Source organism: Rattus norvegicus, chromosome 4 (genome assembly GCF_036323735.1).
Source record: "Rattus norvegicus strain BN/NHsdMcwi chromosome 4, GRCr8, whole genome shotgun sequence".
Lineage (NCBI taxonomy): Eukaryota > Metazoa > Chordata > Mammalia > Rodentia > Muridae > Rattus > Rattus norvegicus.
Window position 1 is genome coordinate 81,717,065 of NC_086022.1, and position 72,089 is coordinate 81,789,153.

The following is a 72,089-nucleotide window of genomic DNA, read 5'->3' on the forward strand; positions in this document are numbered from 1 at the left end:
TCATACAATATATTCTGATTATGGTTTCGCTCCCCCTACTTCTCCCAATTCCTCCTTTCCTCCCTCCCATCCGGATCCACATCTTCTCTGTCTCTCCTGGAAAATAAAAAGGTATCAAAGGAATAATAATAGAGTAAAATAAGATAAAACGAAAATGGGACAAACCTACCAAACAGGAAAAGGAGACAAAGAAAAAACTCAAGAAACCCATATAGACAGAGAGACACACACTCACACACACAGGAATAGCATAGATAAAACCACAAAAGTGGAAGCCATAATCTATACACAAAGGACCCAGAAGACTTTCTTTAAATGCCCTGACCTAACATTACCAGACAGAGAACCTCCAAAGATGGGTGCCGTTGAGTTCGTTTGTGTGAGCTATGAGAACAAGGGCTTGCAGTTACACTGCCGTGGTCAGCCTGAACATGGGAGTGGCCCCCTCTGATCTTTTTCTTCCTTGGCCCTTGTAACATTTTTTTCAATTGCTTCTCTTAAATCTATTTCTGCAGGAAATAACTGCAGTGGTTTCTGGTCTTCTGAATGAGAGCTACCAGAGTATAAGGCACATTCCCAGAGTGCACCATTCATAGGAAGGACCCTTGAATGGACGGTGCTTGGAAGTCCTTCAGCACATGCATAACTATTTATAGATAGTCTATGGATCTGAAAACTCCAGAGCTCCCCAGGCAATGGTAAGTGAAGGGATGTGTTAGTCATCACGGCGACACTTTAATTTAAAAACATCCATTTAGTTAGAACGGTTCTTCTATCAACTGAAGTACAGACTTATGTAAGCCGGGGGTTAGTGAGATGTCTCCGAGGTGCTCGCCTCGGGAGATTAATGACCTGCATTTGAGCCACAGATGTGGAAGCAGGAGACTGACCTCCACACGTGCACCACAGCACACTCACACCTTCCACACACATATCAAACATGCATGCACATCATATGCACACATATAGAGCCAACAATTCTTCTCTTTACTTTTATTTTATGAACACGGATGCTCTGTCTGCGTGTTTATCTGAGATCCAAAGAAGGAGTCACATGCCCTGGGGCTGGAGCTACAGATGCATTCAAACTGCAATGTAGACGCTGAGATCAAACTTAAGTCCTCTGGAAGAGGAGCCAGTGCTCTTAACCACTGGGCCATCTCTGCAGCCCCTATACACTTAAAAATTGTTTCTAAGTATCTATGCTGAACTAGATTTCTTAGAAAGGAAAAAGAAGCTTATGAAAGCAAACATGGACTGTGGAGACAACTCAGTGCATAAAATGCTTGCTGTGCAAACATGAAGACTTAAGTTCAAGCCCCAGGACTCATATAAAATGCTAGGTGTGGCAGCACAAGCCTGGAGAGCAGGGAAAGGAGAGACAAGCAGATCCCAGGGGTCACTGACCAGTCAGCCAGCCTAGATGAGATGGTGCTATCCAGGCTTGGCCAGAGACCGCATCCTGACATCAGCCTCTGGTCTCCAGATATGCTGTCTGCCTCTCTCTCTCTCTCTCTCTCTCTCTCTCTCTCTCTCTCTCTCTCTCTCTCTCTCCTCTCCCCTCTCTCTCTCTCTCTCTCTCTCACACACACACACACACATACACACACACACAAAACATACCACACCACACACATACACACACACACACACACACACACAAGAAAGAAAGAAAGAAAGAAAGAAAGAAAGAAAGAAAGAAAGAAAGAAAGAAAGCAAGCAAGCATACACACAGGAACTCAGTGCTATTTCCCTTTCCAAGAGTCACTGATAGTTGCTTCTCCAAACTCTTTTACCTTAAATGATCAGAACCATGAGGGAGGAGGAGGCCCTGTCCCAGAGAACAAGCGCTGGTTAAGCAGCAGAAAGCGCTGAGAAGCTTGCATTGATTTCCGCTGGAGACAGAGCAGTCATTCTTTGTCAGATAAGCTAAGGTAAAGTAGGAGAGAAGATGATTCCAGGCTTCCCTCAGATCAGCCTTGCTCCTAGACCGGGGCTTTCCACTCGAATTGTAGAGCACACACTTCCACCCATCCCAGAAGAGGCTGATCTCCAAGGCAGACTCCAGGGCTTCCCCATGAGGGAGTCTCCTGTGTTTCTGCACAGTCCGGACAGAGGAGGCCAGGACTCTGAGATACTCAGAGAGAGAGAACCACCATAACACCCCAGCCTCAGAGCAGCTTGCTCTCCTGCCTGAGTTTTCAAGACCTGACTTGCCTTGTTCGTCTAATTAATCTTATCTCTCAGCTAATGAAACTGATTGCATGGCACTTTGTAAATATCCAAGGTACTCCCCAAAAGGTAAACATCAGTAATGGTCAAGATCAAAGTCTGGGGGATGGAGCGCTGATATTATGGCCTCTGGGGCAGGCCTGTCTGGGAAGAACAATAAACACAGGCTGCCTTTGATCCGAACATTCCTAACCCAGACCTTTCGGTGGTCCCACACTGCCCTCAGAAGCCCACGCTTCTTGATGGACTTGACCTCTGTGCCCCTGCCCTCTGACCTCAAAGAACCCTCCCAACCTCAGCTCTCACCGTCTCCGAATTATGCGCAAGATCCCCAGTCACACAAGCATGACTCATGCCTGCACCCATGGTCCTTACCCTCAAAGTGCTCTCTGTCTCTTCCTCTGCCTCTCTTGACCTGCCCAGGTCCCACCTCAGAAGCACCATGTGATGCTCCACCCACCCACTCTAAGAAGAAATGACAGTGACTATGTCTTGTATACAGATGAGCTCTGGTGTACAATGATTCAACTTAATGATTCTCAGCCTGACGGAGGTTTAAAGTGATAGCCGACCAGCAGGGATTGTGCTCTGAATATTAACTGATTTTTTTTTTTTTACTGCTCCACTGTACGCTGTGTTGATGATAGCTCAGGTTCCGTGGGCTACGTACACCACATGCATTTTCCACCCGTGATCGTTTCCAATAACAAAGGGTCTCCCAAGCAGTAACCCCATCACAATCGAGGGACATCTGTATCCATTAAGAACCCGAAATGCATTGCCTCCCTCAATCCCTGAAGCCACTCAGTGAGGCAGGACTGTGCCTCGGTTCTATGGATGAGGAGAATAAGTCCAACGCTGTAGTCCTTCCCACTGTATGCTTCAGTTCTTGGTTTGTACAGCTCGTTTACGCTCCAGGAGAAAACATGGCTGATTTACTCCCGAGACAACGGGGGCGGGGGACCTGCAAGATTTCTTGAAAACCACATTTGAACTTCACCGTAATCCCCAAACTGCAGCATCTACGGCATAAAACGCTTCCAACCCTTGTGCACGTGAGATGATATTCACCACCACCGCTGAAGCAAAGCCGCTGAGCCGCTGCCTCACATCTATCCGTGCCTATTGTGTTGTTGAGAAAACAAGCAGAAGGCGATTAGCTTTGGTGAGAATGTAAAGAAACGCAAGTCCTTAGGCACAAGCTGGCAGGATATTAGCTGGTATAGGTTCTAGGGAGCAATACAGAAGCTTCTAGAAAAGTGAACCTGACAGTCCTGTGATCCAGCAATGGCACTTGTGAACAGAAAATGGGCTCAGAGCAATATTGAGGCAACATTCCTCACAGAAGGTGGAGACTATGCAAATGTCCACCGACAGACCAATGAGACAAACACACTCAGATGCGTACATCAAAAATGTCAAGAAGCTGTTCGCCTCTTAAAGGACGCTGCTCCATACTACAACACAGGTGAACCACGAGGACCATAATAAGAAGCCAATCCCAAGAGGATAGATGCTGTGTGGCTCTATTTATATGTGACAGCTGGGCTCGGACAATCACAGAATAGTGGCTGCAAGGGGTGGAGGGAAAGGAGCCATGGGATGTTTGTGTGAAGTATTCATGGTTTCACTCTGGAAAGGGATAGATGCCCACAGGGGTGTGAGTGCTTAACGCCCTGAGCTGTACAGGTAGACACGTAGGCAAGAATGGACGCTTTAGGCCCGTATCTGAGATGAAGATAGACATACAAACCTGTTTCAGTCCAGCACCCGAAGAAAGGTTGTTCACATGGTGGAGTGAAAGTGATCCCAGGGACATAGGGATGGTTTGCCACCCACAAACCAATAAATATATTATACAAGATCAACAAAAGCCACATGCTCACCTCAATACATACAGAAATGCAGGTGATAGACTTCAAAATCCCTTCCTGATTTAAAAAGAGAGAGAGAGAGAAACTTGGTAATGAATCAGATGCCTCGTACTGGCCCCACCTGGAGATCCATTCCATATGCAGCCACCAAACCCAGAGACTATCGCAAATGCCAAGGAGTGCTTGCTGACAGGAGCCTGATATAGCTGTCTCCTGAGAGGCTCTGCCAGAGCATGACAAATACGAGATGGATGCTTGCAGCCAACCATTGTACTACGCATGGGGTCCCCACTGGAGAAGTTAGAGAAAGGACTGAAGGAGCTGAAGAGGTTTGCAACCCACAGGAAGAACAACAATATCAACCAACCAGAGCTTCCGGGGACTAAATCATCACCCAAAGTTTACCCATGGACACACCCATGGCTCCAGCTGTATATGTAGCAAGGGATGGCCTTGTTGGACATCACTGGGAGGAGAGGCCCTTGGTCCCATGAAGGCTTGATGCTCCAGCGTAGGGGAATGTCAGCGCTGGGAGGCAGGCGTGGGTGGGAGGGTGGGGGAGCGCCCTCATAGAAGCAGGGGGAGAGAGGATGGGATAGGGGGTTTCCAGAGGGGAAACCAGGAAAGGGGATAATATTTGAAATGTAAATAAGTAAAATATCCAATAAAAGAAAGAGGCCTCGTGCCTCAATATGGCAAAGGGTATATACAAGCAATAGAAGCTGACCCTTAGAGCATGGGGAAACTGAAAACTTTCTCTGTGTGAAGCATGACAAGAATGCTGTCTCCATGTAATGAAGTACCAAGGGTCTTAGCCAGATTAATTAGGCAAGGGAAAGGAGAAGGAGTGTCCGTGCTGGAAAACAGCAAGACAAATTGTCACTGCCTGCTGTCTGCTGATGACATGACTGCATAATAATAATAATAGTAAAGTGACTTTGAATACATTTAGCCAAAAGGGTGAAAAACCTCCACCATCAAACTGTAAATATTGATTAAATAAGTTGACAAAAAAAATGAAATCTATACTGTGAAAATGTCTGCAATGATCCGAAGTAATCTACAGATTTATTACTATCCTGATCAAATACCCAGCACCGTTCTTCAGAGGACAGCGAAAATCCTGAACTACAGAATTCTGAGACTTTCATACACTGTCTCTTGCTCATCACTGCCCTCCCCCTCCCCGTGCTCCCAGATCAGTTTCTCTCCCACCCATAGACTCCCTATCTTTAGAGTCTGTCTTGGAACAGGCATCCTCAGCCTCTGACTCTCACGATCTTTACCAAAACAATCTCCAGCAAAAAGAACAAAGCAGGCAGCATTAAATTACTTGACTTCAAAATATACTACAAAGCTAACCAAAACAGATAATATTGGCATAAAAACAGACAGAGGGCCCCGGTGGACAGAAGAGAGCAACAGCTTGGAGCAAACTCAGACTTAGACTCTTCAGAAAGGTGCCTTCAGACAGCGGGGAAAGCACGCCTTTCCGTAAACGCTGCTAGAAAATGAAGCTGGACCCCTACTGTACAGTAGTTACAAAAAGTGAGCTCAAAAATAGATTAAAGACTAAAATGCAATGCCTGGAACCATGAAGACACCAGAAGAAAATAGAGAAAGAACGGAAGTGGAGCAGGCCTTTTTTGAGCAGGACTCTATAAGCAATGAGAAACAAAGCAGGGTAGACAAATGGGGTTGCTTTAAATTCTGAAGCCTCCCTGCTATAAAGAAAACAGTCAACACAGCAGAAAGGCAACTTTCCCGGTAGGAGAAAGATTGCAAAGCACACATCTGACAAGGGGCTAACAGTACATACAAGGATCTCCACTCTCGACAGCAGTGAAACAGTGAATGAATGAATAAATAAACAAACCAATGACCTCGCCATCAAAACGGGCAGTAGATTTCGCAGACGGTTCTCAAAGGGAGCCACAGGAATAGCCACCAGTTACATTCTAAAATGCTCCGTATCCTAACCATCGCAGAAATGCAAATCAAAACCACAGTAAGATACCATTTCACTCAGAAAGCCTGTTATCAAAAGGACAAAAGATACAGGCAGAGGAGCTGAGAAGGGCACCTTCAAATACTGATTGCAGATAGGAACATAAGCACAGCCATTACGAAACCAGCAAGGTGGGCTGTCAACACGCAGAAAGTCCCCACACGATCTACCAGTCCCCTAGTGAGTACGTATCCAAAGGAAGTAAAAACAATATGTCAAGAGATGTTTCACTCCTCTTTTTAGTGCAGCACCAGTCACAATAGCCAAGAAAAGGAAACTGGCGAATGGTTAAAGAAAGTGTGTTGCCTGTCCACAATAGAATATTAAACCATCAAAAAAAAATGAAATCCTATTATCTGTGACAACATTGGTGAAGCCAGAAATCGATGTGTTTAAAGTTAAACACTCTAAGCCAGGCACAGGAAGATAAGCACTGCGTGTGTGGAATGTTTAAAAGCCAGCCTTGCAGCACTCTGAAAAAGGGAGAGACTCTTCAGTGGGCATTAGACACACTTAGACAGGAGCAGGAAGTGAGCTATTGTGGAAGAGGGTGGCCGCGCATGATAATTGTATACAATGTATTCCACAAAGCATACCTCAACAACATGGCTGCCGAAACACCACATGAATAAGTCCACCACCAACAGTCAGACAACAGAGAGGGGGGAACTGTCACGGGGGCCCCACCTCTAGGAATGGGAGAAACAGAGATGGGACAAACAGTCTTCCACAGGAATGAGCCTGTCTGATTATCCAACACCAGTGTTCAGTGCCGAGATCATGTAATGGGAGCAACACCAAATGGGCTCGGCAGATTATATCTATGCATAGGTATTCCTGTGTATAGGTAACAATAACGATTAAAGAAAAAGAGGCCGGGAATTCCAGAGGCAAAAGGGTGGGTGTATGGGAGGGATCAGATGGAGGACAGGGAGGAGGAAAAGGATATAATTATACTTTCATTTTAAAAAAGAATGTGTACCCTGATCTAACATAACATAATACATACATGTATCGGAACACCACACCATAGCCCATAACCATATACCCATTTTATAGCTTATTATATCTATTTATTATCTTATGATATGTATGCGTGTTTTGCCTGCCTGTATGACTACATACCACTTACATGCTGAGCCTGGTGACTGAGGAGGTCAAAGAACGACGAATCTTCTGAGACTAGAGTTACAAATGACTGTGAGCTACCATGTGGGTGCTGGGAATCAAACCTGAGTCTTCTGCTAGGGCAACACGCTCTCTGAACTGCTGAACCAACAACTCTCAGGTCCACTCCATACTCTTTCGGGTATTGATTTAAAATGTTTAAAGAACTGTGAAAAGATTGCGACATATTTTCTCTCTCTCTCTCTCTCTCTCTCTCACACACACACACACACACACACACACACACACACACACACAGAGAGAGAGAGAGAGAGAGAGAGAGAGAGAACGTGTTTTCACCTTATGCATTTGGCCTTCACAAACACCTTGTATGGATGCAAAGATGATATCAGAGTCCTGTTCTAGCCCCGGTTACTAACACACAGGCTAGAACGAGGCCCCCAGGCACATATGCAGCACACAGGCAGCTCAATCTTCATGGCTGTCCCATCTGGCCTCAATGGGAGAGAATGCACCTAACCTGCCAAGGACTTGATGTGCCAGGATGGGAGAGTACCCAGGCGGGGTCCCACCCTCTCAGAGAAGGGGACAGGAGATGGAGGAAGGGACTCCGTGATTAAGAGAGGGGGGAACAGCGTTTGGCATGTAAACAAACAAATAAATAAATTTTTAAAATAAAAAATACGGACAAAAATATATTGAGAATGAGACTCAGAAGTCAGTGATGCGTTCTGCATCTGTACAGGGGTCTGGCTTCTCTACAGAACACTTGGGTTTGCACGGAGCCAAGACTCTGTACCGTACAACCATTCTGGAAATCAGTCTGGAGGTTCCTCAGAAAATTGGACATTGAACTGCCTGAGGATCCAGCTATACCTCTCTTGGGCATATACCCAAAAGATGCCCCAACATGTAAAAAAGACACGTGCTCCACTATGTTCATCGCAGCCTTATTTATAATAGCCAGAAGCTGGAAAGAACCCAGATGCCCTTCAACAGAGGAATGGATACAGAAAATGTGGTACATCTACACAATGGAATATTACTCAGCTATCAAAAACAATGACTTTATGAAATTTGTAGGCAAATGGTTGGAACTGGAAAATATCATCCTGAGTGAGGTAACCCAATCACAGAAAAACACACATGGTATGCACTCATTGATAAGTGGCTATTAGCCCAAATGCTTGAATTACCCTAGATGCCTAGAACAAATGAAACTCAAGATGGATGACCAAAATGCGAATGCTTCACTCCTTCTTTAAAAGGGGAACAAGAATACCCTTGGCAGGGAAGAGAGAGGCAAAGATTAAAACAGACACAGAAGGAACACCCATTCAGAGCCTGCCCCACATGTGGCCCATGCATATACAGCCATCCAATTAGACAAGATGGATGAAGCAAAGAAGTGCAGGCAGACAGGAGCCGGATGTAGATCTCTCCTGAGAGACACAGCCAGGATACAGCAAACACAGAGGCGTATGCCAGCAGCAAACCACTGAACTGAGAACGGGACCCCCGTTGAAGGAATCAGAGAAAGAACTGGAAGAGCTTGAAGGGGCTCGAGACCCCAAAAGTACAACAATGCCAAGCAACCAGAGCTTCTAGGGACTAAGCCACTACCCAAAGACTATACATGGACTGACCCTGGACTCTGACCTCATAGGTAGCAATGAATATCCTAGTAAGAGCACCAGTGGAAGGGGAAGCCCTGGGTCCTGCCAAGACTGAACCCCCAGTGAATGTGATTTTTGGGGGAGGGCAGCAATGGGGGGAGGATGGGGAGGGGAACACCCATAAAGAAGGGGAGGGGGAGGGATTAGGGGGATGTTTGCCCGGAAACCGGGAAAGGGAATAACACTCGAAATGTAAATAAGAAATACTCAAGTTAATAAAAAAAAAAAAAAAAAAAAAAAAAAGACTGTACCGTAAGTAACCTGTTCCCAGGCCAAGGTCACAGTCCTTAGTCAGGACTAGCATGAAATGGCTGTCACTCAACACCTGATTTCCTAGATTCAATACCACTGTAGCTTCTTGTCATTGTGGGAGTCTCTCAGAAATGCCACTGAACTTCACAAAGAGTCAGAGAAAAAAGGATGACTGAGGCCACAGAGCTTCATCATCTCCGCGGCTGACCACCTCAGATTCCCCCAGATGCCCAGGGCCAGGCTTGGCTGTGTGTGCCAAGGTTCAGAGCACACGTAGGGCAACCCAAGTTACACCCTCTTGTTATCTTTCAGAGATTAATTTTTGAAGGACTACCTGTAGTCTAGCTAAAGCAAAACTACGACAGACATGATTTAACTGCAAACTAGTTGGACAACTTGAAGGTCTCTTTAGCAAGATTATCAGAAGTTCTGTTTCTCAGATACATGTGGAAAACACCTGCCCGCTTGTCAGTTTGTTGCTTTTAAATACCCGTGTCCTAGACTCACCCCTGCCCCAAGACAATTGGCTTGATTTTTGTCTTGTTCTGTGTCCTATATAAGTTCTCCTAGTAGCTCTAATAGTCACTGAGGATGAGAACCACCGACCTAAGATGAAATCGTAACCTAAATCCAAGATATTTAAGCCATGATCGGAGGTGAACTCCTGCAGCTTTCAAGAGGCTGGGGTGGGAAGACTGCTGTAATGAGTTCAAGGCTAGCCAGGGATATATAGAAAGAAAGCAAGAAAGCAAGAAAGCAAGAAAGCAAGAAAGCAAGAAAGCAAGAAAGAAAGAAAGCAAGAAAGGAAGGAAGGAAGGAAGGAAGAAAGAAAGCAAGCAAGCAAGCAAGCAAGCAAGAAAGAAAGAAAGAAAGAAAGAAAGAAAGAAAGAAAGAAAGAAAGGAAGAGGTAAGAAGGAAGGAAGGAAGGAAGGAAGGAAGGAAGGAAGGAAGGAAGGAAGGAAGGAAAACAGGCAGGCAGGCAAAAATCCCCTTAGTGGCTGGAGAGATGGCTCAGTGGTTAAAAGCATTGGCCACTCTTCTCGAAGACCTGGGTTCAATTCCCAGTTCCCACACAGCAGCCAAAGCTATTCGTAACTCCAGTCCTAGGGGATCTACACCCTACTGTGGCCTTTGTGGGCACCAGGCATGCATGCAGGTAAAACACATACACCCATAAATAAATAGGTGTGTTTTTTTAAGCCGCTTAGTAAACTATATTGGCCTCTGTTCTTGGTTGACATTCCTAGAGGGTAGAAGAAAAGTTTCATCTACTTTATTTGCCAGTCAAAGGCAGATAGGATAGTTCAGCTAGTTTACTGGGTCTGATTTTACTCTGGTAGCAAACTTTACCAAATAAAGCCAGATTGTTGGCTGTCATAGACAACCCTAGAAGCAAACACAGAGGTTACTTGGGGCAACATTAAACTCTCAAAGCTGCCAGTCTGTATAGTTGTGGTAAACATCGTGCGCTAGCTCTGATCAATAGCTACCTCTGCTAAAACACAACTGGCCATAGAGGCCATAGTAACTTTCTTCTTAATCTTTATCATTCATATTCAACCATAATTTAAATATTCCCAACCAACACTTCCAGCCAAGGACACTTCAAGATAATGTATATAAATCGTGTCTTATTGATCAGAGAACATCTGCTAGTGTGTTCACATATAAACATGAGCAGGAATTTGCAAGCCTGCATTTCTAATGCTCATAAAATTGAAATTTATAACAAAACAAGCACCGTTCAGCTTTTTAAAAATCACATTCATAAAGATAAAGTGATATAACTGGGAATTTTAAATTATAGAGCCATTAAAAAGAATATAAAGCCCTAAAAGGTTTTCTCCACATGATTCATGGAAAGAAAATGTCATTATTTTTCCCTGACATCTGAAACCATCTCATTGTGCTCTGCCACTTGTATAATGAAAACGGATGGCCAAATTATAATTAGCAAGATCAGACCTTACAGTACAATAAAACAGGAGTTTCTGAAGCTGGGTACATATGTCTTCTTATTTTAAGACCCCAGGAGGTCACAGGAAGATTGGTGTGATTGGCTTCTCGGGACAGGTAAGCCACCATGGCCTGCCATCAGCAGCATAGTGCGTTATTAAGTAGACCATGAGCAAAGTCTCAGCCCTGTGGGGAGGTGAGTACTGTTACTATCAGTCTATATTAAGAATTTAACAGCTGCATCTTTCCCATAAAACACAAGATAAACCAGGCAAACAGTGAACAGGTGCTGACCTGCCCTGGTGCTGCTTGGAGCCTACGGAAAACCAGGAGAGTCCATAGGAAGTCACCTCCCACCTCGAGGAGTGGAGGGACAACTCACTCACAAGCACCCATGGAGGAGCTACAGGACCCGGCTTTCTCCCTTGTTAGAAGCACTCACCGGTGTCCTAGGCTAGGAGACCTGGCACATGCACCTGCACCAGGACTGAAGTTTGGGAAACACAAATAGACTCTTCTTCCATAGTTATGTTCCTTTGGGCCTTGAGAAGTGTTATTGTCAGAGTTGAGCCCTTACCACTAGCAGAGGACCTACTGACAGCCCGGGGCTTCTGGGAGGGAAAAGTTGGTTTTCTTTAAGGGTGTGGCCCTCAGAGTGTCAACCAGGCTCCAGTGGATAGGATAGGCCCACACCCACAAGCATACTGATAGCTCAAACTGAGAGGAGAGGAGAGGAAGGGAGGGAGGGAAGGAGGGAAAGAAGGAGAGAGGGAAGGAGGGAGGGAGGGAAGGAGAGAGAGAGAGAGAGAAAGAGAGAGAGAGAGAGAGAACATAATACCTGGAGAGGAGAGGGATGGGTAGGTCTGGGAAGAGTTGGGGGAGGAGTAGATGGTGAATGTAATCAAAACGCATTGCATGCATGTATGAAATTCCCAAGGAACTGATAAAACACTCTATTTTTAAAAAAGAATACAAACCAAGGAAGTATGTGATTCACACAGGACTAGCAGTAAAACTGTGGCTTCCAGGACAGAGCAGACAGGCTGATTAAACTATTGCTGGGGCAGGGGGTGCAGTGGGGGGGTGAGGGGAGGTGAGCCAGGCTTCGAGTGGATTGGAGGAAGGTGGACGTCAAAGGTCCTGATAGCTCAGGAAGTGACTTCCAGAACTGGGGCTCATTCTGCCAGCATGGCACGGGTGGGACTGAGTAGCAGTCGTGGGGAGAGGTCCTGAGTCAGCATGCATGCACCTCATTAAGCTCCCAAAGTTGAAACTCAGGGGTGTCTACTCTCCTTGGAGAGCCTAGGCAGAGAGTAAAGTGCCTGGCCAGGTTGGAAAAGCAAGGCCCTGCAGGGGAGCCCAGACTTGTCTCAAACCCTTCCCTCTCCTTAGCTGTATTTGGGCCAAAGAACTGTTTTGCTGATTGTAAGGCCTATGGCAGAACTCCTGTCCCCCACCCACTGGATGCCAGAAATACCCCAACTCAGCAAGTGAGCACTGATAGCGTTTGCCACGTGTGCTAAGTGTCCCTTGGGAGACAAAGTCACTGCAGCTCAATCCACACATGGCTTTGAGAAGAAGGCAATGAACGACAGAGGCTGAGAGGCCGAGCACCCCTCCCTCCAGGAGACAGGACTTCAGCTGGAGACCCCAAGAGTAGGGAAAAGAACCGCAGGATGGGGTGGATCCAAGAAGGAAGAATATAGAAAAGGCATGATAAAGCGAACACGCAAAAGAAAAACGGGTGGAGGCTGAAGGAAAAGAGAGGAATCCAGCAACATGGAGAGCCGACTCTAGGAAACAAGGCTGGGGTGAGGATGAGTGGGGGACTTGAAAGGCATACAGAGCTGCTCAACATCGTCCAGTGGATTCATGAGGAACCAAGGCAGTGACGGTAGACACTGAACGAGGTTTCCACTGAGGTACCGCTCATGTGTGTCACAGGAGACTCGCTTCCTGTGGTCAGGAAGGGGATGTAGGCTGTCTGCATCAAGAAGCCCCAATTCTGCCACTTGCGATGCTAAAGGCCACCCAGGAACAGCACAGTCTCTGTGTCCTGTCCCCACCCCCAATGCGATCATCCTCGAGCCTCCGATCTGGGAACTGATCATCCATTCAGGCAGAATTTTACACCACAGACATCCAGGATGTACTGCAGCAAAGGCTGAGGCTCACCTGAGGTTTGCGAAGTGACTAAGCTCTGTGTGTGTCAGACACAATTAGCTCATGGTCAGTCACATTAACCAACTGTTTCTCCGTGTGTTCCTTGGCTATCTGCATCCCTTCTGCAATTTCATCTTAGATCTGATGTTGCGCAGGGATGGAGAGCAAGTCCTCGTTAGTCTGTTCCCTGTAGCAACCTCAGCCCGGCACTGATGACAGACTCCTGCAGGCCTCGGGTGTGAACTGTGGAGCCAGGAATGATGCAGGCCCTTAGAGAAAGCAATCCTTACCTCAGCTGGCACAGCGGGAGAGTCTAGGGGCAGAGGGAGCTGATTGGTGTGCTTCTGTGTTTCATTCAGCCACCCGACACTTGGCTGGGTATCTACAGTGTACTATGACCAGACATGGCTTGACTCAGGTCATGAGGCAACAGAGAGCTCTGCATCCTCATGACACAGGCACAAAACCCTGACAAACGAGCGACTTACATGGTGTTAAGAGAGGGGACAGTGACTGCGGGGGAGGAAAGGGGAGGGGAAAGAAAGAGGAAGTGAGATCAGGATAGGAACAGAGCAGCCAATCCTGGCAGTCAGTGAGATGAGCAGACTTAGAAAAGGAAACAAGCCAGGTGCAGCTAGAAAGCAGAACCAGGTCCTGAAGCTCAGGGGGACAGCACTTAGCTAATATGTGAACAGCCTGGGTTCGATTCCCAGCACTGAACAAGAAGAAGCTGTACAGGACGCAGCAAAGCTGTTGCGATGATCCAGGAGAGAGACAGTGGTGGCTAAAGCCAGGGTAGTCATTCCCCACCAGTGCCTTGCCTGCTCAAAGGTATTTCAGACCAAAGCAATAGTGGATGGAATCAGGGTCAACCAGGGCTAATTCTTCATGATGAGTCATTACTTGGAAGATCAGCTGATGGCTCAAGCTGCAGGAATGTCTGATCCACCAGTTACAAAAAAGAGGACCCCACCATGTAGACTATTCTGCAGCAGACACACCACTAACACCTGCCTTGTTGAAACTCCAGTCTCTAACCTGCTGCTGTCTACATAAGTAACTTTGTCTTTGTACTGTCCTAGAACTTTCCACAGGAGTTGGGCTAGATCCAGTTCTTCCCCAGATGGATCTTTCCCTTGAGTGAGTTGCCTTGGTACCCAGTAAGTATTTCCATCTCCACACTGATGGGAACTGGAAAAGCTCAGGTTTTGCTTAAAGAGTCACTCTGGCCAAATGTCTAAGGTATACTCTCTGCTAAGCCGTGCAGATGGCATTTGCATTTCTGCTATACTTTTGCTGTAGACATCCTCACAGACGCTGCTTTGCATTTTCTAGATCCTGTGGAAAAGTTCTGCGCTAGTGTTTTGGTACAATACTCATTTTAAAACTCCATTCTTTTGTGCTTTGTCTACTAAAGCAAAGAATGACTGATAGCCTTGAGGGGAAATAGAAACGTGAAGGCTAATATGAGCTAAGGACAATGCGAAGGGAAGAAAATGCCGTCATGAAATCCAGTATTCTATTCGCTCACTATTCAACACAATGGTAAAAGAAAGGTCCAGAGCAATTGAGAATATGGAGTATGCATGCGAGCCCTCTCCCTCCCACCAGTGTCCACTGGCTTCTCGGACTTAAATTACTCAAACTTTGTTAGTGACGCTGCTCCTCCAGGTTAGAAAGCCTGTAGACGCACAGACGCATGCACGCACGCACGCACGCACTTCCTGGGCCTTTGTGAGACCAGCCTCTCTTCCTCTCTCCCCTTGTTCTCTGCTCGGGTGAGCTGAGCTATTGAGGAGGGATGTCACTTCTGTGGCTCAGAAAGCTCTTTCTCCACCTTCATGAGCCCAACACTGCAGCCTTCAAGCCCCAGGCCTTATCCTCGAGAATTCCAGATTTCTGTGACTCGCACCAAGGCCGGCCAATGACCCCCGACTTCCAGTGATGGAGTTTACACCTTTGAGCAGTGGAAAGGGGGGCTCTGCTATTTGCCAGCTATTCGAGAACAATCTAACCATGCCTGGACCCTGCCTCCTGAATTTCCTGTCCAGTGGCTTCCAAAGCCAGTCCCTCACAGAAGGTTTAACTCCCGAAGACCCATTGAGCAGCTGATCCTGGAGCTGCCCTACATCCGTGCAGCCCTTTCCATGCTGCCAAGGAACAGAAATTCCCAGCATGGGGAAACTGAGGACACCACCTTGTACACACTGCCAAGAACAGAAGACCTGTTCATACCTCGAGTATGAGGCCTGGAGTCAGTCGGTTTGAATTCTAGCCTCAGACCTGGGGCAGGCGGCCTCTCCTTGACTTTCCTTGGTGTACTCGCATGTAAAATCCAACTTTGTAAGCTGCTGGGGAAGTCCAGGAATCCTCACACAGCACAGGGCCTGGCACCAAATGAATGATTAGGCCACACTCACAGCTGCATTGGTGCTCCCTCATGCCACTGAGTGTGGAGGCTGCAGGGTTGTTGATGCAACTTGCAACTGACAACATTCTCATAGATAAAATATGCAGGATCTTCTAGTGGCCAGTGTGCTCTGGCCGCATGCTGTAGTGCCAGCCTGAACCGTAAGGCTACAGATGCTGTGGTTCAGAGCAGGCTCCACTTGCGGAGCACTCGGGAGTGATGTTCCCTCTGGGCTACGACAATTGGACTTAAACTTATCCTTTGATGAGACCTACCTATGATCTGTCAGCCGTGAACCCTCTATGTTTCCTCCACTCTCCTACCTTTCCTGCCTTGCCCTCACAACCATGGTGATCAGATAACCCTCCTCGATTCACCAAAAGCCCAGATAAGCCCAGTCAGTGGTTGGGAACATCACAAGGACAAGTTGTGAAGCAATCCAGATTTGGCGAAACACAAGGATCTACTTAGCGTCTGTCTTCTTGGCTTTCAACTAAGATTTCAGGCTGCTTCTAAACGGTGACATTTGGCCCACAGAGGTAGTGCGACAGAAAGAACAGGGGAGGCTTTTGCCCAGACTGACTGGCGTGTTCCCAGCACCATGTAGTGACCTCAAATCCTGCACACCATTTCTCTCCCACCGTGGATAAGAGGCCATTCTTTTTGCTCGTTCTCCTGTGGCCTCTGGTTGATGTCTAGCCAATGCAGCAGGATGCTTCCTTACTCCAGATGGGTCTGAGTCCAAGAAAGGCAGTTGTGTGTTTGTCCCGTCTCAGATAGTTGAGGGAAAGCCCTGGAGCAAATGTACAGTTTCTATTTCCCCAGTGTCTGTGCAGAGACGGGATCTCTGATTTCTCAGCAGCAGGACAAGCCTGAGGCAAAATTCAGTTCCGTGAAGGAACCTGCTCTTCTAGATCTAAAAGACCTTACCATCCATGGGTCCATCCGCCTTCCCTGTGGAGGTGTTCTTCCTTGTACCATATGTTCTCTCTCCTGAATGTGACCTGAATGGCCCTGGGAAAACAAAATCATTCTTGCTGTAACTTTATGCCAAGGATAATCTGGAGTTGGTCGAATGGGTCAGTGGGTAAGGGAAATTACTGTCAAGCCTGTTGGGTGACCTGAGTCTGATCTCCAGGACCCACATGGTGGAAGGAGAAAGCCAACACCCACTTATTGTTCTCTGACCTCCACACGTGTGCATGCACAAGTACACGGGCCTTCCTCCACCACAACAAAACAATGAAATGTAAGTAAGAAAACATAAGTTAAAAAACATCCACACCATCTTGATTAACAAAAAAGAAAAAGAAAAATCTGGAGGGCACAGAAAGGTCACTTGATTACTTCCAGGGCCAAAGGGTATGAACATTTACATTGTCAGAGCTCTTCCTCAAGAGCCTCCAACCTCAACGCCCACCTCTTGCTGTTTATTAAAGGCTGTGGTATGGGAGCCCGCCTCGAAGACTTCACTGCTGGGTTCATATTGCAGTTAGTGGTTCCTTATTCAAGCCACTAAGTTTGAACTGCATGAAGAGTATGATTCACGGACTAGGCTTTATTGAAGGGGATTGGGAAGGGGTCTTGATTTTAAATGCATGTTATAAGTTTGGGCCCTCTGTGGAAACAAATATAATCACGGGTGAGTGTTCAGAGTAGACATTCAGAATGTATTCCAGCTGTCAGATTCCTGTTGTTGTTGGCTGGTCTTGTCCTGGGGGCGGGAGGAGTGGAGCCCACTATATCCAAACTGTCCCTGTGGGACTATGCTTCCCACAGCATTTGTTTTCTTAACATAGCAACAAATGCTCCTATGTTGAAAAGGGAGAGCTAAACACTGCCTTTGTTTCTCTGTGTCAGGCTATAGTTTAACACTAAGGGGTTTTCATCTCTAGCCTCTAACCTTGCTTACAGCAAGCAAGAAATAAAAAGAAATGCCTTTGTGCTGGGAAATGCGGAATTTACATCAGCTCAGGAAGAAGGCACTAAGTTCCTTCCAACAAATGCCGGGATATTTTCTGCCCTGCCTTCTTCCCTTCCTGCTCCCAGAACACATAGGTTTGTTTGTCTGTCTGTCTGTTTGTTTGTTTGTTTGTTTTGGCTGTTCTGTGTTTGCAGTTACTTCTGCTCCTCCTCTCCCCTCCCCACCCTCATTGGTTAGTCAGATGTTAGTCTATGCAGTCCAGAGTGCTGGGCCAGTCACATGAGGTAATGCATAGAATACACGCAATACGGTATCTGGTACACTGTTTTCTCTCAGGCGGCTGTGGACAGAGGTGCAGTAAGTGTAAACATTGGCAAGCTGCTTACTCTCCAGTCCCTCAGTTTCTACAGAGTGAGGCTGGGAGTCCTAACCCTCTGACCCCAAGCTGACCACTCACCCCACTGAATCACACTCGCCACGCTGTCCCCGAAGGTTGCCTTGTCCTTGCATGGCTTGCTTTCCAGATTGCTAAACTCGAGGCAAAGGGGGGAATGAAGAAAGGACAGACACAGAAAGGCTGAGATTGCATGGCTGGGCTCTCCGTAGGAGAAGCCACGGCACCCTGGAGTTATATTACATACAGTTGGCCTGGGAAGCAGAGTTATTGCACACAGCTGAACCAGGAAGTGGGCTAATTCCACACAGATAAAGCTAGAGGTAGGTGGTTTGTCTCGGTAGGAGCAGCCTTTGTAGGAGTATTTCTTCCGGCTCTAACCTTCCACTGGGAAAAGACCTTGGTGGACATTGTCTGCACACAGTCAACATTTACAGCTGGACTTTAGGAGGGCTTTGTCCTCCCTCTGAAATTCACCCAAGCTACGCTTGTCATTCCTGTGGGTCTGAGGCACTGGAGTTGTTGACATGGGCCATGTCCACGTGAAATAATACACAGTGACCCAGGACTTCACTCTTTAAAGAAGTTGGCTACCAATAGTTAACTGCGGTCGTTCCGGGGCAGAGATTTTTCTGGTTGGACATTCATCCCAAACCAGCTGGCTCATGTTGAGGAATTTAGTCTCAGTACCGTGTACTCTCAGGTGATGGGTGAGAAATGATTAAGTCCACATTGTACACAAGCCGTTCGCACTTTCCATCTATATTGGCCAGCACCTTCGCGTCTTCCCATTAAATATTTACTGAGAGTTTCATTTCAGCACATACTCTAAGGATGTTAAATTTTGCATCAAGGTCCATTAAAGGAATGTTCCACAGGACTTGCAGGCATCTGGAGGAATGAGGCAGAGAGGCGCACAGAAGAATTAAGAAGTATCACAAACATGCAGAGGGCTAAGGAGAACTCCACAATGGAGCGCCACACAATAGAGTAAAGGAGAGGGGCTCAGTGGGAACAGAGAGGTATACTACCATTGTTCTCAAAGAACCTTACTGGAAGGAAAGGCCACATAGCCTCGTCCAGAGAACAGTCTGTAGTGCAAGCAGAAATTTGGCTCACCACAGTGGTGCTGCTTCCGGGAACTTTCAGGCATTATCGGCATCTTCTCTCGTGGCCGTTTGCAGTCTGTGGCCACAGGCACCAGAACCATCTGGAGGTTGTAGTCAAGTTTTTTCTTTTTTTTCTTTTTTTTTTTTTTGTTTTGTTTTGTTTTTTGGTTTTTGGTTTTTTTTTTTTTTTTTTTTGGCTTTTGTCTTGGTTCCAGAACAGGACAACTGAAACTCTTGGAGCTTCCTAAGCAATGAGTATCTTCTTGGTTTGTTTGTGGTAGCTTTTAGGTTGTGCATGTGTGACCGTGTGTGTGCCTGTGTGCGTATTTGTGTGTGCATATCTGTGTGTTTGCACATGCCTACATGCGTACATGTGAGTACAGTGACCCTGACATGGGTACTTGGAACAACTCAAATCTTCAGGAAGGAACAACATGTACTCTTAACAACTCTTCGGCCCCAGAAGCACCTTTTTATGTTATATAAAGGACACTTCACAGCAGTTCTGGGGACATGGTTCATTCAGTAAAAGTGCCTGCTACATAAATTTGAGGACCTGGGTTCAGAACCAAACACTAACATAAAGTGAAGGACTGGTAGCAGAAACAGAAGGATGGCCAGCCAGTCTAAACAACTGAAGACCTCTGGGTTCAGTGAAATACCCTGTCTCAGAAAATAAGGTACAGAATGACTAAAGAAGACATATAACAGCCTGTGGCCTGCACCCGTACACGTGTACATGTAGGAATGACTACACATAACACACATACACATAAACAGCTCATTACAAAGTACACTTGCTAGCTAGCAAGATGGCTCTTAGCAAGTGCTATGGTTTGAATGTATGTGTCCCTCCGAAACTCATATGTTAGAGTCTAAAATTCAGTGTGTCCGTATTAAGAGGAAGAGCATCTGACTCAGGAATAAAATTAGCACCCAGACAAAGGGGCTTGAAGGAATATGCCAGACTCTTTTTGCCTTCTGCAAAAAGACACAGGGCTGGTCTCATCCAGAAGTCACAACAGCAAGGGGCTCCTGGGAGCGAGTGCAGCCTCACCAGCACTGCATCTGCAACAATCCTGACTTTGGACTTTGCAGCCTCCAGAACTATAAGAAAGAAATCTCCATTCTTACAAATGATCGAGTCTGCAGCATTCTGTCATAGCACTACAAATGGAATGAGAAAATGGGCCGCTGTTTTAAGGGAAGGGCTGGCCAACCATGTCCCTGGTGGACTGGACAGTTCAGCCAACTCCTAACTTCCAGAAGGGAACCAGGCTGGAGACTGAGTTCAGTCACCAGTGGCCAATGACTTGATCAATCTTACTTATGTAAAGAACACTGATTAAAAACTTCTGAATGGAGGTCAGGAAGTTTCTGTGCTGGAGTACTGGTTGATATTCTGGATAGAGATGACTCAGAAAGAGCCCGGAAGCTCTACACACCATTCCCTTCCCTCACTCTATAGATTTCTCCGATAAAGCGGGTCTTGCATTAACATTAAGGATAAGACAATAATAAGGAAAGAGCTTTCCAGATCTCTGTGAGTCACCCCCAGTGATTTCTCAAATCTGAGGGGTGTGCATCCAAAAGGCCAAGCTGGACGCTGATGCAGACTGCTGCATAGGTGCTGGAAAATAGCAGAGGGGCATTGGCTGAGATTCCCATTCATAACCCAGACACGGGGGTGCGCAAACATCACCCCAGTGTTCTGAAGCCAAAGCTGGAAGACCACGAGCCTACAACAGCCTGGGCTCCATACAAGCAAACTAATAAAAATGTAAGAACAAAATTCTGATTCCTAGGCACAGGCATGAAGCCCGAGACAGACTGAGAGTGGAAGCATCCAAGGATGAACCCATGAACACCACACCCCATCCTCCTGAAGGCAGAAAAGGTTTGCCTCAGGCCCCAAGACCCTTCCCCCAAACCCACAGTCACCTCCTTTGACAACAAGCACCCAGGTGCATGTTTTTATTACAATAAAGAAATAAAACATCAGCAGCAGCAAATCCACACCATCTGAGGCAGGAATAGTCTTTCTAGTCCCTCCAGGCTTCCTCTGCTCACTTCCTCTGAAGTCTGTGTTCACGGTAATGGTTAGTTTCCATGGAAGTAGAAGAGAAACAAGAGACTTCTTCTGCAGTGGGCTGAGTTTGGTGTCCTGTGCCATGGAAACCTCTCTGCCTAATGGAAGACATTTCATCTGACTCTATCTTTCTCTCACCAGAGTAACACATCTCTGTGTGTACACACACATAAATGGTATACATCCATACATAAATGTACCCATTCGATGCATTTCCTTCTAGATTCTTTTTATATAAAACATATACCATGGATACCTCTGCTGTTTCTTCATTTACCAAAATGGAATTACAGACTCTATGGGAATCTTGCTTGCCTTTTTTAAATGACCAACATAGTGTGGATACCATAGATGTTTTTCGTAAGGAGGAGGAGGAAAGGGAGCTAGGCTAGAAAGTGAAAACAGCCCCTTTAATCCAGACGCCAGGAAGAAAGCATTCACTGCCTTTGCTATGCTAATTGAAACCACAGCCCGAGATGATTGCATACTTTGGTATTGAGAAATGCAACTATGTGTGTTGCTGTTTCTTAAAGCGTCCAGAACAAATACCAAATGTATGGAAAAGTCACTCAAGAAAAGGTTGGCCTAAATCTTAATCACATGCAGACAAGGAAAGTGGCATCCACTTGAAATTTTGCTTTAAAAAAAATACACGGGGTTGGGGATTTAGCTCAGTGGTAGAGCGCTTGCCTAGCAATCACAAGGCCCTGGGTTCGGTCCCCAGCTCCTAAAAAAAGAAAAGGAAAAAAAAATACACAATACTACTAAAAAATTGTAAATGCCCCAAAATAATTTATATTTTCCCTTGAGAAAATTAAAAAGCAACCCAATACAGAAGATATCTAGTAAGTTCAAAGAATAATACACACTGTGGGGAAGAACAGCTTTGAAGGGACCGGAAGTTGTCAGTGCAGAAGGGCTGGACAGGTCTCAGTGATGGGAGTAGTAGGGTCCGTGGAGGACACCGCTTTCAGGGAAAGTCTTGAAGACGGTGAGTGAGCAGGTCAACTATAACATGGGAGTGGGGAAAACGGCTTTGAGAGTTGATTGTGTGTTAAGTTCCTCCTCCCCGAGGCATGGACCGAGCAGTTGTGAACGTGGCAAACTGGCAACACCAGAGAAACTGGGCGGCCACAATTAAAGTAGTGATGTGGTGCTGAGTGTGGCCCGTGTGAAGAGCCATAGGAAGACCCTCGCACAGAGATTCCCCAGAGCCAGTGCTGGAGAGAGCCCCGCAGACGCGCTCATTTCTGACTCATCTCTGAGCTGTGAACAAATCCTTTCCTGTGTTTTAAGTGTGGCATCAGTTTGCCACACTTAGCTACAGCAGTGGCCCAAGGATGTTGGTCCAGCAGTCAGAACAGAGAAGAAGCCAGGGTAGCCTAGAGGTGAGCATCTGGCAGGGGAGGTCAGGAGGCCAAAGCCAGAAGCAGGGGAGTCCGGTGTCCATGAGCACCTGTTTTTTTTTTTTTTTTCCAACGTGTAGACTTTACGTGATCATCCTTTCTGATGGTTTCAGTGGGCTTCTGACCCTTCCTGGCAAATGGTTCTTGGGACAAAGACTATGAAGGAGTCGGGGAAGGACTTAGAGGGCTGTATTTAGTAAAGTGCTGTTTCTGTGTTCTCTTCGGTCTTCACAGCAGAATCAGGGCACGCCCTCTTGTTTGCCCATCCCCTACCTCAAGTCTTTCCCCTGTCTGTTCAGAATTGCCTCCTGCAGTAAACATGTGGCTTCAGAGTCTGTGAAACTCATCCCTCGTGCCTTGGACCAGTGAGATCAGTTTCCTCCCTGCATGAACTTGGCTGGCTTGTCCCTGCTTCTAGCACCTCGGGGAAACTGACAATTCAAATGGACTCACACAGGCCACAATTCTGAGTGCCAGTTCACCACTTTACGTATACCTTCCCTAGGGATACCCCCAAACTATGCCCCTCACCACCTTTTTCCGGCTCTCTTCAAATCAAAGCCTTTTGACACTGGTTTACCTCTCATTCCAATGTCCAACCGAGCTTTTTCCCTGTGAACTTGATAGCTAACATTAGAAAAGAATTTGTAAATAATTTGCGATTAAATGAACACAATTCTTATCTCAACATATGCAGTCATATTTATATTCTAATTTTAGACTTTTCTGTGATGATTTTTAACTACAGAATGTCTGCTGAAACGAGTCAATCCATATTAAAGTGACTTGGAGAGTGGGATGGACCATGCACAGTTGTTCATCTTGCACAGATGCTTGGCCCAGGAAGTGGCACTATTAGGGGTGGCCTTTTTAGAGGAGGGATGTCACTAAGGGGTGAGCTTTGAGACCATCCTCCTAGATAACCTGGGCCAATCTTCTGTTAGCCTTTGGAACAAGATATAGAACTCTCAGCTCCTCCTGCACCATGCCTGCCTGGATGCTGCCATGTTCCTGCCTTGATGATAGTGGACTGAACCTCTGAACCTATAATACAGTCCCAATTAAATGTGGTCCTTTATAAGAGTTTCCAATGGAAACCCTAAGACAACAGGTATACATAACTCTGCAGGAGTGGTCTCCCAAAGACCTTTCAATTATAGTAGGAACAAGACTGTGGTATTCTTTCCTAAAACAGAAGGCGGTGTGTAACAACAGATGAGACAGTAGACACAATAGATAAAAAAGGGAGCTGGAGAGGTGGTCCATTGACTAAGAGCTCTTACTGCTCTTACAGAGGACTCAATTGCTCTTAGAGAGTACGTTTCCAGCACCTATGTGGGGTGGCTTACAATTACCTACAACTCCAACTCCAGGGAGTCCAACGCCCTCTTCTGAAGACACTACACACATATGTATGCACACAGAGGCATACACACACACACACACACACACACACACACACACAGAGGCTGAAAATACAGCTCTTCCCTTGAACAACTGCCCTTCCAGGTATTTGCTCTAGAAAGGCTTGGTTCCCTCTAGGATGTATTCACATTCTTAAAACTCTGCAAGTTGGGGCTGGAGAGATGGCTCAGCGCTTTAAAGCATTGGCTGTTCTTCCAAAGGTCCTGAGTTCAATTCCTAGCAACCACATAGTCCCTTACAACCATGTGAAATGGGGTCCAATTTCCTCCTCTGGTGTGCATGAAAACAGAGCTCGCATACATAAATAAGGAAATAAAATTTTTTTAAGGAAAAAAAGAAAACCTCTGCAAATTGTATTCTCACTTGGCTGTGCACTCGAGGACCGGGCTCCAGTCTTTCTTGTTCCTTGCCATGTCCCCAGCACTAGAAAACACTGTGAGCCCCACAAGGAAGTGACAGTGAGCCTTAGGGTGGAGAGAGGCAAGGTGGACAGAGGTGACAGTGACTAGCACAGGGGATGCTTGGGAGGTCCCCACGCTGAGAAAGTGGCACTGAGGCGACACTTGGCTGTGGATTTTAGTTTTATATGTATTTCTATATAGGTTCATGAAAGCCATATATAAATATGCAAATACAGGTAAAGCAAAGCAATCACATGAGGTGCTCTCTTCAGGATAGAGGTTCTGAAGAGCTCTCTGGATTGATTGATTGGTAGGTTCTTTACTAATAATATTCTCAAATAGTCAGAAATGTTGAACTCCATATGGCAAATCTTGGGGCAAATCTTCAAGGCTGGCTGATGTCCCTTCTCACTTTCCCGCCATCCTTGGCTTTCTTCTTAGCTCTCCTTTAGGGATTCCCTTTCTTAGAAAGGTTTCCTGAATTCTGGGGGCTGGGGATTTAGCTCAGTGGTAGAGCGCTTACCTAGGAAGCACAAGGCCCTGGGTTCGGTCCCCAGCTCCGGAAAAAAAGAAGCAAAAAAAAAAAGAAAGGTTTCCTGAAAAGCCAGGTTTTACTCTTTCTTTGTTGTCCTGAAGTAGACAGATGGCTCCAACTGAACCTCCCTGGGAAACACTGAGAGGCACATGATGCTTACTGAGCACATGATGTTAAATATTAGTAGAGGGGTATGCGTGTAACTCAACTGTGGACCACCTACTAGACAACGGAGGCCGTAGGTTCCATTACCAGCTCCTTACAAACTGGGCATGGACATGGGGACGCTTCCCTGTCAAAGCAGTGCTTGGGAGGTAGAGGCAGGACAGTCACAAGTTCAAGGTCAGCCTCAGTTAATTAAAGACATCCAGGACGACCGCCGGAACCTGAAGGAAACAGACCGGATAAACAGTTCTCTGCACCCAAATCCCGTGGGAGGGAGAGCTAAACCTTCAGAGAGGCGGACACGCCTGGGAAACCAGAAGAGACTGCACTCTGTGCACATCCAGACGCCAGAGGAAAACACCAAATGCCATCTGGAACCCTGGTGCACGGAGGCTCCCGGAAAGAGCGGCGCAGATCTTCCCGGTTGCTGCCGCCCCGGAGAGGACTTAGGCAGTACCCCACGAGCAAACTTGAGCCTTGGAACCACAGGTAGGACCAACTTTTCCCCTGCAAGAAACCTGCCTGGTGAACTCAAGACACAGGCCCACAGGAACAGCTGAAGACCTGTAGAGAGGAAAAACTACACGCCCAAAAGCAGAACACTCTGTCCCCATAACTGGCTGAAAGAAAACAGGAAAACAGGTCTACAGCACTCCTGACACACAGGCTTATAGGACAGTCTAGCCACGGTCAGAAATAGCAGAACAAAGTAACACTAGAGATAATCTGATGGCGAGAGGCAAGCGCAGGAACCCAAGCAACAGAAACCAAGACTACATGGCATCATCGGAGCCCAATTCTCCCACCAAAGCAAACACGGAATATCCAAACACACCAGAAAAGCAAGATCTAGTTTCAAAATCATATTTGATCATGATGCTGGAGGACTTCAAGAAAGACATAAAGAACTCCCTTAGAGAACAAGTAGAAGCCTACAGAGAGGAATCGCAAAAATCCCTGAAAGAATTCCAGGAAAACACAATCAAACAGTTGAAGGAATTAAAAATGGAAATAGAAGCAATCAAGAAAGAACACATGGAAACAACCCTGGACATAGAAAATCAAAAGAAAAGACAAGGAGCTGTAGATACAAGCTTCACCAACAGAATACAAGAGATGGAAGAGAGAATCTCGGGAGCAGAAGATTCCATAGAAATCATTGACTCAACTGTCAAAGATAATGTAAAGCGGAAAAAGCTACTGGTCCAAAACATACAGGAAATCCAGGACTCAATGAGAAGATCAAACCTAAGGATAATAGGTATAGAAGAGAGTGAAGACTCCCAGCTCAAAGGACCAGTAAATATCTTCAACAAAATCATAGAAGAAAACTTCCCTAACCTAAAAAAAGAGATACCCATAGGCATACAAGAAGCCTACAGAACTCCAAATAGATTGGACCAGAAAAGAAACACCTCCCATCACATAATTGTCAAAACACCAAACGCACAAAATAAAGAAAGGATATTAAAAGCAGTAAGGGAAAAAGGTCAAGTAACATATAAAGGCAGACCTATCAGAATCACACCAGACTTTTCGCCAGAAACTATGAAGGCCAGAATATCCTGGACAGATGTCATACAGACCCTAAGAGAACACAAATGCCAGCCCAGGTTACTGTATCCTGCAAAACTCTCAATTAACATAGATGGAGAAACCAAGATATTCCATGACAAAACCAAATTTACACAATATCTTTCTACAAATCCAGCACTACAAAGGATAATAAATGGTAAAGCCCAACATAAGGAGGCAAGCTATACCCTAGAAGAAGCAAGAAACTAATCGTCTTGGCAACAAAACAATGAGAAGAAAAGCACACAAACATAACCTCACATCCAAATATGAATATAACAGGAAGCAATAATCACTATTCCTTAATATCTCTCAACATCAATGGCCTCAACTCCCCAATAAAAAGACATAGATTAACAAACTGGATACGCAACGAGGACACTGCATTCTGCTGCCTACAGGAAACACACCTCAGAGACAAAGACAGACACTACCTCAGAGTGGAAGGCTGGAAAACAACTTTCCAAGCAAATGGTCAGAAGAAGCAAGCTGGAGTAGCCATTCTAATATCAAATAAAATCAATTTTCAATTAAAAGTCATCAAAAAAGATAAGGAAGGACACTTCATATTCATCAAAGGAAAAATCCACCAAGATGAACTCTCAATCCTCATCTTCGATTGGTTTATATACAAGTGTGCAATTTCTAGGCTTGAAAGTAAAATGATGCTCTCTGGTGCTGGATAGAGGAGCCTTATTTTTTATTATGGCAGCTTGCTATTTTTGTAACATGGTGATTTGGTTGAACACAATAAAGTACAGTAGTAACTGAAAAAAAAAAAAAAAAAGACATCCAGGACAACCTGCACTAGAGACCATGTCTTTCAGGAAAAAAAAAATAATCAGAGGGTAAATATGACCAAAATACATCATATTCATGCATGAGAATATCATAATGAAATCCACTGTGTGTAAATAATATATGATATAAAAACATTTTAAAAATCAGCAGAACACTAATGAAGGGCACAGACAAGGAATATTGTTGGTGACAATGAGAGAGGCGTGCCCAGAAAACAACATGAGCGAAGAAGCACCATCTTACCGTGGGAAGGCACAGAAAGGGACTTTCTGATGTGCTACTGTTTCTTGTGTTTCCAGATCAGTGGTGATAGCATTTAAAGAAGAGATGTACACTTGACGACAAATTCAAATTACTTTCTTTCTAGCAGTAGATTCTGGACTAAGTACAGACAAGATGGCATGATGTCAACACTTGGCTGGAACATCACTAGGACTCGATAGGGTGGGGCCATGATTAAAAGCTGGGGGCGGGGCGATGAGGCCACCCTCTCCTTCTGTATCATTTCTATTTTATTTCTGTTTGAAGATTACCCGAAGAATTCTTTTTCACTGTGTTTGTGACAGGGTCGGGCTATGTAGCTCAGCTTGACTTCAAATTCATGATCTACTACAGAGATTCCCTAGCAATCCTTCAGATCATTTTACGGTTGGTTGGGTCACATTATGAAGGATCTTGCTTGAAACCACACTAATGCCACCTCAGTTTTAACATCCACCCTTACCCTGGTTTCCCTCCTAGCTCATTCCCCGGTGACACCCTCCTCAGCTGCTCTGACTTGAGTCAGCTCTGCTTTACTCTCTCACTGGGGAGCCTGCTCCCTCCTGCCATGCCTTGAATTAACTCCTGGCAGCTTCGGTCTGGAAGAATCTGCTCGCCACCAGTGATGGACAGACTCCTCAGATGGAAGCTTCCCGACAGTCCCTGAGCCAGCGCTAGAAACTTCCGGTTCAGAAAAGTAAAGAGTTGGCCTCAGACTCTAGGTCTTCTTCACCTCAGACCACCCCAGGCACCCCTGCCAGCACAAAGCCTTCAAAGACAGGAGCTTCGGGAATCTGTGGCATCCATTTTGTCTCCGCTCTGCGCTCACTTGCCTGACCCCACGTCCTTCAGAGTCATCTAGACTTTTTCAGTTGCTGCCAGATACAATCCTATAGACGTCCACCTTACCATGCACATGAAGCTGCCCACTCTCCTGGGTCCCCAGACAGCCAAAGGGCGCACAGAGACACACTTGGCTTGCTGCCACATTGTCTCGGGTTTCTCACTCACAAAAGGGCGTCTTCTCTTCCATGGGCCATTATTTTCGCATCTTACTATTTTAAATACCTCCCTTTTAAAAAAATAGCAACTCTGGCCAGGCTCTAACTCCTGAAGTCTGGAGGTCTCGGGGTGCACTTTGTACTAACATCTGGTCATCCCTTAGGGAGGTCCTAAGGAAAGTGGGGGCTCCTGCGCTCCCCACACCCCTGGCAGAGTTCTCATTGAGTCTCAGGTGGCACCGCTACCTGGAGACAGATCTGGAATTCATCTTTCGTAGAGACGGACTTAGTGCCTATGCGTAACTTTGCTTTTCTCTCCCAATGACCCATAAAAACTTCAGCCAACTCATTTTTTTTAGTCCTTTTATTTTTAAAAATTAGCAAGAATAAATAAGCTCTGCTGGGAACGAGAGCGGATTCAATTTATCCTTAATATGTCTTGTCATTGAATAATAATAATAATCAAAAGCAGAAATGTACTATTCTGGCTTTTCTAAGAGGTTTATGTTTTTCTTTTTAGCTTATCTGTAGTTTCAATTTTTTCATAAGGATCATGTATCATTTTTTAAATGTACTTGTTATTTATTGTTCTTTTTAGCTAAGGTTCTCAGCCTCAGCACTGCTGACATTTGGAGGTCAGATTTTTGTTGGGACAGAAATGGAGGGATAGTCTGACAGGTACATTGAGGGATGTTAGACAGCATGCCAGGGTTTTACCCACCCCATACCAGGGACAGCCACACCATCACAATAAAAAGGATACCTTCAGATTTTGCTAGATTTTGTGGTTGAGGGGGCAAAAATTTTATTTTAAAATGATGGTGTTTAGTTGTAAGGATTAAAGGTTCAGGAAAGAGGAGGCAGAATCTTATTTAGTTGAATAAGAGCTTGTGAGGGGCACCGAGCTGCTAAAATAGAGGACGAGACACAGAAAAGCTCAATGATATGACGTTCAGATTGCTGTGAGCCTGACATGATGGGGATGATGGGGCACGGGTATGTGTGTTGTGTTTTATTTGTAGAAGAAGGAGGAGGATGAGAAGGAGGAGGAGGGGGTGAGGAGGAGGAGAAGGAGGGGAGGAGGAGGGGGGAAGGAGGAGGAGGAAGAGGAGGGGGAGGAGGAGAGGGGAGGAGAAGAAGAAGAAGAAGAAGAAGAAGAAGAAGAAGAAGAAGAAGAAGAAGAAGAAGAAGAAGAAGAAGAAGAAGAAGAAGAAGAAGAAGCAACAGCAGCAGCAGCCAGGGATATGTTTGGTGGAGGTGAGATGTGGTGTGGGGGAAAGGGGTGCCTCTGTGCACCCATGCTGAGGCATCCCTTCCCCCTGAGAGACCAGCCACATGATGGTATAGTATAGAATAGAGTTTATTTAGGACATGGGGAGGAAAGTTGAGGGGGTAGAGACAAATAAAGGCAGAGGGGGGGGCCAGCCATGAGCATGTGGAGAGAGTGGGGGAGAAGAAGAGGAGAGAGGAGGAAGAGGGTAAGGGAGCAAGAGCAAGAGAAAAGAGGAGAGAAGAGAAGAGAAGAAGAGAAAGGAGAAGAGGAGAGGAGAGGAGAGGAGAGGAGAGGAGAGGAGAGGAGAGGAGAGGAGAGGAGAGGAGAGGAGAGAAGAGAAGAGAAGAGAAGAGAAGAGAAGAGAAGAGAAGAGAGTGAAGAGGGGACAAGCAGCCCCTTTTATAGTGTGTCAAGCATACCTGGCTGTTGTCCAGTAAATGTTGGGTGAAGCCTAGACAAAATGCCAACAATGGAGGTGGTAACAGAATGGCTAGTTTGATGCAACTTTGAAAGCAGACCATAAAGGCATACTAGGGATCAGGCAGAGAAGCACCAGACAAAAGCTGTAGAACTGGGCCTCTGTGGCCACCAGTAAGGAACTCCAGCTTCCCAGAGGGATACACAGAGAAGAGAAGCGATTTAAGCAATGACATTGTAAGGTTGTCATCATCAGAGTGAAGTGGGGAGAGGTGGTATTCTCTGCCCTTGATCTAAGGTCAACTGCAACCTTTCTTCTTCTGATCTGTTTGCCCTTCTCAGCTCTGCAAGCACAGCCTCACTACTGACTCAGACTGTTCAGAGCTAACCATTTTTGAATGAACACAAGCTGCGGGAATGAGCCAGAGGAAATCATGTCCCATCTCTCACCCCAGAAGAGTAAACCTAAGGGTTTCTATAGGAACCTTAAAGGATTTTCTAGGATAGGAAAGGTGAGAGATGCTCGGAGCCAGCTGAGGACAGAGCAGCGTTTGCCTGTAGCTGGAAAGGGTGTGGAATGGGCTGTTAGGAGAAAGACACCCACCTGACCAGCTGACACCTCAACTCAGAAGAACTCAATTAGTTGGCAACCTTAAAGCTTGGCTCTTGGGCTCTGAGCCTCAGCTGATGTCTTCCAGTCCACTGGTCTGCACCAGGGAAACTGCCTTTGAGCAAGCATTGTAGTGGGGACCAGCATGGACTAAAGATCTTCAAAGTCAGGGCAAGCCTAAGAAAGGTGAGGGAAATTTTTGAAAAATACTGAACGAAGGGGAAAAAAAAACAAAACCAAAACATGGTACTGAGGACTTTGCGAGTCCTGCATGGATTCCGGGGTATATTGTGCAATTTGGTAGCTGTAGGGGAAGAAAACACAACTGTAATGCTTCAGGTAAAGATGCCTCCCTTCACCGCCCCCCAAATACGCTGAAGTCATTCAGCCAGTACCTCACAAAGTATTTAGAAATGCAGTCACTGTAGGTATCAGGAGTTAACATGAGGTCACACAGAAGCCTGGTCTAAGGCTCCTAGACCCTTGTGCACTACTGGAGGAAGACAGAACCTGCTTTGGAAGCAGTCACCCCATCAGCAAACTTACACGCTTTGCAGCATTTTCTTCCCTCCTCTTCAGCATCCTTGCTGTGGTATGGAGGGCAGTCCCAAGGCTCAGCTCACCCCTCAGGAAAGTAGTGGTGCTAAAGACTCTTTGCCGTGCCTCTCTTTTTAAAAAGAGTCATTTTGTGTATTTTATTTTGTGTAATTATTTAAATTACTGGTTTTGCTTGCATGCATTTAAATCACTGTTTTTTTCTTTTCATGCATGTATGTACGTATGTGCATCATGTGTGTGCCCAATGATCTGTGCATACATGATCCTGCATATACACACATGAATACACATACACACATGCATCCACAAGAACACAAGTCATAACTCTACTCCACTGCACAGAAGATATGAAATCTAAACTTCCTATGTTGACCCCACAGGCACTCCTCTCTGTCAAGCCCTGATGAACTCTGCCCCAGTTAGCTTTTCTTTTATTTCTCTGAATAAACCAAGCTTGTCCTGCCTCGGGGCCTTTGTACTGGCTGGTCCCTTTGCCTAGAAAAGTCTTACCTGCATTTGCCAGGTAACTAGTTTCTTGGTATCTTTTGAGCATCACTCCAAAGATGCCTCTTCTAAAGCCAGGGTCCCCTCCTCACAGTGTTTTGCCATGACACCCTTTTCAGTGTCTTCTTCATAAAGGGCGCCATTTTGCTTCCCTTGACTGCTCACCTAATATCTCCTTACCTGCTCCACCCTCCAGTAAGCCCTTCCTAGAATTCAGGCTCTAAGAGAGAAACGTGCTGGTCTTGTTATGTGCAGAACATGTTTTACTTAGTGGATGAGGATTCAAGGTGGATGGATGGTGGGGGAGAGAAATTCTTCTCGGGACCTTTTACATTGTGCCCATTCCTGCAGCTCATGGGGAAGCTCGGCCAGACACATGGAAGGGAGATTCAATGACAGATTCCAAGTACAGGTCACTTTAGAACCTACAAGGAAAGAAAACAGAGCTCTCATTCCAGGAAACAGGCAGGAAATGGTGCAGGAAGTACAGCAGGAAGGGGTGGGTGATGGCAATGCCCACCTGAGGGAAGAAGGAAAGGCCATCCCAGGCCCTCGCTCCACCTGGAGAACAGGAGGACAGACAGGCACTTCTGTGGGTGCTTCACAAGAAAGAGTCTAAAGAGGAATTGTAGGGCAGAGTCTGGATACTTTTATGTCAACTTGACACAAGCTGGAGTCATGTGAGAGGAGGGAGCTTCAAGTAAAAAGCTCCTCCATAAGGTCAGGCTGAAGGCAAGCTTGAAAGGCATTTTCTTAATCAGTGATTGGTGAGGGAGGGCCTAGCCCACTGTGGGTGGTGCCATCCCTGGGCTGATAGTCATAGTTCCTATAAGAAAGCAGGCTGGGCAAGCCGTGAGAAGCAAGCCGGGGAGCAAGTCAATAAGCAGCACTCCTCCATGGCCTCTGCATCAGCTCCTGCCTCCAGGTTCCTGCCGTTTGAGTTCCTGCCCTGACTTCTTCCTCCAGTGATTGACTATTAGGTGGAAGTGTAAGCCAAATCAGCCCCTTTCTCCTCAGCTTGCTTTTGGTCTGGTATTTCATCATAACAATCATAATCCTATCTAACTAAGACAGGCAGTCTGACCTCATTTCAGTGTTATTTACTGAAGGATCTAGAGAAGGAAGTTGGACAGATCCACAGGCAGAGCCAACACCCCACCAGGGCAAATACCAGTCGGGACCTGTTTGATTCCAGAGGTATTGTAGGTTGTCAAGGTTGTGAGGCCGGCAGCTTGAACACTGAAATTCTCCAGAGGGATAATGAAGGTGCAGGTGAGATGGAATGATCCTGTCTGTCCCAGAGGCATGGAGAACACCTGGCAGCCTACGTGAATCCTTGACCAGTTGATTATCGGGCTGTAAATAATCACTTGGATGATGGAAAATCAAGCTGAAGTTTCCACTTCAGTCTAAATAGAGGGGTGCAACTCCAATTCCTGATTATCTAGTGGAAATAAACAACTCAAACCATGACCAATGGGACAGTATCCCAAGGCCCTCTTATTCGGAGAAACCCCAGTGATTACATGACAACTTCCTTCAGCATGATGCTGTCTGTGAAAGGCATCACTCGTGGCTAAGGACCTGCCCACAGAGCCAATCACACTCAGCTTCTGTGATGAAGAGGCTTGCTGACAAGCTCATGACCTATGAAGGTCATGTCACTGTCAAAAGATACAAACCAAGATTCAACACCAAAGACTTACAATTTAAGCCAGAAGTTGTTCTAAATCATGGTGCCATGTATGAGAGTATGACGTGTATTTCAGAGCTTAGAGATGGGGAAGTACAGAACCATAGCAACTTTGAGGGCTATCCTAGGCTCAGTCTCTGCTCTAACACTTACTGTGTGGCCTGGGCCAAACTGCCCAGGAATTCTAACATTATGCGCTAGTGCGAAAATATTCAAGAATTTGTGACTATTCTTTCCAGCCATAATAAAATCTAGAATACAATAGGAGTGCGGAAAACCTCTTCCTTCCTGGAGTTTAGAACTGTACCTACCTTCAAAGAGACCAATGATAAGGCTTCTGGTTCCTTGTATACCACCAAACCCTTAAATGAACTTAAATCCCCTGGGGGATTACAGAAGAGGAAGAGAAGAATCAGGTTGCCTAAATTATGGTTTTGCATAATCCCTGGGATCCGACCACATGCTTAGACCTATCCTCCCCAGGAGATAATAAATTGGTGTTGTGTAAGACTTTCCTCTGAGGTTGAATTCTTCCATCCTTGCAGGGTAGCTCCTTAAGCAGAAAGATAAATGACTCAAAAGAGTTTCAGGAAGTTCCTGAAACTGACCAGATTCATTACCTGCAACCCCCACCCACACACACACTTACCAAGAAAAGCTGAGAGTCCCTCTCAGAAGAACCAAGCCATTGCTGCACAGAAGACTCTCAGACAAGCAGAGCTGCTAAGACTCCAAGACCAGACCAGCTGCCTGGAAAAGACAAAAACCAGCCAAGCTGCTTGGAAAAGACCGACTGAGGCACCTGGAAAAGACATTCTCCAACCTGTTGAGCTGATTGCAAGCTGTGCAGTGTGCCCCAGGTTCCCAGCTTTGTGAGATATCACCCATGCTGGGGTGGGCCTTGGTCATTTCTGCTCCTGAGAGTAACCCTTCACCTATATCCTGTAAGTAATCCCAATAGAACTCACCGTTTCCTCCAGGTTGTACTTCAGTGGCATCCATACTTTAGTCTGTTGTGGGATCCCTATCTGGGATGAGTAGACCTGTGTGCTGCACCTCCCTGGGAAGGGTTTTGTCACACAACAACTACTTGTGCCAAAGTGGCAGTTCTGGCTTAAGATGTCCTCAGAGCAGCACCCATCCAAAAACCCTTCCCCACACAGACAGGAGTCTTAGCACTTTGCCTTATCTGGTCCTTTCCACAGTTATACCTAAGAAATAATCTCTCTACTTTGCAGATGAAGAAACTGAGGACAAAGAGATTAAGTCCTTGCCTACAATGTTTCCAGTGTCATTCTCTAACTTCCAGGTACTGCTTCTTTCTAGAATCCAGTCTAATCAATTAATCAATCCAGTAATTCATTAGTTAATTAATTAATTAGTTAATGTTTTTTCAAGACAAGACTTCTCTGTGTAGCCCTGGCTGTCCTGGAACTCACTCTGTAGACCAGGCTGGCCACAATCTCAGAGATTAGACTGCCTCTGCCTCCCAAGTGCTGGGATTAAAGGTGGGCCCCACCATCACCATTAATTTTTGAGTGATCCTCAACTTTAAAATATTTCTCCAAGTTAGCAATGTCCTTCAAATTTTCAATGTAGACATCTTTGGCCTAGTCATTTCTTTCCAAGAAATACACATGGGTAAGCATTCAGTGTGCAGAAAATATCCCAGCGCAGCACTATTTATACAGCGTCATTTTAAAGACAGAACCATTGACACATGCCTAAATGGCTACCACTGTGAATTGGTTAAATAATTCACAGCATACCCGGGCAATTAGGGGCACATGGAAACATGGAAAAAATTGCAACAGTTCTCTCTCTCTCTCTCTCTGTGCACTGACCTGGAAAGATATCAGCCCAGGAAAGGAAAGAGACAAGAAAAAGTAAGAAATGGAGCACCCCTGAGAGAGCTCAGAGGGTGGAGGCACTGTGACCTCCTGACCACGTGAGTTAGACCTCCGACACCCATATCAGCTAAAACCCCTCTCCTGGGACTCTAGAAGGACCAGCCCAAGACTGAGCCATAGGACGTACTGACCCACCTCCTGGTAGAAGGTATCTTGCAAAGTGTCCTCTGACCACGAACACCATGGCAGGCAGGAGTTCCCTACACACACACACACACACACACACACACCTCACACACCACACCACACATACCACACATACACACACACACACACACATCACACCACACATACATACATACCACACCACACATACACACACACACACACACACACACACACACACACGAGGGGGGGCAAGAGAACCTAAATACATAAATGTAAAGTATATATAATTATAATACGGCTGGAGAGACTGTTGAGTAACAGTGGGAACAGATACTTCTTGATACCTCCCAGCCTCACATGGTGGGAAGAGAGAACTTATCCCTGAGTTGTTCTCTGTCCTCCGCCCCTGCCATGGCGCAGGTGCCTGCACATTATACAAATACACAAAGAACAAATGGAGTAAGAAAACACTGGACTACAAGGAGCTGTGGTTGCCAATGTTCAAAGGTGAAATTGGAATTATTTGGTGTGTCACAGGCAGCAAAGCTGAGGTATAGCATAAACTCTATCAGTTGCTTTCCCCACTCCTGTGACCAATGCCCAACAAAGGAAACTTAAGGAAAGAAGGGGACTTGGGGGTGTGGCTTACTGCTTAAAGGTATAGTCTGTCAAGATTGGGAAAGCATGGCAGTGGGAACTTGAGGCGTTCTGGTCACACCAGTTTGCATTCAGAATGCAAAGAGAGGTGAACAGCAATGCTCTACATTCTCTGTTTTCCAATCCAGGACCCCAACCTGTAGGATAAAGCCACCATACACCAAAGTAGGCTTTTCTCTCCCCAGTTAAGCATCTCTTGAAATTACTTCAAAATATACCCACAGGTGCTACCATGGTGATTGTTAGCCTAGTCCAGTTAACAATGAAGATCGACTATCACCGCTCTGCCATTGTCAGCGTGACAGAAAAACTACCACTCTACATCACAGCATTCCACTCTACTCCTAAAAATCTCATTTTCATCTCACAATGCAAAATGTAACATGTATTTAATCTATGCCCTGGTTTTGCTTTATGTGCTTTAAAAGTCTTTATCACCTTTAAAAATTCTCTAGGAAAGAATATAGCTGGGAATGTATATGTCAGCTCTTAAAACTCTAAGGTCTCCTAACTGTAAGCTCCTATGAAGGAAAGGCAGCTTCTATCCTTCCAGCATACAACATCGCAGAGTAAGCACTCTTATTCCAAAAGGGAAGAACTAGGCATAAAACTTGTGGACAAGTGACTTGAACAGAGGCCTCTAGGAGGTGAGGGTGGGAACCTGGCTCTATCCTAAGCTCATATTCTACCCCCTGATCACCCTGTCCAGATGTAGAAGCTTTGTCACACACATTCATCTCTATATGCTATGGCCGTCTTAGATCCTGACACACGGTAGGGTTCATTAATCTGCTTTTTCACCCCATTTGACTCTTCTGGATAATTCTAACCATTTCACCTGGTTACAAATGGGACCAATGTGGCCCTATTGGCACAGGGCTTGCCTATGGTTCTGGTTTTGAAGGCTTGGAAGATGCAAGGTGAAGGGAGAGGCAGAGAACAGTTGAATAGTTGAAGTCTTTGCAGAGGTTCTGAGAAGCCACTGGGTGAAGCTGGGAAAATGAAGCTTACAGTTAGGAGACCTTAGACCGTGGGAGGCAGAATGCCTGCGAAGCCAGCAAAGGCCAACATAGACTCAGTCAGCAAAAGAGGTGCTGCAGCTCCTATCAAACTGACAGTAGGTAGACCAGAAGTCTCATCAGCGCTCTTCCTGAGTTTAAGCTAGATGTTCCCTGGGAGCCCTAGGCCACAAGCAATTAGGGAAGCACACACTCAGGCTGAGGGGAGTTGCTGGATCCCCAGGTGAGGGATCAAATGATCACCCCCACCCAGGAATATCAATAGGCCCCAGGCCCCCCGTACTGATGGACTCTTGAAATATTTACTGCCGATCCCATGATGTGGCAGAATTTTGGTTCCGGATGCCTTGCAATGCTCCATTGCTGAGAAGGAGCGTCTCGCTCCCAGCCTGTGTGTTCTGAGTTCCTCTATGTTTGTTCTAGTGTGATGGCCGGACAGGCCCAGGGGAGGCAGAGCCTTCCACGGTGTTCTACGGTGTCTGTCTTTCCAGGCCTAGCCTAGGATATCCATTCCCTAAAGAAGCAATGCCCCTTCCTCATAAGGTCCAAATGATAAACAAAAGTTTAGTCCCACCCAAAATTCACCCTTGGGAACCAATGAGTTGATTGGGCTTACTTAAAGAGAATGGCTGAGGGGCCAATGACCTCAGCATGGATGACTCCAGAGCAGCCACACTGAAGAGTCTTTGCCCAGCATGGAGAATGGCTTTCCTCTCATAAATAGATGGACTTCTGAAGTGGAAACTTAAGGGTTATTTGGAAAGTTAGTTGTGTTGGATGGTGTTTTGCTGGGGCAAATACATGAAGGAGTGTTTCCCTGAAGCACACACAGCTGAAAGGACATTTTGCTAAAGCAGACGCATGAAGGAAAGTTTCACTGAAGCACACACGGGTGAAAGGATGTTTCACTCAGGCAGACTCGTGAAGGAACATTTCACTAAAGCTGACACAGGAGAGAAGATGCTCTGCTAAGCAAGCATGTGAAAGGATACGTGATGAAGAAGTCTTTGCTGACAACATGCATGTCGAGAGAGGAACACAGGAGAACTTCTCCTGGTGTCCCTGATGATCCTAATCCTTCCTGAAGACTCGTGCCAATTCATGTGAGGCCTGGCTGTTCCTGATGGGTAGTGTCACCACTGCCGACACCCAAACACTACTGACCTGGACTGCTGGGGTATCCATGAGGTATGTGCAAGTGCATCGGGCTGCAGCTGTTGACCTGCGGACTGAATGCTGACTTCCTGACAATGCAGATGGGATTTCCTTCAAAGAACAATTTATAAACAGGTATCCCTTGTATCGTAACCTTTCTTTTCCCCTACCTCTGGTGGGTAGTGGGCTAGAATGGAGGTTATAGTGTTTAAGGGCCATCATTAAAAGTAGGTTTTGAAAATTTTAAGCTACAGACTTCCCTTCCCCTCGTCTTCCTGAGCCTATAAAAGTGAAGCACAAGGCCTATTACCTGAATAGCCATTTCTCCTCCATGCCTCAAAAGCAAGGGACCTCCCTTTGACTCCTGGGACCTTACAGAAGAGAGAGAACCTTGAAATAAAGTTAGATTCTTGAATTTAACCTGACTAAAGACCAAGTCAGCCAGGCCTAGCTTGAAAAATTAGACTTCACTGGAAAATTTGAGCCACACTTTTGACCCATACCCAACAGACCTCGCCATCAAGATGGAGCCTCAGACTGAGGAAATGAGGAAAGCTGTTTTTCCTTATTGTACAATTCTGAGTTTCACTATACATTTCCACTGCTCTTCATTGGCAATTATTTGATCCTTATGGTATATGGGAAAGGGGGGCATGCAAAACGAAGGTTAGCTAGCATGATCTAAATACACAATAAAGCTATATGTAATAAACAAATCACCCACAGAAGTGGGAGAAACAAGAAATAAGCTATGTATATAGTGTTCTACAACAGTATAGCAACAGTAGCATCAACTTAGCAGCTTAAACCAAGACACAACACTCTCTCGGCTCCTCCTGCTCAATCCAGGCATGGCTCACCCTCTGCAAGGTTTCTGTCAGGGTACTGCCAGAGCCGGCTCGTCAACAGGGCAGCCAGCTGTGGGAGGGTCATCCCCAACCTAATATGCTGTGTAAAATGAACTTGAGCATTCACTTTCTTGTCAGTGTCGGAATAAGGGCTGAGAGTGAGCGGCTACCCTCAGTTCTTTGTCACATGGGCCTCCCCAACTTGGTTGTTTTCCTCATCAAAGCTCCCAAGGAAAAGAGGGCCTCAGCAAGACAGACTTTACAGACCCAGGTCTGTAACCATGGATGTGACACCCATCACCTGTATGATGTCTTATTGGTCACTACCCTTACCCAAGGAGAAAAAATTATAAAATGATATAAATATCAGGAGATGTCATCCTGGGAGCCACCTTAGGGCCCAGCGTCACACTGTGATAGCTAATCTTGACTGTCAGTTTGATGGGATTTAGAATCGCCATGAAAACAAGCTTCTGGATATATCCCTGATGGGGTTTCTAGATCAGCTCAAGTGGGAAGACTCACCCTAAATGTGGGTGATACCATGCCGCAGGCTGGCACTCCAGACCGAATAGAAACGAGGAAGCAAACCGAGCATTGAACGCATCTCTCTCTGCTTCCTAACTGCGGACGGACGCACGTGACCAGCTGCCACCTGCTCCAGCCACCAGCCCTCCCCCTCAAAACGGACTAAGCCAAAATAAATCCTTCCCCTCTCAAGATGCTTTCTGAGGCGTTTTGCCACAACAGCAATGAGGGAAACAACGAATGCTTTCAGGGTGTGAGGTGGGCAAGTGGCGGCATTTCTCGAGGAGACACCCTCTGAGCTGCATTGGAAAATGAAAGGCCCATGACTTGCTTGGTAGCCCTAGAACCTAGTCCAGTCGGCCTTGCGCTGGATGAGGCAAACATGTTTGTGAATGACAATACTGACGTTCAGAACGAAGAAAATCTAATCACCCCCAAATAGAAAGAAGATGGTGTTTTGCATGGAGCAAAGCCGAGAAAGCCAGTTGTCATATCTCACCTCAACAGCAGTTGCAGGACACTACGGACCTCCAAGCAGAATCGGAATGGCAAAAGCCACTGTGTTAATGTCTCACTAAGCCTGGGCAGGAAAGTGCTATTAATGTCAAGGGCACTGAGAGGAGGAGAGATGATCTAATCCAGGAAGCTCCCCCAATACTATATTTACACAAATGATAAATAGGTCTAAAGAAAGGAGAAACCAACTGGTGCTAATAACTGGGGAAGGAAACTATTGGAACTGAGCCCTGCAGGAACACCTTTCATCCAAGACCTAGACAGCTTTAAGAGCAATAGATCCTTTTAAAAAAGAAGAAGAAGAAAATGTGGATTTTGTGCCCTTCAGCAAAAGTAGCATCTAATTCTCTCACAGATAATGAAATGAAACCTGGGTGGGTTTTTTTTGTTTGTTTGTTTGTTTGTTTTTGTTTTTGTTTTTGTTTTTGTTTTTGTTTTTGTTTTTGTTTTTTTTTGGAAGAACATTTCACGATTCTTTCTAAGATCCTAACTCCACTATTAGCCGAGTCTAAGGAAATACGGGATATGGACACATTACTTTTTGTGTGTCCAAAAGATGTCGTAGCTCTCACAAGCCGGAGAATGTGGAACGGAAGGTTCAAACCCACCTGAAGGAAAAGCACCATGAGTGGCCAACAGCAAGTTACTGTGGCAGAGGACTTTAGCAAGGAGACGTATAAGCCATGTGTCCCAGGTAAGCCTGGGACTGCGCACAGGAGGTCTGGGGGACAGTGAGCTATGAGCCGATCACTGCGGCACAACTGATGAACAAGGAAAGGGGTGGGCAACCCTGAAAGCAACAGCAAAGGCCTGCAGGAGGCAGCTGTGTGGAAACAGATAAAGCAACCGACAAAGCTGATTGTTCTTGTTTTCTGTTTAATGAGATTCTGTGCCGTGAAATGGCTTCCAAAACCAGGGACCAGTGTCAAAGGCTAACAACAGTTTGGTTTGTTATGGTAGGGCCTTAGGCAGTAGCTGGACAGGAGTGCTAAGTCATCTATAAAGTCATCCTTGGCAAAAGAAAACGACACCCAGAAAATTCATAAAGTATCCAGTGGGAGTCCAGCCTGTTCTGTCGTCAGTGCTCCTGTTGGCCTGCCTGCATCTTCAAGACTTGTCTGCTTACTGTTCAAGCTCCAAGTCTGAGACAAGTAAGCTTGTTTGTAACTATGAGGTAGTCATCTATTCCTGGCTGTGGACTCAATATGTTCCTGTCTTACTTTCTTGACATTTAATGTAAAATAGGATTCAGGGTGGCACTGCGAATCTGCTCCAGACCTGGGTGCACCAATGGGACCCTGTTTCTCACAGAAACATTAACAGCCTCTTAGAAACTTGGTATTCCGATGTTTTATTCCCTGAAGCCCCATCTGTGTGGGATACCAGGGAACTCAAGGCTTTCGAGTTCCAGAGCATTTGCAAAATAACTGTAATTACTTAAGCTGCTTTTTCTCCTTCATCGAGATGCGTCAGCATTTTCTTCAACAGCTATAAAGGGGACAGTACTCAGTCTTCGGTTTCCCTCGCAACACACGAGGATCATCACAAGAGTTAGCAGTACAGAGTCGAAAAACTCCTAGAGCTCATTGCCCTTGGATCAGGGCTGTGCCACATCTATGAAAGGATCCCCATAAGTCTGAGTGACAACTGCCATCTGTGTAAGCGGTGTCCCCCATGGAGGAAAATGCACACCACTTCTTCACTCATTTCCACCAGAAGAAACGACCTGTGTACTAGCAACACGCTAATCCTAAAGAAATATCACTGAAGATTTGACAGACAGAGCATTATGGATGGGCAAGATGATGTGGGGAGTTAAACTGGTTTCTCTTGTATTCAGCCCCAGGCCAGTGGCTGTCTCCAGGTATTCAAGTCCTGCTTGTCACACAGGATCCACCTCCCAGAGATGGTTCTATAGTCTTATCACATTCCTCTGAGTGCCCTCGCCACATCGTATACCCTCCCTACACTCACTCCAGTATCTATTATATGACAGCATTGTACATAGACGCATCATTCTCTTGAGAAACTCAAGTATTTAAATTCTGTGCCTTGCACATAGTAGGCACTCAGTAAACACTTTAGGAAATGAATGACACGTGATTTAATACTGTGCATGAGCACATACACATATGTGTACACATGTGTGGAAAGCTAGAGATAGATTCTGTCTTCCTCCTTCACTCTCTGCCTTATTTTTTTTTTCCTTCTTGAGACAGGGTGTCTCCCAGAACCAGGAGTTCACTGATTCAGCAAAGCCCACAGAGCCACCTGTCTGTTCCTCCCCAGTTTTGGAGTTACCCCTACCACCACCAGCTTTTACATGGACACTGGGGATTCGAACTTAAATTCTCCAGCTGGCACAGCACATACTTTATCCACCGAGCCACCTTCCCAGAGCACTTAATTTCCTCTTTCAAATACACTGACAGACCACGGACTTTGTGCTCAGGAGAGCCATGGTATATAAACACCTTGAGGTATATTGTGGTGTTCTTCCTAGAGATCGGACATACCCAAACTTCGGCCTGTTTTATTTTTGAAGATGAGGTTATTTGGGGGCGGCTGCTTCCTCATGGAGAGGAATGTGGGTCGTGGTAATTAGCAGTGTGCTCTGTAGTGTCGCAAGCCTCTGAGTGTGCAGCGCCCTCCGTGCGGTTTCCTAAATTCTCCGAGATTTTTGTTACTGGCGTATCCTACCTGGCAAGGATCTCTGAAAACGTTGCTCGTGTGTATTGGTCACTGACTGTGCGCCGTCTGTCTGCCACGGGCAGTTAGGAAGCCCACACCCCCCCCCCCCCCCGGTCCAAGGAATCTTCCTCATTACTGCCGCCATGTGTCCCGAGACCCAACACTCGCCTTGGCCGGCTTCACCTCACTCAGACCATCAGGTTCATTCTCTCTTGCCTAGAGTCAGTCCTTTGTATCCCAGATAAACAGATCCGGGTTGACTGGCTTACAGTTTGGAACACAAGATTCCAATGACTGTACTTTTAGGCACCCGGACGGTGCCTGGCTAGCTCCACTGTACAGAGCAACGCTCTTGGACGCAAGAAGCAGCCCTCCCTCCACGCCCTGCTCCTCTGCCTCATCCTCTGGAGAATGCATTCACTATGGTTCACTCACAGAAGGTTACTGTGGTTTTTCCAGGAAACTGCTGCCTGACCAGGGAGGCAAATTTTCCTGGGTACAGAATTAAGGAGCATTTATACAGAAATAGACATGAGTAACATCGCAGAAGCCATGTTAATGGCTTAACGACGATACCTGGGCCTTCCCAACAACCGCTGAGTGTTGCCAGACTGAGGTTGCTTTGTGTTGACCCAGCATGAACGGCAGATATAGCTCTTTTTGTCTTGGCATTGAAGCTGGCGCTCCTGCCAGACTCTACCCTAAAGGAAAGGGCCAACACACAATAAGTCCATTCAAATGCACTAGCCATTTCTTCCAGTGGGGACTTTTCAATTTCTAAATTGATACAAACTTTAAAACCACCCTATTTTAAGGGGAGTGTATAGTTTCCAAAAGAAGTTATATATAGCAACGTAATATTGCCAGATTATTGTTGTTGGAAAGGGGGGAGGGGGGCGGGAGCAACTCCCTTCCCAGTGGCTAAATACACATTGTAGCTGACTGGCCTCATTCAGTCAGCTGCTTCATTTTGCTGGGCTTAGCGTTGACATAAAGCTTCCCCGCCTCTGTGAGGCTGTTCCACCCACGTTTTACTTCTGTGGCTGTCTTTGTTGGGTGAATGAAAAAAAAATGGAGGTTTTAACAGCAAACCTTACGCCCCTCCACAACCAAAATCAAAAAATCCTTGGAGGACCACCTATAAAAAGCAAACCGTGCTTGTTAACACAAAGTTTAATATTTGCCTGGGTTGGCACAGCCAAATTAGAAGAAAGTGGGGGTTTCTGATTGCACGAGGCAGAATTTCAGGTGAACCACTAAGCTGCTCTTTCGAATTGAAAGAGCCCCCTGCTGGCCGGAGCAGGAACAAGCCTGGAGGGCCGGATGGTAGTCATTTCGGGACTTCCCACTTCCCTAGTCCATAATGCAGACACCACCAGACAGTGGTTGGGGCTTGCCAGGCAGTGTTCTAGCTCTGGAGGTAATGTGTTACAACAGTGCAGACGGACAAGGTCTTTGAATTACAGGAATCTTCGCTGCAAATGTGGAAATAAATAGATAATTAAAATAGAATGTCAAGCACAGGTTGAACCTGTGAGGAACGCTGAGAAAGGAAACAGAAGGATAAGAGAAGGCAGCAAGAGTCAGGAGGCGGAGGATCTGTGGGCGTGGTTTGTGGGCAAGAGGCGGGGCCAGTATGAGAGCCCAGAAGCAGACAGGATGGAGAGTGGGCTGAGGGCTGAGGGCTGAGGGCTGAGGGCTGAGGGCTGAGGGCTGAGGGCTGAGGGCTGAGGGCTGAAGTGGGAGTTAGAGCCTCCTGGAATACAGTTATGATTTTTCACGGGAATCCAGGAGAATACTTGAACAGAAAACTGACTAAATTTCTTTTGCTTTGTAACAGGCCGTGCTGTGTGCCACAGGGAACAGGAACTGCCAATGCGCCCTCTGAGAGCCCCATTAGGACTTATTGATGTGCCGGTTCAAACAATTCATTAATGAATCTTACCAGTGGTTCAAAGAAGAGTTATAGGCCCTCCGCCTTCAGAGAGACTTCAGACAACTTGAGGAAATAAGGAAACCTCAAATAAACTCTCAAGAGGGAATAAAACAGTTAAGATCAGCTGTGGTGGGGTTGGGGATTTAGCTCAGCGGTAGAGCGCTTGCCTAGCAAGCACAAGGCCCTGGGTTCGGTCCCCTGCTCCGAAAAAAAAGAAAAGAAGAAAAAAAAAAGATTTCCTGCGGCTCAGAGCCTGAGTTCAGTTTCACAACCACCCAGAACTCCAGCTCCAGAGGATGTGAGGCCTTCTTTTGACCTCCAAAGCCATATGTAGACATAAGCACAGACCCCCTCACACACGAAATTAAATATAAAAGTAAATCTTCAAAAGATGCTAGATCTATCTCATTCATGTGACAACTATTTTCCCTGCATATGTGTATATGTTCATATGCATGTTTAGAGCTTGCAGAAGTCAGAAGAAGCTGTAGGATCCCCTGGAACAGAAGTAATGGATGATTTTAGATGGAGAGACACCATATGGGTGCTGAAAATTGAACCTGCATCCTCTACAAAAGTAACGAGTAAATCTTTAAAAAAATAAAATAAAAAAAAGAATTCAGAGTAGAAATGCTTCCAAATGCCAGACGGGGACATATACACAGAGAAAGGGTTTGCAGATAGACAGGGAAGTCCCTCACATAGGTGCTGTCTCTGAGGGGTGCTAGTGACTGAGAGAACCATGAGAGAAAGGGCTGAAAGAAGGTCTGTAAGTATGACAGAAGCATGCGGAAGGCCCCGGGTTTGATCCCCTATACTGAAAAGAAGAGAAGAGAAGAGAAGAGAAGAGAAGAGAAGAGAAGAGAAGAGAAGAGGAAAGAAAAGCTAAAGGTCTTGGGAAGAACCGCATACTATTATTTATGAAGGAGACGGAGAAGTCACTGCTCCTGAAGTCCTGGTGGAGTGTGGGGACAGATTGCAAGCACAGCTTATCCCCAGAGCTATGATGTGCCACCCAGATCTCCTCTTCAGGACTCACCTACAGGGAAGGTCGTAGGCTGTCTGTCCCCTACCTTCTGCCTGGAAAAGGTCACCTTGCCCTAGGCCATGTCTCCTTCCTGGGGGCAGCCCACAGCAATGACTGGCTAATAAGACCTACTCCTCCCCCCCCAAAAAAAGACCAACTCCGAAGGGCCACGCAGCTCCAGTGCTCACCCTGGTGAAGGTGTGACTGCAGCATTGCTACCCTGCTATTCCTTTCTTTTCCCTCCTTCACACACTGATGCTGGTGGGAAGAAAGGACCCCGGGGAAACTGTCTTGGAAGTGTGGAAGCAAGCCAGACTCAACTTCTCCAAGAACCCAGTAACTGCAGGATATTTATTTACATAAACAGTCAAAGAAAAACAAAACCAATGACAACATCACAAAGGTCCCTTGTAAAAGCTGCCTTTGTCACGGGTGAATGAAAAGTAGCCTTACAAGTGGAGATTTGAAATTTAAAGGCGTCAGATAGGAGGCAAGTCAGTAGGGACGGAGTTTTTCCACAGGACCTGAACCTATCGGGCTTGCAAGGCTGAGACGGGTCATTTACCTTGGTAGAGCGTGGTGCTAGGTTTCATAACCCGACTGATGGCTGCTGTCACCCATATAACCTCACAATCTCTTTTAATCTCTGCGCTCCTGTCACTTTGCTGCCATCTGGAGAGAGGATTAATTTCATTTGTCTCCCAAGGAGATGAATGCATCCAATCAGATCCCAGAGCACAAAGGGCCAGCATTCTCTCACCCATCAACCCTGTCGGGCTTCAGTGGCCACTTCGGGCCCCCCCTTGCCCTTCATCCCAGAGGTAAACAGCCATCTCCTGGCACCACCTGCCCTCTCCTCCCATCTGAGGGATGTGGGCAGAGGGCTAAAGCAGCCCCAGGGGACCCTGAGACACCGTGGAGAAAATGCTTATTGCTTCCCTAGCCCACTGGGTTGTGCACTTCCTAAGGTAGGAGGACTTCTCCACAAGCTCAGAGCATCTTCTCATGAGCAGTCAGGGAGGGGATGTGCCCTTCTTGTTACAGGGATTGGCTTCATACCATAACCAACACTGCCCTAAGTCTCAGACACTCAGAGAAGTAGGTCACACCAGTTCAGGCACTGCTACCCAGAGACACAGCAAAACTCAGTGACTGGAGAATTGGTACAAGGAGGATCACTAACGAGGTAATTGAGACAACCAAAAAATTAATTATACATTAGGATGGTGACTATTGCCTATTCAGCCTTCTGTAAGTTTATCATTATTACCATCATCACCATCGTCATCAATTGCTTTTTAAGTCAGCATACAAATGAATGAGTTTTACTGTGGTGTTTCATCATTTTGTTACATTTGTGTGTGTGTGTGTGTGTCTGTGTGTGTGTGTGGTGTGTGTGTGTGTGTGTGTGTGTGTGTGTGTGACATACATGATGTGCAGTCAAAGGACAACTTGTAAGAGTCAGTTCTCTTCTTTCACTCTGTGGGGCCCAGATATCAAACTCAGGTTTTCAGGCATCATGGGCAGTGCCACCACCCACTGAGCCATCTCACCAGCCTTTCTTAAGGTGTTTTCAAATGTATGAGAGCCATTGCACTTTGTCCTAATCCCTCTCCCAGCCCCAGTGCCTTTCCCTGGGCTCTGTATAAATTCTGACTAAATTGGGGCTCTCCCTGTCACCGCAGCGATGTCTGTCTCACAGCTCCCTCAGTGATCCAGTTGTCATGGTGAACGTGGAACAAACATGCTCTGACCCAAGTGAACTTGCAACAAAACTATACTGGTGGAGTTGCAAGCGGCTGGAGTCTGCTGGAAGGGCGGAGTCACTGCTATGAACACCTCAACAGGATTATCCATGCCGCACACAGCACAGGAGTTCCAGGGAAACAGAGAAGATAGAAACCCAAAGGGCAGGATTGTAGGGAAATGATCAATGTCCCACATTAAGGAAAGTGTCAAGAGTTAGCCGGGAGGACTCCATGAACTCCTCTCTCAGTCAGAGCAGGGGAAATCCAGTGAGCGTTCCCACCATTCTCGTCCCATCCGATCCTCTCAGTGCCTCCACATGGTTTAGCAGCGCTGCTGGCAGACTGCAGAAATGGCTCCGGGGTTAAGAACGTGCATCGCTCTTACAGGGGCCCCGAGTTCCCAGTCCCCACTTGAGATGACTCATAGCCAGACTGGTTAGGAACACGTGGCCCCTCCTGGCTTCAGCTCACAGCAAGCCTCTTCCCTCAGCCTCCCCAGTGCTGGTGTTGTAGGTGTGACCCACTCACTGCACCCAGTTGGGTTTGTAATGGTTTTGTGATAAGGGGAGGGATGTCTGTGTTCCAACTGACCTCGAATTCACCATCCCCCTCTCTCAGTCTCCCAAATGTTGAGCTTATAGGTATGTATCACCATGCCCAGCCTAGGAACTTACCAGTGGGGTCAGCCAAAACACAGGCTAGAATATGGTCATGTTTACTGTGTGTCGTTAGGAAACACTGTATTGCCACCATTATGTCAAAGACCTGAGGTACCTGAGCAGTGCAGTCAAGAAAGATGCTCTAACGTGCCCAGGTCCTTATGAACAAAGGATCTAGAGTCCACATTGCTCGGTATGCAGAAACACAGTTAAGTCTCAACTATCCAGAAGCCAGATTTTGGATTCAAACATCTATGATGCTCCAGCTTGGAAGTACATGACAATGGACACCCCGCTGTAAATGCCCAGAGGTAAAGCCACGGAGCTTCACAATGTGACAGCTCCTGCTCCCTCCCACGGAGCTTAAGAATTATGCCTGCAGGCTGCTCATCTTCTGCAGAAGCCTGGAGAGGTCGCCAGAAGTAGTAAGACGAACTTAAACTTTACCTATCTCCCTTACAAATAAATGAGACTCAGACCGTGGTTATTTTACTTGGCTTTGACAAATACTGAGGGTCACCCCATCTACTTTTCTACTGCTGGCCTGGTGACCTTCTGTGACGTTTCTATATGCCCAGCCCAGGGGGTGACACTATTAGCAGGTGTGGCTCTGTTGGAGTAGGTGTGTTACTGTGGGTGTGGGCTTTAAGACCCTCATCCTAGCTACCTGGGAGCCAATATTCTGCAAGCAGCCTTCAGATGAAGATGTAGAACTCTCAGCTCCTCCTGCACCATGCCTGCCTGGATGCTGCCATGTTCCCACCTTGATGATAGTGGACTGAACCTCTGAACCTGTAAGCCAGCCCCAAATAAACATTGTCCTTTTAAGAGTTGCCTGGTCATGGTGTCTGTTCACAGCAGTGAAACCCAAACTAAGACACCTTCCCAGCCGTGTACCCCAGATACTTGCAGTTTCTCCTGGCCACGTGTTCATGGTCCATCTCCTCTCAGAGAGCCTTCTCCTGTCCCCTCCTCATCTCTCTCCCTCTCCTTGATTCTCCACTCCCAATCAGGTAACTCAAAACCTGCCTAGCTCTAATCTCTCCAGGAACTGGCTGTAGTCATTTTTTATTTAACCAACAGTTTTAAATTAAGGATCAAGGTTTACACGACAAAAGCTGGTAAACATGAGAATTCACTGTTAGACCTTTGAGTACAGAATTTAGTATTACAATACACAGCGAAAGACCAAACTTCACCAGTCAGATCGCTCAGAACAGGAATCACAGATGGTTGTAAGCTGCCGAAAGAACGGTGGGAATCCAGAAGGGAGCAGCCAAGGCTCTTAACCAGTAAGCCACCTCTCGACCCTAGGAATAATAGTTTTGATATAACAAAACAGAAAACAGGCTATAAAATAAATTTTTAATGTTTTGTTCACAGCCTTAATACCAAGGGCCAAAAACAGTGCCAGCACATGGTAGACACTCAGAAGTATTTGTCGAGCTGCGGCTGAACCAAAATAAAATAGACAGCATCCCCTTCATGGGGACCATAAAAACTTCATTGCACAGTTAAGATGTCACCTCCAGGATGTGGGCTCATGAGAAGACACAGTTGCTGAGGCTTCCCGCCTTGTGTTTTATAGTAAACTTGCCTTGTGAGGGCACATGGCAGCTTCAGATCAGCTCTGAACAGTTCCCAGTCACATGAGAGGAGATGGACCCTGAACACAGGGCCAGGAGAAACAGCAAATCTCTGGCGTACACGGTTGGGGAGGTAGCCAGATCAGCAGTTAGAAAAGGAGATCAGGGGTGACCCCCAGCTGGGGTAAGGACTGCATCCACCAAGGACGCAGGGTGTTTGCAGCAGGCTTAGCAAGCATTGGTGTAGCCAGGAACCTCTTAGCCGAGCAAACCCAGTCTCAAGAGTTCCTTTGTCCATCGTCCAGACTTAACTTGTATACTCATGTAGAGTGCCTTTTGGGCGCGGGGTGGTGGCTATCGATCAGACTTGGGAATGTTTGCCTCAAACAGAGAGCATGGGTAATACAGTGTCCTACATCCTTCAGATCCACCAAGAAAGAAGAAACCACACAAGGAACTTCAAACTGAGGGATTCAGTACAGAAATGGGGGGAGAAAGGCCAAGCAAGATCGTAAGTCCACATGGTGTCTTAGTTACTTTCCTATCTCTGTAATAGAGTGCCATGAAAACTTATAGAAAGAAGGATTTGGTCTTACAGTTTGCACAGGATGAGAGTCCATCACAGCAGGGAATCATAGCAGCAGGTGGCAGGCACACTGAGAATGAAGAGTGGCTTTGAAACTTCAAAGCCCACCCCTCTATCCCCACCCCACCCCTCCACCCTCCCTCCATCCACTGTGACTAGCTTCCCCAGCAAGGCCACAGGTATCTTACAGTGATTCCACTAGGCTCCTCCTAGGAACCTAGCAACAGCTTACAACATCATCTGCCACCATTACCTGCAGCCAGCCGACTGGTGTGGGGGATGCCGGGTGTGAATGGCCTATAAAAGGACTGCTTACCACTCCAGTTCTCTCTATTTCTCTCTCCCTTGTTCTCACATGCCCCTGGCTGTTCTCTCTCTCTCTCTCTCTCTCTCTCTCTCTCTCTCTCTCTCTCTCTCTCTCTCTCTCTCTCTCCCCTTCTCTGCCCTCATGGTTCTGCTCCTGTCTGTCTGCCTCCACCCCTTACTCAGGCCCTCACTCCCCTCTCTTTCCCCTAATGAACCTCCTTTGTAGAAGATTTGTTACATGGCATGATTTCTCAGGAGGACACCTTGTCATTGCCCACCAGGTACCCCCACCCCTACCCCAACCTACCATATTATATTTTGTAACCGCCACACTACCTAAATCTACCCAAAAAGCACCACTAACTGGATACCAAGTCTTCAGATGCCAGGGACTATTGGGGGGAGGGACATTTCTTATTCAAACCATCGCACTTGGAGATTAGCTGCTTCAGGAAGCCTCTGCAGGACTGGGGACCCAACCATAGCTGGGAGTGACACCAGACCATAGAAGCGGGGCTGGGAACAGTGGCACCCAGGAAGGAGACACAGCTGTGTCCACAACTAATGCTGTGCCAGAGCAAAGAAGGATTCCACAAAATATCCTCATCCTCCCCTAACCTCAGTCAACCGGAAAGAGTCCGAGAAGGGGCCTGTGAGCAACTGGCAAAGTATCAATGTCTTGTGGAGCTGCCAAATAGTTCCCCACCTAGAGTGCTTAGCCCTGTGCCTGGCTTCTAATCACACTTGACAAAAGTTACCATTGTTCTTATACAGAGAAGGGAGCACAGAGTGCTTAGCCCAAATTACCGCCGCACGTGAGTAATTGAAACCCAGGCTCTGATTCGGAGAGCAGGCAGTCTAGAGGTTGTAGCCCACTTTCTAGCTGTGATGCATTCGTCAGCCTCTCGAGTGGCTCTTCTAGCAAGTTTAATCCTACCACATGGATCCAGATAGCTGGAGCAAAGATATGACTGCCAACCCCTCAGTCATCCATGATTACAGAGAAGAGTGGGCCACTGTCGCCTTATAAATACTCCATTTTCCTAGAATAAAAGGGTCATCACATGCCAGGTATGGCGGTGGATACCTTCAATCACCACACTTGAAAAGCAGAGGCAGGAAGATCTCCGGAGCTCAAGAAATCTACATGGCAAAGTCCAGGCCAGCCATAATTACATAGCGAGAACCTGTCTCAAAGGAAAGAAGGCAGTCATTAAAATCTCTTTCTTTTTTAATGTGAGATACAAAATGGCTCAACCATCTTACTTCTTGGGGTTGGAGAGTTGACTCCATGGTCATGGCTAAAAGTGTGCACTGAGCATTCAAAAGTCCTGAGTTCAGTTCCTAGAATCCATATTGGGTGGCAGGTGACTCACAATTGCCTGTAACTCAGCCAGGGGGATTTGAGACGTCTGACCTCCACAGGCACCTGAATTCACATGAAAACACACACACACACACACACACACACACATGCACACCCTCACACATGTACACACACACTCATACTCACACATACATATGCGTAGACACGGCATAATACTTCTTAAGAGCTGATCTGGTGAGTATCCCTTGTACAGTTGACTCCATGCCTAGACTCATTTGAAGAAAGCGTTTTTTTCTAAGTGACAGTGGCAGTGCCTGCCTGTAATCCCAGTACTCAGGAGACTGAGGCAAAAACTATCCACATGCAAAGCCAGCCTGGCTACAGAGAGGGGCAGTGGAACGTGAGCTCACGGATACTGCCGTAGAAGCCAAGAAATCTTGTCTCCACTTTCCTTCTTGTCACTGACTTCGGAGTCACAGAATATTTGTAGTAAAACCCAGAAAACACATGAACGTGCTCAACTGAGACCCAGTGTCCACTCTGAAAACACCAAAGCCAAGTCTTCCTAACACTCAAAGTCAGTAGGGAGATGGAGTAGGGGCTGGGATACCAACTGGACCTTGGCAGTGACCTCAGTACACCTTGAAAGTGTATCATTCTCCCTCTTTCTCCTGTCTCTGGGTCTGTAGAGGCTGAAAATCATCCAGGGGAAGATTTATACTCTGGGAATCTGAAGTAACACCGCCATCTGACACAGCGGGCATCCCGCAGCGTTTTAATTAGGAGGGAAGCCACCAGAGGTGTGATCCCTATCTGCTTTGGGGTGATTAAATGAAGTAGCTGAACGCTTTAATCTCGTCTTCAAAGAACGTGAATGAAAAATAATATGTTATACAGGGAAATAAAAGGGAAAGATTGTGTGAGTTCCCACAGATTATAGGTAAAATTGAACTCGATGAATGGCCTCTTTCCCATACAAAGTGAATCTGCTTGACACCTCAATGAGTCAGAAGTCGCCACAGCTGGAAAGACTTTGTCAAGCTTAATGCCGGTCAAAAGCCTTGCAGAAATCAGAGTTCCTGGACACAGCAAATCTCATCCCGGTACTGTTTCCGAGTTCTGTCTCTTTGGTCCCCAGTATAAATGATGTCACACTTCCCATTAGTTAGGTATGGACGCTACCAGCCCATGATTACAGATACCTTCCCTCAGCATTCTGTGACACCGTGCTGTCAGCGAGCTTCATCTCCAAATTGTAATGGCACCACTCGCTTTATTTGGTCGTAGGTGACGGAGGATGGATGCCTCTCTAGAAAAGCATGTGCATTTAAGATGGCAGCGCAGGGATGATTTATATGGGGAATAACTCCTCAGGCTGTCAAAGACCTGGCAGAATCTCCCTGGGAAACTAATTGCAGCCGGTTCCTTTCATAGCTCCGAGATGAACGATCTTCACCCACCAGCCATCAGAAGACGCAATCTACCCACTATAAGAAGCGCGGAAGGCAGCCCCGTGGCCTCCGCGTTAGTCTTGAGGACTTGTTGCGGAGCCAGTGGTTGAGATTTGAATGTCTCCTTCCCGAAAGTTCACTCATTTTCTTTAGTCATCACAAAATCACAGTGTCCTTCCTAGCCATCTGTGACACATAGAAAAGCTGTGTGTATACTGCAACTGCGATGTAACGTTACAAATACCAAGTCTGCAATGTCCTCGTGTTTTCTGAAGGGACCTAGACTAGAGTAGGCTGCCTCAGTACCTCACGAGGGCGAGGAAATAAACTGCCCTATTTGCCTGGAATTTAGGACTTCTGCGTTCTCGGAAGACTCCCAACACTCCTCACCCGGGCTCCCAGCGTGCTCTCCCAGAACACCCTTCAGTGCCCACTGTAAACACACTGGGGTCCACCGACCTAGCAGCACTAACACCAAGGAAAGGGGTAAAGAGCACAGACCCAGAGCCAATTCAGTCCTACCTGATTAAATCCTATCCAATCATTTGTGTTAGGAGCTATCATAATCATTTTGCGTTGTTAAAACTGAGGGCAGGGAGTGTTGCTGGCATCTAATGGTCAGTGGCCTGTCAGGCTACTAATCCGTGCTACCACTGTGCACAGAACAGCCCAGTAACAAAGACCTGTATGAGGCAAAAAGTCGACAGTACCTGGCTGAGAAGCCCTAATTCAGATCTGTATGAAAACGTGCGAAGAAGAAGAGGGACGGGGTTGGGGATTTAGCTCAGTGGTAGTGCGCTTGCCTAGGAAGCGCAAGGCCCTGGGTTCGGTCCCCAGCTCCGGAAAAAAAAAACCAAAAAAAAAAAAAAAAAAAGAAGAAGAAGAAGAAGAGGGGCTCGGTCAATGATTCCCATTGGCGCGCACTCCCAATGGAGCCACGCCCCACTTGGGAGCTCTGTTCCGGCCCTACATCTGCCTGATTCAGCAGATCACACTTTAATAATGTAATTCAATTCTTCCTCATTTTTTAACGTTATTTGGGCCCTGTAATATAATTTGGAAAGCTATTATAGTTGTTACAGCTGCTAGTTCTGCCCTCAGTACTGATTTCACTTATGACCTCAGCCAGAATAAGATTTAAAGTTTGAGATGATGTAAGTGAATAGGGATTATTAGATTTATCCATATGGCAATTTAAATAAGAAGCTGCCTGGCTTAGAATAAGCGGTAAATGAAAAATGCTGGTGATTTATAGACCTGTCCACTCTAAAGATTTATACGATGTGTGGGATGATTAAGTAAGAGACAGGCCTGATTATATGAAATATGTAATTTTTGTAAATGCAATATTGGAAGCAAGCAGCTAAGCAGTGCTGCCCAGTGGCTCTCAGCTAAGCAATTTTTATTACACGATTATCGTAAACCAGTTGCAGATTCACGCGCAAATCGCACACCGGGTCCTCGCCCTAGTCCTTGTTAGCTGGAATGCAACGTGTGCTTAAGAAATACGTCTAACTTCAGCCTTGAAATTAGTCACATCATTCCCCCGAAAGGCAGAGCAGCCTGAGGCTTTCCATCCTAAATCATTGGCCACAGGCCTGGGGCCTCTCATTCAGCTCTCAGCACCCCAACTTATGACATGGGGTGACATGGGAGTCATATTGTTGTGACACGCTGTGGGAGAGATGCTCAGGAGCCCAAGGGACAGGCCACAACTGCAAAGAGGGACGCAGAAACTGCTCCTTCCCTCTCCCCGGTGTGAGACCACACAAAGCCCGAACTCCCGGAGGTCTCAGGGATGACCTATCTATCTCGTAGGCTGCATCCCCCACTTCCCCAAGCCATAAGTCCATAAGGAGAGTTGATGCCTCCTTGAGATTATACACAGAGTCAGCGGGGTTCACTTCATAGAAACCAGTGACCACTTGGCATCTCATCTCTCAGGAGACTGGAACATGTGGGAAATGTTACTGTTTCAGTTATTTTTAAAAACATTACATTTACTAAGATTCTAGCAATAGATTTATGTAACAAGATGCCAAGTCTCCCGTTCAGTTTGTTTATGGTAAAGCTCAGCTTCAACAAATAGAGCTGTTAAAAACGATTCTCCTCTCTCTCTCTCTCTCTCTCTCTCTCTCTCTCTCTCTCTCTCTCTCACTCTGTGTGTGTGTGTGAGAGAGAGAGAGAGAGAGAGCGAGAGAGAGTGTGTGAGTGAGTGTGTGTGTGTGTGTGTGTGCTCGTGAGTGTGTGTTGATGTTGTTGTTTTGACAGCTGCTCCGTGAAGAAGAAATAATCATCTTAAAGAACAAAGCAACATAGGCTGTATTTGTATCTCTTGCACAAACTGAATGTAGGCCCTTGGTGTTGGTGTTTGGCATTCTTCTGCCAGGGTTGATTGGTAAGAAGCACTAAAGGATCCTTGAGTGACCACACACATGGCCACATGAATGCAAATCAAGAAAGGTTCAGAAGTCACAATGTAGGAGGAGGTGAAATGCATCTACAGCCAAGGCCCAGGAGCCCTGTTGGGCCTGAGGGCTTCTGAGGCGGCAATACCATCCTGGGGTGGGAGTGGACAATGATCTAAACTCTTGCTCTGTTTACATATCGGATTAAGTGCCTGAGGTGAATTTAGCTCTGTCACAGTGTACTGTCCAGGTAGAAAGTTCAACAGAAGAAATAACACTTATCCAGAAGATAGAAGAATTGTCAGAGAGAGACTCATAATCCGCCCAGATCTAACAGAGCTGGCCCTGTACTGTGAGGATTCCGTCAGGAGCACACACAGAGGACAGCTTTGTGGAGGGAGATGACATAGTCTTCTCAAGTTCTAGAAACTTCCAGGGCTGGCAGAGAACAAAAACTTCTTTTGAGATGGGGGTCACCAAGCCAGGCTGGCCTCTGACAGCAGCAATCCTTTGGCGTCTGTCTCCCAAGCACTGGGAGTATAGACATGTATCACAATACCCAGAAGTTTGGATTTCTAAATGCAGAAATACATATGACTTTTAGCACAGGTTATCTTTTAATAACCTCACAGTCCGATATTTCGCGTCTCTGATATGGAGAAAATAACAACGAACAAGAACGAATCCAGACTGCCAAATTATGGCTATCTGCACTCAGATGTATTTTTAGCTGCTAACTGAAGACAGCGGCTTGCAGCAAAAACATAGGTTAAGAGACAGAAAAGCAAATGAAATAACAAGATGTATTCCTTTGCGCTTGAACCCTATCCCCGCTCCCACCTCCCGAAACACCTACTTACCCAACAGAAATGGCTTTTAAGATTTATGACCATTTCCTGATCAGCTTTATGAATTGATTAATAAGGCAATCGTGGTTGGGAAAGCTTTCCTAGGCCAGCTGATATTGATGTCATCTATAAAAAGATGGCCAACTGATAGCCAGTAACACAGGTCCAAAATGACTGTGTTGGAAGCATCATGCACTGATCCTGACCTCAAGTGCTTTGCGCCAAATTACAACTGTCAAGTCCTGATAGCAGCAGCTGACCTCGGAGGCAGGTGACAGAAAGCAGCTGGAAACAGCCATTGTCTCAGATTCTGTTAAGGACAGTAGTGTGGTGGGTGGGAGGACTCAAGCCCCCACCCCGGGAAGCCTGCTCCCATCACCCCGGACCCAGAGACACACATGGGAATTCAAATGCTCCGGGTGTGGCTGGGCAGTGAAGGCGCACTAAATTCTGACAGGATTTGGTTTTTGTAATTGTTATGCTCTGTTTTCGTTGGGTTTGGTGTTTCTCATGAAAGGTTTTCACATTTACCAGAGTAAGGCTCACAGTGCAGTAAACTCCGCCTACGCACCACAGAGCCTGGAGAATCTCCACAGCAGAGCTGCCCTTGCTTCATCTTACCTCAAACATCACGTTGCTTCATGCGCGTATGTGAAATAAATATGTAAGTAGATGTTTCTCTTTTGTTAAGATGTGTTTACTTTATGCATGCGAGTGCACTGTCACCATCTTCAGACCCGCCAGAAGAGGGCATCGGATCCCATTACAAATGGTTGAGAGCCACCATGTGGGTACTGGGAATAGAACTCGCGACCTCTGGAAGAGCAGCCAGTGCTCTTAACCACACGCTGATCCACCTCTTCAGCTTGTAAGTGCCTATTTCTAAGTGTTTTTTAAATCACCAACCCAAAGTAATTCTCGTCTCTGTGAAATTCTTTAATTTTAATGAGTGTGCATCCATTAGTCACGTCTGTCAATCATCTCCTGGACGCTCTTCATAAATAAGGTGCAAACGCTCGCGGTCCACAGGCTATCATCGGTTGCCACATCTCTTGAGCCTATTTTAAACCTACGGGTTCCATGCATCTTGCTTTGCCAGGCGGATCACACACTTGAAGCCACAGAGGCATTCTGCCCGTGGTTTCCCACATCCTGGGTTTTGTCTTCTGCATTACTTGCGTCTGAGAAGCTGAAGCGGGATATCTGAAGCCTCAGACCAGATGCTGGGCAAAACTGGTCCAACCAATGTGAGATGAGCCATGGTGTCGCCTGTCTCTTATTTCTCTTTTGTTTGTTTGTTTTATTTTTTGAAACAAAGTCTCTCTCTGAAGCCCTGTCTAACCTTAAAACTCCTCACTTTCCCGGTGCTGAGATTTTAGGCTTAAGCCACCCTGAGTGGCTTCTTCTTAAGATTCAGTGGCCATTGGCCCGCTGTATGTTTTGTTAACACAGACTGACTAGAGAAACCCATAGAGCTATTTTTAATTGTATGCGTATGGAGGAGGATTCCGCAGGCCTGCCTCATGTCTGTGGAGGTGGAAGGCACAGAATCCCCTGGAACTGGAGTTACTATGGTTGTGAGCCTTGTAGGTACTGGGAATCAAACCAGGATCTTCTGTAAAAGCAGCTGGTGCTCTGAACTGCTGAGCCACCTCTCTAGCCCTAGCAAAAATATTCATGATGTTCTGTCTTTAAAAGACTAAATTTTTTTTTCCATCTGTGTTTTACAGCACACAGAGCCTATGTCAAGGAAAGAAGGAACATGGAGCCAGCAAGGTGGTTCAGCAGGTGAGGGACCTTGCCTCTAAGGCTGAGAACTTCAGTCCGATCCCTAAAGCTGTCCTCTAAGCTCAACATATACACTACGGTTCATTTGTCATACACACACACACACACACACACACACACACACACAAATAAATAAATAAATAAATAAATAAATAAATAAATAAATAAATGCAATAAAGAAGAAATTTTAGGCTGGGTAATGATTGGCACATCCCTTTCATCCCAGCTCTCAGGAAGCAGAGGCAGGCAGATCTCTTTGAGTTCAAGGACAGCCAGACTACAGAGCAAGTTCCAGGACAGTCAGAGCTACACAGAAAAACCCTGTCTCAAAAAAAGGAAAAAGAAAGAAAGAAAGAAGGGAAGAAAGAAACAAGAGAGAGAAAGAAGAAGAAAATTAATAAGAAAATAATTGCCTTTATATGAAATATAATAGAAATTAAAGGGGTGGAAGTGAAACCATATTTTTGCTTTATTTTTAAGGTTGACTTTTCTATGTCTGCATACATGTTCATGTATGTGCACAGACCCATGTAGGTGTGTGTGCATGCATGTGAAGAACAGAGGCTGACGTTAGATGTCTACCACCTTACTGCTTGAGACAATGTCCCTCACATAATCTGGACCTCACCAACCTGGCTAGACCCTGCCCCAAACCTAGCACTGGGGTTTCCTACTCACACGTGAGTGCTGGGATCCAGACGCAAGTTCTCATGGCTCATACGTGTTCTCCCTGCTACCTAGTTGTCTCCTCAACCCCCTAAAATAAAAGATGCGCCTCTACAAAACTAATCATGAGATCAAATAACTCTTAACTAACTGGCAAACACAGTTCTCAAGCAGACATAGCCTCTTACAGAAGAGGCGAGCTGAATCTTGAAGGCCGTGTAACAGTGTAAGCACGGATAGATGGGGGTGCGCGGGGCAGCCTGCTCCAACTAGAGCTGAAAGAGCACTAGTGACCAATGTGCCTGGAGGATCCGACGCTCTGTTCAAAGACTGGCCTGTCACTCACACAAATCAACTTAGAGTGTGTGACACCCCCACCTCGGTGTACAAAGGTTGCCAAAATTAGAGTCAATTCATTAATCTCCCATGCCAGGGTGAAGTAGCCATCGATCACTCTGGGTTATACTGACAGCAAGACAATAACGTGACGTCCCCGCCACACATCAGATAGCGTTTCTTTCAGTTCATTTGCTATGACTCCGATGGAGTCTCTCTAACATGCCTTCTAACTGAACGATGTCTTGCCCTGGAGACTTCCGAGTGACTTGCTCAAGAGAAACATTCTATTTTCTTGGAATAAAGAAACATACAAATTTCATTACAACTGATATCTCTTAATAAATTTAATATTAAAAATACCTCCTTTTTATCAGGGAAAGGAGAAGGAAAGACAATGAAAGAAAGAGAGAAGGGAAAGAAGAATAGAGGAGAGGAAAAAAATGGCTTAAACTTCCAATAGTTAGGATGTTAATTTTTATTATGGTATCTTAGAAATTTAAATGCCACAAAACCAAAATTGGTGGAAACTGAAACTAAGTATCCACACTGTGGAGGGATTTTGCTTGTTTTAGTTTTTAAGTTTGTGTTTACTTTTGATTTTACATGCATGTGTGTTTGCCTGAATGAGTGTGTACCACATACCTGCAGTGTGAGTAGTACCTGCTGTGGCCAGATGAGGGCGCTACTGATCCCCTGGGACTAGTTACAGACAGTTATGAGTCACCATGTGGGTACTAGAAATGGAAACAGAGTCCTCTAGAGCAGTGGTTCTCAACCTATGGGTCGCAACCCCAAATGTTAAAGGACCCTTTCATAGGGGTTGCATATCAGATATCCTGCATATCAGATATTTACATTATAATTTATATAGTTATGAAGAGGAATGAAATAATTTTATGGTGGGGGGGTCACCACAACGTGAAAAACTGTATTACAGGATTGGAGCAGTAGGAACGTTGAGAACCAGTGCTCTGGAAGAACAATCAATGAGTGTGGTGTTTATCATGGAAAGTATTTTTAAAATGAAATGACTAGCTGCATGTAGTGGTGCATATATCTGTAATCCCAGCATTTGAGGGGTGGGGGATCGAGAAGTTCAAGGCCAATCTCAGTTGCATGGAGAGTTTTAAAAAAAAAAAACAACCAAAACTGTTCTGTAGAAGGCCCTGTTTCAAATAAATAAATATTTTTAAATAATAATAAAATAAAATGAGCAACTTGAAAAATTCATTTCTTCCAGTTCCGTGGCTCACTTCCTGGTTCTTTGTTTAGGATTCTGGTTAGCTAGTGGGAATCGGAATGTAGGCGTTAGCCAGCACAGCCTCAGGAATGGCGTTTCAGTAGGGACCTAGATAAACTGGCTTAGAAAATACTAAGCCATCCTGAACGTTTTTCAAAGCAGCGTAGTTAATTGATATTTGATAGGAAAAGAAGAATCCTTAAAAAAAAGAATATGGGAGGACATTTAAGAAACACGGGAACAAAGACAGACAGACAGACACAAGCAAATGAACAAAATCTATAAACTGAATATGCCGTAAATTTAAATCTGAAGAATAAAGTCAAAGGCATTATACTAGCACCCCTGCCAGGTGCTCCCACAACGAAGAAAGTCTCTGTCGATGAGCCTCGCTCTTCCTGCTCTCCTCCGCACTGATTTCGGTGTTTTGCATTTCTGGAGCAATTCCCTCAGCCAGTCAGTTGTGTCACTCAGCTTTCCTATCCCAGCCCACACACTTCATGCAAGGAGATCTTTGGACACGGGTTTCAGTACGACTACATTTCTTAACTGTGACCTCAAGAAACCTACTCCGGGGGTAAAGACCTCGAGAACAAAACCGCTCTGCGGAAAACAAAGCGGAGATGGTCGAGGTCGCGCGCAGATCCTGGCGCACACAAAGAAGGAAGAGCCATGCTCGCTGGCTGAGGCAGTGCATGCTTAGCTCAGCGGGTGCAGGTGCGCGCGCCAGGGGAGGGGGTTGTTATGGAGTTGAAAGCACTAGGGACTGGGTGGAGTGAGCTCTGCTCCTCCCCAGCTGTATGGTTGGGGACACTTGGCAGAATGTCGCTTAGCCTCAGTTTTCTCATCTGCCAAATGAATTAAATACCATCGTGCCCACGTTAGTGTCGGGGCTAAAGAGAGAGCGAGTTTCTTAGTATGCGATAGGTGCTCAATGAATTTTTTGCTATTATCAGATACCATCGTAGCACTAAATGACATCACCATAGCAACATCAAGATCCTTAGACTGATTATGTAGACAATTTAATTAAACACAAATTTAAATAACACGTATCCCTCTTTTAGATACTTGAAGAATTACATCTGTGTGGACATGGACACAGAGTGGGCTTCTCGCTCTTGTGTGTTATCTTATCTGTTACTCCCTTCAAACAAGGACGAATCTGTGGGAATAGTAAATGAGTGCAAGTCTTTACAAAAGCCTCTTCAGCCCCGGAATGTCTAGAGAGGCTCCAAGCTCAGAGCCACCCACAGTTTTATTACTAGACGTCATAGTCGGTGTCAGCCAGCCCACCTGAATCCCCATCTCCAAGAGGGACCCAGATGTCTGTAGTGCTTCTCACACATATGGCAGAGTGGAATTGATCAGTGTTGATGTTTCAGTGCAAAGATGTTCTCGGCCACATTTGGATGCCCAGCTTGACCAAGAGGGAGAGAAGGAATACAAAGATGTTTATTCTACACACTTCCTTCCTGAATCAAATAGAAATGTCAGATAATACCACAGGTAAACTTCATTTTTCTTTTTCCTTCCCAAGAGAGGAAAAGATATTTAGAATTTACCAACTGACATAATCTGAGGACAGAAAATAAGTCTAAGAAAACTAAAATACAATTGTGCATTCTGTTGCTTTGGGATCTAAACACACATACATGCACACATAGCTGCCATAATAACGAAGATGATGATGATGATGATGATGATGATGATGATGATGATGATGATAGCCTACAATAGTTTGCCTACTGACAAAAAACATAAAAGGAAGTTTTAAGTGAGAGAATCAAGGGGGAAAGGAACCCACCATCCTCCCCCACCCCTTCATTTTAAGCAGTGTCCAAGGCAGACAGTGATCTCAAGAAGATCCTCAAGCTCACACAGGTGTCTGGTCTGCTCTACTTGTAATGATCTACGTCAAGTTTGACCCCCTAGAACCCAAAGGACCCAAGTGTTTTGTGACTATGAGGTAAGGATTGTTTGTTTTTAAGTGATGGGAGAGGTACCAAAAGAAAAGTATACTTTGTTGGGTTTTGTTTTGTTTTGTTTTGTTTTTTAATTTATTTTATTTATCTGAGTACACTGTAGCTATTTTCAGACACACCAGAAGAGGGCGCCAGATCCAATTACAAATTGTTGTGAGCCACCATGTGGTTGCTGGGACTTGAACTCAGGACCTCTGGAAGAGCAGTCAGTGCTCTTAACCGCCCAGCCAACTCTCCAGTAAAGAAAAGTGTATTTTGTAACACTTCAAAATCATGTGAAATTCTAATTTCATTGCCCATGGACATTTTCTACTGGAGCACTGCCACACCTGCGCATTTGCATATCTATCACGTTGCTTTCATCTCTGTGAGTTGAAGAAAATAGTCAGAAAATGCATGTTGATCCAAGATCTAGATAATGATTTAGGATGTGCACTCAGTGACTAGGATGGGGTGGGGACTCAGGTGTTTCTCAGGCAAGACACTGAAGTTTTTCATCTGTAAAACACGGACAAGACACAGCAGAGTTCAGATGAGAAGTAGCCCCAGTGCAGAGTGAGTGTCTGGTGTCAGACTTCTGTGCGTCTAATGTGTTTAGACGCCGACTAGAAATGTTCCTCTTCGCTGGGCTGACGAGCGTCGCTGGCCCCATTCCAAGTTAGAACTCCATCGTCTTCTCAGATAAGGATCTGGGAAGCAACCTGATTCTGTATGGCCACCGCTACCAAAATCTTCAGTTTGTATCCTCTTCTAACCTCTACTTCTTTCCCGAGATTTACCACAATCAAAGGAATCCACCTTAGAACCGCACGAACAGCAAAGGGTAAGGCCAGGGAGCTGGCGTGACTCACAATGAAATCTGACCAAGTTAAGAAGGGCCAGGCTGCAGGAGCTGATGGCTCTTCCTGCTGTAGCCAGAAACCCTGCCGGAAGTCACAAGTCCGGGGCAGAACTGCTGTGCATTCAAGAATTTCCAGTTTCTTAAGATTCTCATTCCTGTCAGCTGAGGAGTGCAGAGGGATTAGGTTAGAAAACAAACAATTGAAGGAACAGAGATTAGCGCCTGTGAGGGAAGGATTACCCAGGGGCTGAAATGAAGGGGTTCAGCTCCTAACAAAGGCAGTTTGGTTCACTGTTCTCAGCCAGACTCTGAGAATGACTAATGTCACTCATGGTAAGCACTGCTCTGAGAGCAAGGGCTGGAGAGATGGCTCAGTGGTTAAGAGCACTGGCTGCTCTTGGTCCCAAGTTTGGTTGCCAGCACCCATGTTAGGTGTCTTACAACTACCTATAAATTCAGGGAATTCAACACAATGTTCTGGCCTCTGCAGACACCCGCATTCATGTGGCATCTACACACACAGACACTCACACACATACATACATAAAAATTAAATTTAAAAGAATATTTAATTCCATTGAAAAATATATGAGAAAGGAAGGAACTCCCTGTGGCTCTGGAGTTCACAATTCATCCAATCAGCATGGACTCAGACTGCTAAGTGTTATAGCTGAACTGTTTTACCTGTTTTTACCAACATGGACAAACGATGGCTTTCTTGGCTCCATTTTCCAGATGAGAAAACTGAGGGTTTGGAAAACCAAACAGCATTTTTAAGACAAGGTAGCCCAGGCTAGCATCTGACTGACTCACAATCCTCAAACCTGGACCTCTCCAATGCTGGAGTTACAGATGTGCACCAACATGCCCGGTGGGGGAGTTGGGGTGGGGGTCAAGCAACATTCTATCAATTACATGCTAGTAAGCACCACAGGCAGAAATTTTCATTTTAAAATATTGGGATTGTTTGTTGAGGCAGAGCCTCATGCAACCCAGGTTAGCCTTGAACTCACTGTGCAGTCCACCTGGAAGGCTTTTCAGCTACTCTGCACTGGGTAGAGACCCCACCCCCACTTTGCCTCAGATGATCTGAAAGCAGATAGGGGCTGTACCGGTTTAGGGAATAACTGTGTGACTCCATCTGAAACGTATTAGACGTAACATCACCCTCCTTCACTGGCAGTGACCTTTCCTTCCTGGAGTGGCCACACAGGAAAGAGCATTGGTCAGGGCTGCATGCTGACTGCAGTCTCTGGAGTCCTGTGAGAACAGTGAAGGGCAGAACAGAAGCTGTCATGGCTGATTCTTGCCAAAGACTCCCAGCCCGGGGGCTGCACCTAAAGACCATCTTTCAATGAGAGAGAAGAGAAAATATCAGTGGTCAAAACATACAATTGTTTCCTGAGCATATGTGTGTATGTGTCTATGTATATACCCTAATTAAGTCTCGGCATAAAATGTCTCAAGCTAAGAGTTGAGGAACAGGTGACATATCATGCACAAAGCCCTGGGTTGCATCTCCAGCACTGGGAGAAAAGGCATGCAGGTAATCCCCACACTCCAGAAGTGGAGGCAGGAGATCAGAAGTTCAAGGTTGGGGGTGGGGAAAGTATCTGCCAATGAAGAACTGAATCCAAAACCCCAGAATCCACCTGCTCAGAGCAGTGGCACTCATCTATGGCAAGAGGGGATCGATCATGCAGCAGCTAGCCCAGCTCTCCCAACAGAAGCCAACAGAGATCCTCTGTGGAACAAGACGATTGTAAGGACTGGCATCGCTCTCCATAATCTCCATCTGTCCTTTGACCTCTACATGCTGTGAACATGTGCTCTATCTATCTATCTATCTATCTATCTATCTATCTATCTATCATCTATCGATCATCTATCTATCTATCTATCTATCTATCTCCACGCCCTCTCTCTCACACACATACATACAAAAGCACATACTCACAAATACACACACACACACACACACACACACACACACACACACGGTCGTCCTTGGCAATGTAGCAGAAGTACAGAGGAGTCACCTGGCTGCTTGTCACGCATCCAGGTTCTTGAGTCCTAACTCCAGAAATATTCTGATTCAATTATGGAGGTGAAAAGGGGAGGGTGGAGTGGCAGAGTTCACAACCCAGCCCCACTTGGAAACGACTGGGGAGAGGGAGTGTTCCAGACCCACCACAGCAAGAGCTCTGGATCTTTCCGGACATCTGTCAGCAAGCTGGGGTAAGGCAAACATATGAGGCTGGGAACGTGCTAGGAACATATCTGCTAAGGTTGGGACTTAAATATATCCTAGGCCTTGCCGTAAGGCGCACATTCATAAGTCACAGTGTGTGAGCATATACGACATGTGCCGTGTAATTTAATAAAAGGCAGGGAAATCAAAGAGAAAGAAGGAGCATAGAGAAAGATTCACACACTCTTCCTTCCTACTTAGGGAGGGAGGTCGCAGCCAAAGCCTCTCTTTTTGCTAAGACAATATAAAAGGGGGTTAGTATGAGCAGGGCCTGGGATCCTTAGAGACTATGTTCCCTACAGAGTGGAAGGAGAGGAGCCAGCAGTCACAGGCGAGCTGGGGAAGTACCAGGTCAGGACAAGCCGCTCACACATGCTCACCTGCTGTGAACTGGACCCTAGAGAGCCCCAGCACCTGCCTGCCTACTGTATGGCTAAACCCTGAGTCGACTCTAACGACCAGCAAAGCAGACACAGACTCCGTGTTCGTTACACAGCAGAGGAAATGGGGCTCCGAGGAGGCAGATTGTTTGCCCAAGGCTAACCGGACTTGAACTCAGATCCCCTTTGATAAGTGTATTTGCAATGCTTGTTGTTTCTTCCCGATGGGAATGGTTGGCCCCTGATGTGAATGAATGTACCTGGCAGCAGTTAGGATTTTAAGAAATATTTGTTAAATGTATCCATGTCCCACTTAAAAGTCACACGATGCTAAGGCAGCCAGATGGGAAGGGCCCTGCTACAGGGTCTCTCTCTCTAGGAAGCATGCCTCCTAACAAAACAAGCCGTTTGGTCCCTTTGTGTGTGTACACAGGACAGCAAAAGCTACCACTATAAACACTAGTGGCTAAGCACATCTCCAATCTCTGTATTCAGACGATGGAGGTGGGAGGATTGGATAAAGTCAGTCTGGACTACATGTCACAGACACCCTGTCTCAAAACAAACATGATGATGATGGTGGTGGTGGTGGTGGTGGTGGTGGTGGTGGTCGTGGTGGTGGTAGTGGTGGTGATGATGATGAAGGGGAGGGGAAAGAAGAAGAAGTAGGGACCAAATGATTGCATAAACACCCGGAATCCAGAGAGCACACACAGCCATGTAACACAAGCCTTTAATCCCAGGCAGAGGCAGGCAGATCTCTGAGAGTTTGAGGCCAGCCTGGTCTACAGACTGAGTTCCAGAACAGCCAGTACTAACAAAACAAAAAACAAACAGAAAAGAAAAACGAAAGAGCATACACACGTCCCCTGCCTGGAATGGACAGTGTGCTGGGGAACTAGTGATGCTGGATACTTTGCATAATAAAGGAAGGATTCAGACTATAAATAACTTACAGGTAGGCAAGAGAGGCTGGCTGACTTTTGAAGAATTTCACCTTGTTTGTTTTCTTGGCTAGGAAGTAACCCAGCAAGAACTGAATTTAAAAGGTACTGGTTTAGCTGGGCACACCAGTGGTGCACTGCTAGAACCCCATGCTCAGGAGGCTGAGGCAGGAGATCACTGCCAGTTCAAGGCTAGCTTGAATAAAGACCCTGTCTCAAAAAAAAAACAAGGGCCTGGCAGTGATGATGCACGCTGTAATCCCAGCACTCAGAATGGAAGCCAGAAGTAGGTGAATCTCTGAGTTTGAGGTCAGTCTGGCCTACAGCGTGAGTTCCAGAACAGCCAGGGCTACCCAAAGAAACCCTGCCTCCAAAACCAAACCAAAACACACACACACACACACACACACACACACACACACACACACAAGCCCTAACAACAACAAAAGACTTGGTGCCAACAGCCCACAGTAGCAGTGGGTGAAGCCCAGCAGGAAGGAGCCCAGAGGTCTGTATGCCTGCAGGTACATCAGTTCACTCCAGAAGGCAACAGAGATGAGGGTGAATCTGTATTCTAACAACAACAACAATATCAATAACTTCGCTCTGTACCCCAGCTAGGCTGGGTAGATGGGGGCCTGTGAGCTCATCCAGAAAGCATCCCCAGAGAATGGATAATGTATCCCATTTTCAAGAAAGGAAAACTGAGGCCATGAATCAGAGCATGTACTATGGCTGACAGAGCTTTCTTCTATTGTCAAAGGCATTTGAGAGCAGGGAAGCACTAGGAGAGGATACATTCTGTCTGAGGTTTGTTGTGTCTGAGGTAAATGGCAGGTTTTGTTTGTTCAGGGAGCTGAAAGGAGTAGGTGGGAAACCAGTTGAGCATCTCTGAGCTCAGGGCTCAGGGCCTCTGGAAGGTGAGGTGGGGGTGGGGGGAGAAGCAGCCAGTCTTGATATTGTACCTATGTATCCAGAAAGTCCCTCCAGACTTCAGAGCGTCAGTCGATGAGTCCCTTGGAATAGCAGCACACAGAATTAACAGCTGGCCAAGAGCAGCCAGTCTAGACTCCAGCAGGACTACTCTTCCCCAGACACGGTGCACATCTGAATGTCTGCTGGCTGGCCTAGGAAGAAGGCCACTTTCTGAATATCTGCCCTGCCTTTCACTACAGTCTGTGAATCAAAAACAATGGGAAAACAAAATTGGGGAAAAGAATTCCTTTGCTCAAAGAACCCTGGCCAGGGTGACCAACCAAAACAACGCATCGCGGTAAACTAACTGTACCATCTCTTTCCCCGAACATTCATAGCCCAGGATTAGACGACAGCTTTTCCAAACAGAAGCCGGCACGCGGGGAAACAGGATGTGTTCCTACAAAACCCTCTGCAGCCTGAAAAGTAATTTTGCGGTCCACCAGCAGGTGTCGCTGTTTTGCCTGCGTGAACAGGGCTCTTTGTTCCTGGCCATGATACTCCGCATGCAGTTAAAGACAAACAACCCCCTCTCAGCTTGTCCCAAGGGACTTTAGTTTTGGTTCGAGACAAAGACATTCCTTCCTCCTTAATTTTTTTAAGTGGAAAAATATAGTGAAATTATGTCCGTATTCCCTAAAAACCTGCATTGACGTTTCGTGTTGTAATTTCTAGAAAACCGTATAAAAACCACGCTCATACTGGTAAAGTTGCAGGGGGCTGAGATGAGGAAGGTTGGAAAATCATTATTTAATGAGGGTAGAGCTTCCGTTTTATAAGATAAAAGAGTTATTGGTATTGAATGTGGGGTGTACCTTTAACACCGCTAAACTGTGCACTAAAGATGGTTAAAATGGTGAATTAATGGTATGTATTTTGAAGGGTCGATTTGAGAACCTCATTTTCAATGGCTGAAACATCTCTTTAGGGCATGTTATGTATTTTTATCACAATAAAATGAAAAAACAAAAACGAACGCTAAGGAATACACTAGCCTCATCTCTAGCCCCCAGTAGAGGTCCCATTCGTGAATGGGCGACTTGAACCTCAAAAGCAGATGAGTTCCAGAGATGAAAGCCTGCCACCTGGTGCTCAGAATGAATGGACCCCTTTTGTTAGGAACCAAGAAAGCCTATTCTGGGTGGAGGCCAAGCATCTCCTTCTGGAAGTCCTAGGGATGGAAAAGATACTGAAGACATTTGAACTTGTGATGGACCGAGCTTACATTTAAAAACCCCACTGTATGAAACAGAGACCCTGGCCTTTCCTGCTGTGCCTGGTCCTCTAGAACTCTAAACTTAAAAATCCAGAAAAGAACCAGCACTGTCCGCTGAGCCGTCTCACCCTGTGAGATAAAGTCAGCCTATTTAGACCTCGCTTACAGCACATCCACACAGGCCTAGGAAAATGGCATTCTTTTCACCTGAGCAGCCCCACACTTTCTGGGACATTATTTCATTGGCTAGTTTCTTCCTTTGCTTAATGTGGGGTCTCTCTACGTAGCCCAGGCTGCCCTCGAACTCTTGCTTTTCCTCCTGCCCAGTTCTGCTGGGAAACCTGCTCATTCAGGATCTCTGCTACGGTAGTGCCCCAAACCAAATATCCCCTGCCCTAAGAACACGAAATATTATCTGAAGAAGCTCGAAGTTCCATTTGAGATTCCAATTCAATTCCTCAAAGCAATCACTGTTGAAAACATGCAGTCTAAAAGGAAGGCGGAGCATTGGACTTCCCCCAGCAGGAGGCTGCTGGAGACTCAGGACTTCCTTCCTCTGTGGCTGGGCTGGGTCATAGGCCTTCAGTGCAGCTTTCAGTCAGCTAAGCTAAGCAGGTCTAGAGTCCACTCACTCACCAGGAATCGTCTCCCCTATATCCCAGAGGACACTGCTTTCAGGGTCATTTTCTTGAAATATCTCCCCACCCCCATTCTGGCTTACAGTATCCTAACACATGACCACACCCCAGTCATGGTGGAGCTGTGCTGACTAAGAATAGAGCCTTTCACTGGAAATAGCTAGTAAGCATGTCAATCAGGGGTATTATGCCATAACCTCCCCTCTTACTTTTAGCTCTAAGGTGACAGGCAAACACTCCCCTCCACTGCTGCCCTTTCTGGAGCTTGTAAGAAAGTTCCTGCTCGTAAACGTGCTAGGATGGAGGTCACCACAGCAGTTCTGCCAAGTGTTAGAAGAAAACAGAGGACCTCACCAGACCATACCAGACATCCTCCCAGCCAAGCTCTAAGCACGGAGGAGGAGCACCTGGCTCTCCTAAGGAAAGAACAAGTTTCTCCATAGAAACCCAGCTCGTGGCTAAAGAAAGAAGAGGTTAGAGACCTGGAGGGAGCGCTGTGAAGCCTTCCCTTCCAAGGATCCTTCTGAGGACCAAGCAGCCTGCTAGGACCTAGTCGTTTCTCACTGTTGGCCTGCAACACGCCTAAATACTTAGGTCTCTATTTCTCCACCTGGAAAATGGGATTAAGAAAACCCAGCTAGGAAGGCCATGAAGATAACTCAGCTGGTATGGCACTTGCCATAGAAGCTTGAAAGACCTGAGTTCTAGCCCCAGAATGCGCATGAAAGCAAGCAAGCAAGAGTGAGCCAAGCACCGCAGACTCTAAAACCCCAATGCTAAAAGATAGAAACAAACAGATCCCTGGGGCTCGCCAGCCAATCAGCCTAGTCTCAAGTGTGTTCCAGACTGGTAAGGGTATGTCTCAATTAAAAACAACAACAAACGAGCTGGCAAAACCTGCTCTGTGAGTTGGGGCACTTGCCACCACACCTGACAATCTGCATTCAGATGTGCCCTGGGTCACATACCATGGATTAATGTACACACACACACACACACACACACACACACACACACACACACCAAATGTAATGAAAACAGTATAAAGATAGGCATCACCTAAGGAATTACAATGGAGGTTATCCTCTGACCACCACACATATGTGCACATATGCATTTACCCACATGGACACAAACAAGCGCACATACACTAAGTCTAACATGCATGCTACTTTTGAGAGATGTAACAAAGTCTAATGTATTCATAGAAAAGTGAACAAACTATAAACTCAGTAATTTCCACAAAACAAGAATTAGATTGGACAAGAATGCCCCCCCATAGGTTCATGAATTTAAATACTTGATCCCCAGTTGTGGAACTGTTTTGGAAGGATTAGGAGGTGTGGCCTTGTTGGAGGAGGTGAGTCACTGGGGGTGGACTTTGGGCTTTCAAAAGCCCATGCCATTCTGAGTTCACAGATGTAAGCTCTCAGCTACTGTTCCAGCACCATGCCTGTCTGCTGCCATGCTCCCTGCCCTGATGATTGTGGACTCTCACCCTCTGAAACTGTAAGCCCCAAATTAACTGCTGGCCTTGGTCATGGCCTTTTATCACAGCAATAGAACAGTAACTAAGATGTACACCTAGAATATAAACCAACATAGCCATATGAAACCAAGAGAAAGCCTGTGCTGGCATCTGACTGTAGACTAGTCGTGTGCCTGATTTTGA

General features: G+C 46.2%; 1 protein-coding gene across 5 annotated transcripts; it reads right to left on the reverse strand.

Moving 5' to 3' along the window:
* Positions 1-19,334: 19,334 nt before the first annotated feature.
* Positions 19,335-50,282, reverse strand: LOC102549423 (uncharacterized). 5 transcript variants are annotated; one of them, XM_063286839.1, is made up of 4 exons: positions 40,565-40,674; positions 34,490-34,590; positions 32,668-32,708; positions 19,335-32,572 (listed from the first exon to the last, which is right to left on the reverse strand). In XM_063286839.1, the coding sequence occupies exon 4, from the start codon at positions 30,577-30,579 to the stop codon at positions 29,632-29,634; it is 948 nt and encodes a 315-aa protein (XP_063142909.1). In that variant the 5' UTR covers positions 30,580-32,572; positions 32,668-32,708; positions 34,490-34,590; positions 40,565-40,674; the 3' UTR covers positions 19,335-29,631. The 5 variants fall into 5 exon arrangements, with proteins under 5 accessions (XP_063142909.1, XP_063142910.1, XP_063142908.1 ...); XM_063286840.1 differs by lacking the exon at positions 40,565-40,674 and adding an exon at positions 40,063-40,533; XM_063286838.1 differs by lacking the exons at positions 32,668-32,708; positions 40,565-40,674 and adding an exon at positions 46,801-50,282.
* Between the last annotated feature and the right edge of the window lie 21,807 nt (positions 50,283-72,089).

Bases quoted from the DNA above. Each gene is read 5' to 3' on its own strand.
- LOC102549423 (XM_063286838.1), bottom strand. From the start codon at position 30,579: ATGGTCTGCTTTCAAAGTTGCATCAAACTAGCCATTCTGTTACCACCT.